Raw genomic sequence first — 72,089 nt, 5'->3', positions numbered from 1 at the left:
ATAGTATCTCACATATTTTTCTCTTGAATTTTTAAAATCTTTTTCTGCAAAAGAGATTCGGGGTGTGGTGCCCATGAAAACACTAGATTACTCATTTATATACATTGTACTTACTGGAAAGACTAAAGATCTGTCAAATGTCAATCTTGTTCACCCTGGAAGAATCCTCGGAGTAATATTATTGTTAGCTTTTCTGTTCCTCATTTTTCCTATGAACTGTTTTTGCATACTTGCAAAGGAATAATCTCTGCTCTTGGTTATTCACCAGTAATCTTATTTAGAATTTGACTTTCTCACTTTCTTTATCTTTATAAATAAAACTTTTTAGGTGGTGTTTCATGCACATCAGAACTTCAAAGAGCATTACCTATATTACAGAAAGTCTATGGTGACAGCATGCGAAAAGTATTGCATGTAGGGCCTGACGCTTGTTCAGTGGTGTCTACACTGTTAAAAGAGGAGGGTACTGAAGCATGGGGTGTTGAACCCTACGAGTTAGATGAAACTGATGAAACTTGCAAGAGTCTTGTTTACAAGGGAATAGTGCGAGTAGCTGATATCAAGTTTCCTCTTCCCTATCGTTCAAACTCATTCTCTCTTGTCATAGTGTCGGATGCAGTGGATTACTTGTCTCCAAAATATCTCAACAAGACTTCCAGAATTGGCGAGGGTGGCAGCTGATGGTTTGATTGTTTTATCTGGTAAATTCAAGAACAGTCTTGGCTTCTTCCACACCCCCCCCCCCCCCCTTAAATAGTTCAGCTAATATAAAATTCACATATAAACTCTGAGTGGGTCATTTAAATGTGAGGTAGGGTAAGCTTCATGTTTTTTTGTTGTTAGAGGACATTTATTTTCGAGTGATATTTAAGCGTAAGATAGCTATTTTACATTTTGCTAAAATAACTTTCGAAATTTGGCTGCCCAGTAAGTCACTGATCTTTGCTTTGTAGCTAAATTTCTAAAGATGGTATGTTTATTTATTTGTTTAAAATTGGAAAACATAGATCATCTTTATTAAGATAGAGCTGTCCGTCTTATTGCATATGCGCCGTGTAAACCAAATTCCTACAATTGTTTTTGTGCTATAGATTTTTATGTTGAGTTTGCAAATAGTGTATATCTTTTGTATATTTGGCTATTGAATGTAGTTATTTTTAGCTGACCAGCCAAATGTGTAACTTACTGTTAAAAAAATCAAAGCATTCAACCCATTTTAATTTGGTGGAGGGGGGTGGGAGTGAGAGAAGGGTTTGATCGATACTTTTTATCTTTTTTTTATCCATTTTGCCAGTACTAACAGGTCTAGTAATTTGTGCCAATCTCTTCTGGCAATGCTGGTGAAAACCCATTGTTCGTGGATTCAGTAAAATAAAGATTGATGCACATAATTCCATTATACGTAAGCTTTGGCTTTTGATCACCTATACTTCTGATCTATTAGGAAAAAGAAGCAGCACAGAGAATAAGGTGCTCCCCTTGCTTGTTTGCTATTTGATTCTTCCTAGTCACTTATTGCATAATTTGGGTCATCTGTTTAAAGGTGTTCTCTGTTTTGGAAGATTGAAACTTGCTTATCTTCTCTGTTTAGGACAAATTGCGAAGTTCGTCCTGGTGGATTGGATTTTTTGCTCAATCCAGCTTAGAAGAGAATGAAGTTGCAATCAAGAAGTTTGAGCAAGTGGCAAGCAAGAGGTTTTATCAGCCAGCTTGCCAAATTTTCCACCTCAAACCACTCCATTGAGAAATCCTTAGTTGTTCCAAACAGATATAAAAGCGTCTGCAGCTGTGTTAAATTATCGTTTGCCAATTGCCACGACAATCCGGCGTTCCAATTGTGAAGTATCAACCTGAATCAAAAAAGAGTTGTGTAATGTCAACCTGGATGGTTGAATTAACAATTTTGTTGGAGGAATTTGGTTCTGTAAGATGGTCTCCAGAATATAATATATGCATCCCACAATAGGAGCTTTCAATCAATTAGTATTGCTTGTGGTTGCAGCACACAACTTTTTTTTTGTCTTACAATTGATGGTTGAGTATTGTGTAAACACGAAACACAGTAATTTATTATTCATTTATTTACTTTTGGGAAAAAGGACAAATATACCCCCGAATTATCAAAAATGGTATACAAATACCCTTCGTTATACTATTGAGACACTAGAACCCCTGCCGTCCAAAAAGTGGAACATTTATACCCTTCACTCTGTTAGGGTTTTGCCTTGATTTTCTTACCATAATTTAAGATTTATTTTTCCTTAAAGAAAAACCAAAACATTACCGTAAATGTTTTTACTTTTTCCTGAAAGGAAAATATAATATACTTTCATATTTGGTTTATTCTCTCCTTTTAGGACTCCTTTTCTAGTAGGAAAGGTTTTAGGACTCTATAAATATAAGTTTGTTTCTTCTAACACAATAACAAGAGAATCCACAATGTAGTCGTTTAAGACTTTTGTTTATGGGGAGATTTATTCTCTCTAAAGTTTCAATGTTTTTCTTTATATTAATTTTGATATAATAATATTTTGATTTTTAGTATAAGTTTTTGTTATCTGATTTATCAACTATATGATTTGTAAATTGTAAGCTTACTCATGACGTCATTATCACCCCTTCATAACCCAACACACTCTAATGGAAGGACACGTGTCGTCATCCTATGCATCTACCCTTATTATTCGCCATATTTTAAACCCACAAAAAAAATCCACCCGAATTAAAAAAAAAACCCACCCAAATAGTAGAGCAAAATTAAAGTGATATTTGGGTCCAAATTTCACATTGTAAAAGCACAGCCACTGAGCCACCACTGTGACCGCCACCACGACGGCCATAGTCATCGTCATCCTCATTAGAATCATCGCAGCTTCCATACACATCATCAAAGTTCTTCGATTTCCGATAACAACTGTGCAAGTATGGGATGCGTGGTCCATCGGAGCTGAAAGTGATGAGCGTATGAGGTGAGAATGTTGTGTGAAGTTTTCTGGAAAGATGAGTATTGTTGGGCCGGTGCACCAGAAAACTATTCCATAAGAATAGTCGTTATGTGTTGGCGGTACGTTTGTTACACTCATTGGGCGAGTGAGATTTTTTTCGGACATATTTAGATAAAATCATCTTCATCGGCAGCGGCAGCGGCGGGGCGGAGGAGATGGCGGTGAATGAGATTTTTGAGTGAAGTTTTATTGATTAAGCTTTGAAGCCTAGATAGAACAACCATGGTTGCTAAAATTGTTTAGCTCTCTTAAACCTTAGCTTCTCCCCATCCTCTAATTCGTCCTCAACTTCTTGCTCAATCACGTCATCTTCTTCTTCTCCACTCAAATCCGAGGTTCTATCCCACTCCATCACGAGATTCGCCCCTGTATATCTTCTTCTCCTTCACCCATCTTCATGTTTGAACTTGAATTCAAAATCAAATGCTTACCCTTCCTTTCACAACCAATTTTGGGTTGATTGTGTTTTTAGGTTTTTTTTGAGGAAATAAAATGAGTAGTCGGCAAAATTGCGTGAGATTTTTGAAGAATAAATAAGAGGATCAAGGCGTGTATTTTGGTTGGTTTGAGTATATTATTAGGTGTTAGTAATGGGTGGGTTAGGGATTATTTGGGTGGATCTTTTTAATTCGGGTCGTGGGTTTAGAATTTAGTGAATAATAAGGGTAGATGCATAGGATGACAACACGTGTCCTTCCGTTAGAGTGAAGGGCATAAATATTCACGAAGAATATTTGTATACCATTTTTTATAGTTCGAGGGTATATTTGTCCTTTTTCCCTTTATTTTTTCCCACAGAAGTAGATCTTTGTTTATCCAAACATTGTCAAATACATCCATGAAAGCAGATGTGAAATAGTTAGGTTAAGCAAGTGACCTTCCAAAAATCGTCTAAAGTTGGAGAAGACCATAGAAACTTAGAAAATAACAACCATCAGGGTGGTTGGTCTAGCAGAAATAAAGGAAATGTCTTACAAGAGAAACCATGAAAAGGAAACAGAAAGCAAAAAACAGCAGGTCTTGGCAAACAGGCCAAGAAACTGGAAATAGAACAAAATGAACCCCATTTTAAAATTGATTTCCATTTTAGCCCACACTAAGTCATTTGTAAAATTTACTTTAAGTTGAATTTAAGTTTAAATTGCATCATCTTTGTTTAGCATTATCTACTGGAACAAGTCCCTCATCAGGTTCATAATCTGCATCAACTTCTTTGGGATTGCTGGATTCGTGAAGTGGATATTCTTTAGCAGGCTCACTATTTAGACCATCTCTCTGAATCTGAAGTAGCTCTTCTATCTCAGAATCTTCTTTGTTTTGCAACTTACTTCTCAATTCGACTCATCAAAAATCACATAACATCTTCAATGCACACATTTTCATACACCAGATAAGCCTCGTTGGAGGAAGAATATCCCACAAGTACTCTTTCATCATTATTGGGATCAAACTTCCCAATATCATCCTTTTGGTCACAGAACATGTAGTATTCACCACTTCAGCCCGAAAGTTCTTTGGAAGATTAAAATCCTGCTTATTCCGCTTGATGGATGGTCTGATCTACTTCTCTTTAACACAAGCATCACAAACTTTGTCATAAATTTTATTTTGGGCCGACCGTGGACCAGGTCCCTTGACACAAGTTTGTTCAGAGAGAAGAGCTCAACTTTCATGTATCATAGATCAGTATTCTCACCTTGAGTATTAAGGGAAGTGAGAATGTTACAACGAGCAGTGTTTAGATCAGCAGTACATATTCTTGCATCTCTTTTCTGTCAACATCATCATCCGAGAAATTAAGTTGTGACCACCCATTTATTTGATAAGAACTAAACTCAATTTCCTTTATCATAAATCCGTGAAACACTTAATTAGATTGTACTTCAACATATTGACATAGTACACAACTTCAAAAGAGTGTTCCACGGACTTTCAAGTCCTGCCTACACCAAAAACTGTACTATTTCTTGTCATTGCCAAAAGAGACACCTCTACCTTGAAGTGCCTTGAGACAGAGGAAGTTTTTAGTTTTCTCAGTCATGTGCTTTGAGCATCTACTATTCATAAACCAACACTGACTGATGCTACCTCCTCTCACTTGCATAGCAAATCACTTGTTAGTCTTGGGTTCCCAATAAGTAGATAATGGAGTGATAAGAAAATCTTTTGTCTAGTGAGGTAGACTAGTTTTCTTCAACTTAGGACAATAAGCAAGACCATGTCCATTCTTCTGTTTGTTCCTCTGTTTGGAATAGTTTGAAGAACTTCCTTCATATTTTTTTCCAAACAGGACAATCTTTCTTAAGATGTTCATTTCGACCACAATGCACACATAACAAATTATCAACAACAAAAACATTTTTACACAAAGGATTGTATGGGGAATCGATCTTCTCACAACCCAACCCTCTTCTACTTTTGTTACCCTGACTGATTACATTTGTGAGCATTTTAGAGGAAGTGTCCCATTTGAGGGATTTGTTCACTTCCTCTTTCACACGGACGAGGTCCCTCTCCAACAGAAGATTTTTTTTCTAGCCCCAATTCCATCTTCATTTCAGCAATGTGCAACTTATTTTCAAGCTCCAGTTGCAAGCCGTTTTCCTCGTTTTTTCCTTTAGAAACTATAGTAGTCACCATTTTTATCTTTTCCTTCAGTTCTAGATTTTCAGCTTCTAGAACAACCAATTGTTTTTCAATATCGTATATTTGGGTAACTAGAGCAATTTTTTCATCTTGAAATATCTCAAGGCTATTGTTCAAGAGATATTTCTCAATGATTAGCTCACTGATCAAATCAATTAACACAACAACTAGCTTCTTCAATTTTCTAATGGAAAAGCTATTCATATTTTGCTTAAAATTAGATAGGGTTACCTTTTCATCATCATCTTCATCATCTGACTTTGTCATGAAAGCAAACATAGAGTCAAGCATTTCTTCGTCATCTTTTACTCCAAGCATGGAAGCACCATCAGCGTGTTCAGAATCATCTGAGCCACTTGAGGTATTTTTCTAGACAACCAGAGTTTTCTTCATCACACAATCAACAGTTTATGTTCTGCATGACTTGTCATCGACCTGGTCCCTTCTTTTGTTTTTGCCTTTGAGAGTGAGACTGTCCTTTCTTCTATACATCTCATGAACTTGAAGATGTTCAACAACAGTACTTTAGGGTCCCCTGCCTCATAGACAATATCAACTTCATCAGTCTAAGATATGGGAAGAATCTCCAATATTTTAGTGACCTGCTTCCACGCAGTGACAGGTTCTTCTAGGAACATGAGCTCATTTGTAATGATGGAGTACGCATTTCATGAATAGATTCACCTTCTTTCATGGTGAAGTTGTCAAACTGAGTAGTGAAGAGATCTAACTTAGATTTTTTTATTTGTTCAGTACCTTCGTACACTATTCTCAAACGATTCCAGATTTCCTTGGCTGATTCACAATATGAAATCAGATCATATTCATATGCTCTGATTCCACACATTAACAACTTCTTAGCTTTGTGATTTTTCTCAACTTTTTATTATCAAAGTCATTATATTGTTGTCAGATTTTGAGAACAACCTTTGTGACATCCCCATCTCTTACTTTTATAGTTGGCACATAGGGACCCTCACAAGTAGCGTCCCACAACTCACAATCCTCAAATATTATATAGTCAAACATACACGTTTTCCACCACCTATAGTACTGACCATCAAACAGAGGTTACTTCGTTGGAGACCGGCCTTCTTTCAAGTTTAGTGAAGCCGCCATTCTTTGCAGGAATCTCTCTCTTGGTGTAAACCAGATAGAGAGCCCAAGCTCTGATACCAATTATTGGAATGTATGCGTGTAACACCCCGAAAATTTTTTGAGCTAAAAGTTGAACCATCCTTCGTATGAGTAAGTTTTTACCAATGAATTTAATTTTTTCTTAAGTGTTAAGGTCACTAGATGTAGCACCTTGAGTTCCAAAAAAAAAGAACTAAAGAGAAATCATTCAAGTCATTCCTAAGTTCTTTTAAGTTTTGGGTCAACTTCAAATGACCATAACTTTCAGTACAGGATGAGTTAGGAGACCCATAAGATATAAAATGAAACATCTTTGAGTCCTATTTCCAAAGCCACTGAGTTTGCTAATTTTCAAGCTCGTATGAGGGAGATATGCCTTTTTGAAGTCAGGATGTCCATTTAAGAAAAGTTACCCGAATATAGGAGGGGTATTTTAGTCTTTTCCTTACCCCACTTATTCTAAACGAAAATTTCACCCAATTAAGGGTCAAAACTGATTAGAATCAGTTTCATTCATCCCCAAAAGCGTTTAGGGTTTTAGAGAGAAGATTCAAGAGGAGAAAAAGTTTAAAGTTTCAAGTGTTCGTTCAAGAAATTCAAGATTTCGCCAAGAACCTAGTTCTTTGAGGTATGTAAGCTTCCATAGTGTTGGGTTCGTTCACTCACACGTCAATCATGAGTTTCTTTTGCGAACTTATCCATAAATATTGAGCAATTTAATTTCTTGATGAGTTCTTGATAAGTGTTCTTGAAGTTTCCTTATCGATTAAGTTTTGATGTAAGATTCTACTTGGGTCAACTTCAAACGACCATATATCTTAGAATATAAAGAGTTATGTGGGTCATAACCTATCAAATTAAAGGTATTTGAATCTACTTTCCAACGCCATAAATTTCGCGTCAATCCAATTTTTGAGTAAAAGGTTATGACTATTTTAGTAACCTGATATAGTGATGTTACGAATTAGCCGACAGGAAAACATTAAAAAGGGTCATTTTTGTACCTCCGAGAAAACCCTAAACAAATTTCTTGACTAATAAAATTCTCAAAACAATAAGATTTTTATATTTTAATCCATTATTCTCTTCTCTCTCAAATCCTAGGGCAAAACCCTAAGAAAAAATCAAAGTAGATGACTCCATTCAAGATTCTTTCAATCCTTTTTCAAGATTCTTCTTCAAGGTAAGTTTTTCTCCAAGAATTCCATTCTTTCAACTCAAATTCCTCCATACAATTATGAGTTACTAATGAAAATCATAATTCTTGGCCATAGAGATTTCAAGAAAGTAATTCAAGAATCTCTAGGAAGGTTTTCTTGATTGTTCTCCTTCAAACTAGGATTTCAAGGCTTCTAATCAAGTTCTTCTTTAAGATTATTCAAGATTTCTCAAGAACCTTGTTCTTCGGGTATGTAAGTCTATCATAGTGTTGGACTAGTTCGTCCTCACGCACTACATCTTCTTTCAAATCAGTAAAAGAAAAATCTAGGATTCTACCCCTAGATTTGAGTATTTTTGAGATAAGTTCATTTGAGTTCTTGAGTTCATGGTTCTTTTAAAAATTCTATTCCTAATTATTGAGTTTCTATATTTTTATTGAGATCCTTGAGTTGATTTGTTCATGTCTATAATTCAGCATGAAACCTATTTTGAGTTATAAATCTTGGGAAGTTTTCAAAGCCAACACTTGAGTTTTAAACTAAGCTTTGAGGAAGTAAGTATGAGAATGAGAAGAGTCGTATACATGAGTTCCATATTGTTATTTAGACTCTTGAGTCAAGTCGTTCATGCCCATAAATTCTGCATGAACTCCATCAATTGAGTATCTTTGAGAGGAGTAGTATCTTCAAGTTCTAAGTCTTGAGTATTGAGTTCCTAATCATTTTGGGATTATGTTCCTAATCATGGGGCTACTACATGTTACCCATGAAGGTCCTTGCGTTGAGTAGTTCATGCCCATAATTTCGCATGAACTCTCTGAGTTGAGCATTCTTGAGATGAGTAGTATCATTGACTCCTTGAGTTCCAAGTATTGAGTTCTATGCATGGTTATTAAAAACCTTGAATTGAGTCGTTCACGTCCATAATTCGGCATGAACCTATTTTAAGAAGTCTTTTTTTACAAATTGTTTTAAAACTTGTTTTAAAGACTTGAGCACTGAGTTTAGGAAGAGTAGAGCTGAGTTCATTTTCTTTAAAATGATAAATGGGAACTAAGTATTCCCAAGAGTAAATGATTTTACATTTAAGATGAGAGGAAATTGAGATTTCCAAAAGAGTTTTGAGCAGTTTGAGTACCATCTCTTTTAAAAGAAATATTTTGAGTAATAATCTCAAACCACAAAAAGAGTTATGTTTTTAAACATATGAACTGAGTATATTTTTGGGAGTAGTATTGAGCACAGATCTGGAGACGAGTTCAGATAACTCAAGTCTCCATAAACCATGAGCCAACGTGGGTAGAAAGGGTCATATTTTTTAGATGATTCCTTAATGCTTTTTAGCATAGACTAGTATCCACTTAGTTGAGACGTTCTATACCTCAGCAAAGTATAGGACAGTTCTGGCAACGTGGGCGAGACATTGTATCATCACATAGCTTATAGTGATGGTTATCGGTTAGAAAAACTTCCACAGAGTTATATTGTATTTTTATATATACAAACTAAGTTATTATTGTATTCTTCAATACATTGAGTTGATATCTGCTGTTTTAAAAGCTTTCCATATATATTGCATCTTTTACTGTTGCGTTATCCTTGAGCATCATAAGTTGAGTATCTTATTCGTGAGTTGATTTGAATTGAGTGAGTTGAGAAGAGGTAAGTATGTTTCTTTTTTAGCAAGTTCAAGCCTATGTTTATTCTTTAGAATACCCTTTACATGCTCATACATTCTACGTACTGAGCCATTTGTCCTGCATCGTTTCATGATGCAGATACAGGTATTCAGGATCATCAACAGGCGTTTCGTTGAGGTCATGTGATATTCCAGTCAGCTTTGGTGAGCCTTTTTATATTCTGGAGGACTTCACCTTTATCTTATAGTTAGTAGTTTTGAGATGTTGTGGGTCTTGTCCTAATATACTTCTGTAGTAGTAGAAACTTCATAGATAGACAATAGAGTTTAAGAATTATGTTCGTTTATTTTGTTAAATTTTTTTAAGACTTGAGTTGCCTATTTGGGCTAGTTGAATATTCTACATTTGAGTTAAAGCTTTGTATCTAAATTCTATGAATTTTTATCCAGTTTTAAGCTTTTGTATGCTTGAGTTAGTCTTCCATTTGTAGTCAGCCAGGATGAGGGTTCGCTTGGGGATCAATAATGGTTTTCAAGGGCCGGCCATGTCCAGGGTGTAGGCTCGGGTCGTGACAATGCGTCCACTATACGTCAACGACTAGGTCTCTTGACTCAGCAAGAACAGTAACTGAAATAAATGTGGAAAATAAATAGCTCAAGAAAATCACGCACAAGGATTTTACGTGGAAATCCCCTTGCTCAAGGGTGGTGAAAACCACAACCTATACTCACAGGATTTCAACCCAAACTCCATTTCACTCAAAAAGGAGCAACGATTCAGATTACAACACTTGTAACCTAGGAATTTAACTCTAAATCCCTTCCCCTTCTAAGCAACAAATCTGCTGCCCACTGAATCAACTAACTCTAATTGACTCAGACTTCTTTTCAAACTAAGCAACAACTATGTTGCCCACTGAATCAACTAACTATAATTGACTCAAACTTCTTTGCAAACTAAGCAACAACTCTGTTGCCCACAGAATCAACTAACTCTAATTGACTTAGAATTCTTTTCAAACTAAGCAACAACTCTGCTGCCCACTGAATCAACTAACTCTAATTGACTCAGACTTCTTTTCAAACTAAGCAACAACTTTGTTGTCCACTAAACCAACTAACTCTAGTTGACTTAGACTTAATCCACTAGCCATAGCTAACTTTAGCAATGACTCAAGATTGATTCTGAAAGAAGACACTGATCTAATTCCCTTATAACTCAGGAATAAATCTATAATTATAAGCACTGAAATATAAACCATAAGACAACTAAAGACACTAACAGCTCTATCAGGTCCATGTTGTTCTTGAGGAAAATACTTCTGGAAAGGATGTTTTTGCTGTGTTCTTGAACTTTTCAGGAATGCAAAAATTGAGGTTGTGTCTATTGATAAGAACCTTATATATGATAGACACAACCTTAAAAGCCATGCTATTGGCCAACGACGCTGCCACGCTATACGAAAGACGCGCACCTTGTCCTGCAGACCTACAGGTGACAGAGGTTGCAGTGTACTTTTTCCAGTTGTACCTTTCTCACATAGGAACACCATCCTCATATAGGATCAGGTCCCGTATCACATCCCATGGCTTGTCAAATAATCAAAACTACATGTTAACATTTTTAATCTCTCTTTGATGGTGACAAACTTCTCTTCTCTTTCTCACTTCTTCCCCTTGTCATCCACATCAGGTACCTATCCCCAGTGAACTGTCAAAATCTATCATATGCATACCAAATTTTAGGAGTAGATTTACAATCTAAGCACATAAGACACAAAGCTCAATATCCAACAAATACTCTTTAGCACTCCATCAGGTCCTTTGTTGAGTATGAGCAGTGTTCTTTCTTGAAGATGGCTTTTTCTTTGTAAGCTTGTGAATTTTCATAAATTCAAATCTTTGTTTGCGTCTTGTGAGAAGAGACTATACCAAATGAACACAAGCCTCTTGGGACTACATCATTGGTTGAGAGCCTGCTATTCTAAAAAGTTGTGCACCAACCATGTCAGATGTGATAACTTTTAGACATGTGTCTCTTGACTTTTCCATGCATGAAGTCTTTCCGGGACCAGGTCACTTGCAGTGCGTTCTTTGTGAATTCATGAAAAGACTAGCTATCTCTCTCTCTCTTTGAATGAATAATGTTATTTGTTTATTGTTGTATAAATCAATCACCAAGAAGAGTTTTGACAACTGAAACAAACAACCTCATCCGTCCTTCCTATTGGTGAAGTACACTCACTTTTCACCAACCAACCTGACAAGATAGCTTTACATTTGTACACCATTTTTAATCTAGACAGAAGTACTTTGCCAAGGACCGGGTCCTTGTATTTGTGAGGATCATCAAAACACCTAGAATATAACAGATTGCTTCTTTTAGATGAGGTTCATGTAGTTCCTACACATATGTTTAGGAAAGTTATCAACATCACAAAATCTCACTGTAAACTTGGACTTAATGCAACATTGGTTAGGGAAGACAAAAGGATTACTGATTTGAATTTCCCTATCGGTCCTAAGTTGTACGAGGCTAATTGGTTTGATTTAGCCAAAGGAGGATTTATTTTTAATGTGCAGTGTGCTGAGGTCTGGTGTCCCATGACTAAGGAGTTTTTTGCAGAGTACTTGAAACAGGAAAATCAAAGGAAGAGACAGGCGTTGTACGCAATGAATACTAATAAATTCAGGGCTTATGAGTTTCTCATCAGGTTCCACGAGCAGCAGCGTGATGACAAGATAATCGTATTTTCTGATAACTTGTTTGCATTGATAGAGTATGCAATGAAGATTTGGAAGCCTATGATCTATGGTTGTACCAGCCACATCAAGAGGATGAAAATTCTCAAGGCATTTAGAACTAATCCTAAAGTGAACACCATTTTTCTTTCAAAAGTGGGTGATAACTCCATAGACATCGCTGAGGCAAATATGATCATTCAAATTTCATCCCATGCTGGTTCAAGGCGCCAAGAAGCACAATGACTAGGCCGTATACTAAGGGTAAAAGGGGCATGTCCTCAACGGGGAAGTGAAGTTAGTTATTTTTGTAGTATTTTGAGTAAATTAATAAATTTGTAATAAGTGCAATTTACCTTTGAAGGAAAAAAATTAATTATGTGATCATATTTTTCTCAACAACATCACGTACATAAATAGTTTATGTAGTATGCAACAAAACTATAAAATTGTGTTGGATATTTAAATTTTGAAATCGTTCTTCAATTATTGTGATGAATTAGATTATATATATTTATTATTATAGAGAATGGAATTCGATGACAAATTAGGAAGTTCATTTCAATGATTTTCACCAAACAAAACTAAATTTTATATGTATTTTCTGGTTAAATGGTAAGTTAATAATTTTTATTCATCTAAAGTAACACGCTTCTCAAGATCATTAGGTTGTAGATATTTGATAATGTTATAACCCTTTGCAAAAGTAATATAAATATTGTTTATTTCTAATAAATTATTTACAAAAATGATAAAAATGAAAAAAAAATAATACACATCACATATAGTAAAAGGCTAATATCAATTAAACGATGCAGGATTAGATGAAAACAATTGATGAATAATCAAGTACAACGGTCTAAGTTTTAAATTAAACAATTTAAATTCTGTAATTCTATTAAATCCACATATTAACTGTAAATTTGACCCGAATAGCACGACAAAAGCGCTATATGTTACTTCATCGATTTTTTATCACCGTCCAAATTAGACAACAGATTAGTAGTAACTGAATCTGGCAAGAATCCAGAGAACTCATCTAGCAAATCTGGACGGTCATTGAGAAGTACGGCAACCTACAAATATAAGAAAATAGTAGTAACGAACAAGAGCATAAAGATCGTCTATAATATCTATGTACTCAAATTATAAAAAAAATGGTCACCTCATGGTACACCTCTTTGACATCATTGCGCTCCTTCCTACACTTGTTCATAATATCTAGGAAGGATTTGTACTCATGGTTGTTTACTAAATGTTTCTGCAATAAGGTATAAGTCAATAAGGTATTACTAAAGTGTTTTGAACAAGAAAAAGGAAGACTTTAATTAGTAAAATCATGATGTAATAGAAATGTAACCTTTATTTTGTTCACAAAGTTGAATACTTGTTCAAAGTGAATTGATTTCTTCAAAGGAGGCTTGACTTCATCGTTAAGGATTATATCATAGCCACAAAGCAAGAGTGGATTTAATACAAGGAGTAAACTAGCTAATGGATTGGGAGTAACTGAATCTTTCAAGAATTCAGTGAACTCATCTAGCAAATCAGGATGATCATTGAAAAGTACCGCAATCTACACATATAGTAAAATAGTAAGAAACAAGAACATAAAGATTGTCTATGATATCTATGTATCCAAATTTTTTTTAAATTGTCACCTCATGATACACTTCGTTGATGTCCTTGCTCTCTTTCTTATACATCATCATAATATCTACGAATAATTTGTACTCGTGGTCATTTCCGAAATATTTCTGCAAGAAATTACAAGTCAGTAAATTAGGACTAAAGTTTTTAAACAAGAACAAGTCCTACTTTTATGAGTAAAATCATAAGATAACAAAAATGTAACCTTTATAATTTCCACTAAATTGCATTCTTCTTCATAGTTAGTTGTTTTCTTCGAAGAAGCCTTGTCTTCATCATTGAGAATTATTTTATAGTCATTGGGCACGAAAGCATTAAATCCAAGGAGCAAACTAGGATGCCCTTTAAACAATTCTCTCACTCTTTCTATGACACCAACAGGATCAATTCTGTGAGGAATATTTAAAGAAATAGTCCCATTATAAATCACCAAATTAGAATATATTTTAATAAAGATCATGACAATAGGTAAAATTTTGTTGAAAACCTTCGAGCCTTTAAGTCTTTCATAACATCAAGGAACATGTCATACTTTTCTACTTGGTCTACAAATGTGCCCTTAATCTCCCTCACATAAGACAACGCTGCACCTGGATCTATGCTGCTGTCATACCTAATTCATCCATGGGATAGAAAAAATAAATGCATCAGAACCATAGCCATAAGTAGCCAGTGAAATATATTGCGGCAAAATCAATGATGTGGTCTAACATTAGGTAAAGTGAGTGAAAATGTAAAAGATTATAGCTCAAATTCTAGTAAAGACTAGTAATATATCTTCACACCTAACTAAATCTTGAAAGATAAAGTAACTACATATGTAGTGTTTGGACATAGAAAATGAAATATTTTAGACACACACAAACATGGAAGGCTTAACATTAATTTTGTCATTAGATTTTATGTAGACACTCGATATACCATCTGTCCCAACTGATCATTGAAACACTTGCTCATATGTTCTGATTTTTTTAAAAAAAATTGTGCATTCTCAAACATTGCTAGCTACATAAGTTAACTACGTTAAAAAAAAATTATCTCATTTAATTATACACATCGATACCTATTGGAACATGCTTGAGGTTTTAAGTCTTACTAAGGTCAATATGTATAATTAATGGAGGTGACATATTTTAAGAGTTTAACGAATCTATATTATTGATACTTGTAAACAACGCAAAATGTTTCTAAAATTCAAACTCAACGTGTCTAATAAAAAACATTTTATCATGTGTTCAATATAATTTGAACACATTATAATTCGAGTATCTAAATAAAATTTTATTTAAGGGGGCTATTAATGTATTAGGTCAACTTGTAATGTTCTTCAACACAAGTAGTAGATAAGTTACATTCTCAACTTTAATCCAACGCTTAATTTTGGCAAAAACAAATTGGGGATAGTCATGTATATAAAAATTACCACAGACATAGAATAAAATTAATTGAATACATGAACTTACGATTCTCCATGAGAAGAACAAATTGGCCGCTTAAATGGTGGTGTATCAATTACATCGGATCTCAATCGCTTCATGCTTCAAAAATAGAACAAAACAACATCAATTTTTACTATAAAAAACTGAAAATTGAAGAAAAAAAAGGAGAAGACAATTTTCATTCTATAAAAGAGCTTACCTTTTGAGGCTCTCTAGAAAAAGAAAAATCAAAAGTCCAAGAAGATCTATCAACAAAAAAAAAGAGAGTTAAATCGATGGGTTAGATCTAGAAAAAAAATATTATTTTAATTCATTTCTCGCTACCTTTTCCTCTCCTTTCTTCTCTTTCCCTCCCTATAACACACACTTAACTTTGAGAAACAAAGAGGTGAGAGGCAATTAAATGAATTGAGGAAAAAAACTTATTGATGTATATCTTATTTAATGCAACTTAGTATTCATTAAATATTTAATTCCAATGCAACTTAGTGACAGTTGTGCACAAAAGGTTTAATTTTGAATGGGCTGAAAATTAGTGACATGTGTGCACATATTGAAGTTCATGAATGAGCCCAAACTTTTTTATGCCCCAATTTCATTTATCAAACAATTCCCCAAATTGAATGTAAATTAGGGAACTAAGTTCATTACAAACAAGTAAGTTTTTCATCTTAAAACCATATTAATTTGACCAAAAATATTAGTAAAAAATCACCACCTATACTATGATTGATTATTTTTTTTCATATCTAAAAGATATTTTATTTTATTTTACATAAATTTCCAAACTTGAAATAAACTGGAGTCATGCTAACTAGATACTAACATAACCTTGAATATTTTGAATTTTAAAATTATACGTATCAATTTACTTGCTAAAAAATTAGACTATTTGAGATCATACTATATCATTCTAGGTTACATTTGACTTCAATTATAATATTTACTAATATTTCAAAAAAGAACAATTGACTTTTTGGTTAAGTTATAAATTTGTTGTCGTTGTAATCCATCTCAAAATGAAAAATAAATCGTGGTCAAATCCCTTTTCACCAATATACATATTGGTATAAGATTATTTAATTTGCTATAGAATAATAAAATTGATGAACGTTTAATTTCAAGTTATGATCCTCATCGTAAACTTGTTACAACCAAGTAAATACTTTCATCTTTGAAACTAATTTACTTCTAAGATATTAGATAATAATGGTAAAGTTTTTTCATCGACAATTGATTGTGATTTTATAGTATATTTAGAAAATCCTTTTAATTTATTTGCAAACTTAGATGTTATGAAGTTATATAAATAAGATAATAAGACAATCTTAGATATTTGAATTTCTAAGTTACACTACTCAATATATAGAGTTATTTACATTTCGACCCCTAACAGGTGCATCCTTTTGGGATTTGTATCTAATACTATTACTTTTAATAATTTACGCCCAAACTTCTTTATTTTCTTGAAAGTAAAAAAAACTTGCAATATCCATGGCTTGTGGGCCTATTTGAGAGGATTCAGGTTTACATGACCTCGATGGGAGCACTCCTGAGGGACTTTCCCATGCCTCCAAGATAGCCTCCCACTTCCAGTGTTGTTGCTTGTACATAGGCCCTTTAGGGAGCCTTTGAGTCCCTTGCATTGGCCTACATAAAGCTCTTAGCTAGTTTGGATGTTGAGAAGAAAAAAAAGGCGTTTCTGTGAAAAATTGCTAGTAAGAATACTAATGGGGATGAAATCCTTTCGGAGAACCTTGTCGTTGTGTTTGAGATCTCCAAAGGAGACTATGAGAGATGTTTAGGATTTCTCATTCTTGAGCAGAGAAAGAAATGAGATTCCAGCGGGTTAGGTGGTAGCTAGTATCTCTCCCTCCCCTCCTTGTCCCCTATTTCTCCTCCCTTTTAGCTTTTGATATAGGGTGGTGGTTGTTTGCCCGCATAGGCCTTGTATAAATAATTATATTTCTGCATTTTCATGACTCAAAGTATAGCTTAGGAATAACATGACGTGTAGAACCCCGAAAGGGCCTACACATGCCACTTAGCATGTATCATACAAGTTAATAGAAATAAAGAGAGTTCAAAAGAGTATTTTTATATCATAAAAGAGTTTGACAAAGTGGAAGTCTAACAAAGTCTCAACAATTCATCTTATACATCAAAAGAAGTGGTTGTGACATAACCCATACACCACAAACAATGTCTAAAAACTGAAATAAATAAAACTATAGAAGTGTCTCAGTCCACGGAACATGAGGACTCACCAATCTTCAAATGCTAAGAGAGAGATCAACTAGCCACAAGTATGCGAGGTAGGAGCGCCAGACCCTACATTAGTGAAACAATGTAGACACAAGTATGAATTAGTACATGGAATGTACTAAGTATGATAGCAATGCATAAATGATATAAAATCATGCTAAAAGGACTTTACATGACATTAAACGCAACACCCCAGAAAAGTTTTGAGCTAAGACTCGAACCATCCTTCATTATGAGTAGGATATTACCGAGGAATTTAAATTTTCTTAAGTGTTAAGGTCACTAGATATAGCACCTTGACTTCCAAAAAGAATTAAATTGAATTTGTTCTTCTAAGATTTGAGTCAACTTCAAATGACCATAATTCTCAGTACATGATGATTTAGGTGTTCTATAGATGGAAAATCAAAGGTATTTAAATTATCTTTCCAACGCTATCAAGTTTGCTAAATTTTGACATCGGATGAGTGAGATATGCCCTTTTGAAGTCAACTATCCATTTAAGGAAAGTTGCCCAAAAATAGTGAGGGGTATTTTGGTCTTTTTCTTATCCAATCAGATTTAATTCATTTTTAGTAAGGTTTTGAAGGGTCTAATCCTATTAGGTTCAATTTTATAATCCTAATATACACCTAGGGTTTTATTTGAGAGTTAAAGAAGAGAAAAGAGGAAAGGATCAAGGCATTCATCGAGGTTCTTGAGTTTTGTTGCGGATTTTTGTCATCGGTTTGATCCCTAATGTCACGCCCCGAGCCTACACCCTGGACGTGGCTGACACTTGAGAACCATTATTGGCCCCAAGTGAACCCTTGGTCTGGCTTACTTACTCAGCGGAAGACTTAACTTAACACAGATACATCTATGAAATAAACTGGAATGTTATAAAGGAAACATTCAACTGGCCATTAAGGCAAACTTAAATCTCAACATAAGATAATGACAATGAAAAGACTAAAGAACTAGCATTTGACTGTCTATGAAGCCTCTAAAACAACTGAGATGAATGTTGGGACAAACCCCACGACATCCTAATGAACTAACAAAGTAACTGAAAGCAATAAAAGAAGTCCTCCGAAATGCAAGGAGGCTCACCAACTAACTCTGGAGTGCTCACTGGATCAACGATGCGCTGGATGTCGATCCTAGTTACCTGTGTCTGCATCATAATAAGATGCAGGCCAACTGGCATCAGTACATTGAATGTACAAGTATGCGAGTTGGAATGCTAAACTCCACATAGGCTTGAAAGGAATCTGAAGAACTTACCTGGCTCAACTCAACTCAGCATAACTGAACTCATTTCAATATAAAGCAGTTTAAAACAAGTGCAATATAAAGAAAAGTTGTTTAAAGCATGATGTCAACTCTGTGTGTATGCAAATATACAGTAAAACTCTGAAATGTATGTAAAAATACAATAAACTGTGTATATAAGAATACAATTACTTCTGTGGGAGTTTCTCCAACCGAAAACTATCACGTAAGAGCTATTGTGATGATACAACATTTTGCCTCACGCTGCCAGGGCCGTCCTATACCTTGCCGGGGGTGTAGAACATGAACTACTAAGTGGATCCACTAGTCTATGCTAAAAATCACTAAAGGAATCATCTAAAAAGTATGACCATTTTCTACCAATGGTGGCTACATGGTTTATGGGGGCTGTGAGTTGTATGAACTCTCCCCCATATTGGTGCTCAATACTACTCCCAAAAAACTTAGCTCAAAGGCTAACTTGGAAATCAAATTTTCCTCTTTTTCTTAATTTAGAAAGCGATTACGCTTTTCCGAAAACTAGCCCGAAGGCTCTTTGGAAATCAAGGTTTCCTTTCTTGTTTAAATGTAAAAACATTTTAAACCCTTTGGGAATACATAGTCCCCATATACTTTTGAAGAAATGAACTTCAAACTTTACTCTTTAATCTTTACTCAACTTGAACTTTAATTCTTAAAACAAAGTTCAAACAATTGGAAAAGACTTTTGGAAAACTCTAAAAGAACTTCTCTTGACTTGACTCTTACTTCTCTTGATTTTGATTTTAACTTTCCTTGAATTGAATTATGGATTCAAGGTTTATGATCTCATGTTTATGGATGATTTCATGATGTTTAGATGTACCTTAGAGTATTAGAATCAACTAGAAAACATAGGTACATTGCTAAGGAACAAGTACTAAAAGGTGGGGAACGAATGGGGAGAACTGGCGTCCCTGGCGCTCTGAGAAGCGCGGGGCGCCAGCCCTCAAACTTCAGAGAACATGTTGGGGTGTGCTGGCACGTCTCCCCAATGGGTAAACTTCAGAGACCCTTTTGGGGCGTGCTGGCTGGCGCGACGCCCCCACCCCCTTCCCCTGGTGTTTGACGACTTTTCTTGCTCGTTTTTCATCTCTAAACCCTCTAAACTTCAATGGTTCTTTCCCCAAACACTTAAAATCATCTATACCCTCAATATATGATATATTCAAATAGAAATTACACCCGAAAACACGAATCAAATCGCAAGAACCATCAACAACACAACCTATAAGAAATTCAAACGAAACCTCAACAATATTCATAAAGAACTCAATTTCTAAACTTTCAAAGACTTTAATTCGCTAAATTGAATAATGGTTGGCGCGTGGGTGAACTAACCCAATGCTATGTGATCTCACATACCTTGTAGGGATCACCCCCGATGAAATCCACAAGCTAACCTCGACGAGATCGACGAATCTTGAACGTTCTTCTCCTTTCTCCTTTTTTCTCCTCTTCTCCAAGCCCTAGCGTAAAATTCACTTTTCTAAACTGACTAAAATCTGACTTTACCCCAATTAAACTCCTAAAAATGAATTAGAATAATTAGGTAAGGAAAAGACTAAATTACCCTTCCAAAATCCGGATTGGACTTTCCTTATTCCAACAGCCCAACTTCCAAAGAGCATAACTCATTCATACGAACTCGGAATCGCGCAAACTCAGCAGCGTTGGAAATATCATTCCAATAGATTTCCTAACATATTTGTAAGTACCTCTAACTCATCCCGAGAAAGAAGTTATGGCCGTTTGAAGTTGGCCAAAACTCACTTTTCCTAACTTAACAAAATTTCCAGATTTTTCATTCTTTCCAAAAATGACTATTTCCAATTATAAGCTTCTTCCTAGTTATTTCAAATTGCGAGATGTTACACCTAAGAGGTATGTAAGTTTCCATAGTTTTGGGTTTGTTCACCCACACGCTAAACATGATTTTCATATTTGAATTCGTCCATAAAGATTGAAAGATTTAAGTTCTTGTTAAGTGTTTTTGAAGTTCATTATAAATCTTGTTTTGTTGGGGTTTTGATGATTTCTTGAGATGAAATTTAGTGATTTGAGTATATTAGAGTGTAATTATGTTAAGTAATCGAATCCAAGTGATTTGGGAAGAAACCGTTCGAATCTAGGCGAAATAGGGTGAGAAAACGAGCAAAGAAAGTCATCGGCATTTTCTGGGTTGGGGCCTGACTCCCCACGCCAGCCAGTGCGCCCCAACCACACCTCTGTAGGTAGAGGGCTGGGACCCCATGCCACTCAGTGCGCCAGAGTCGCCTGCCCCACCCGTTCTCCGTCATTTTCGTTCGTCTGAGTTCTTTCGAAGGGTACCTTTATTCTCCTTCGATACTAAACAATCTAAGCTATTTCTAAACACCTAGAAATCATTCATAACTTTGAATTCATAATTCATAATTCAAATTCAAGGTAGAGTAAGAGTTAAGTCTTGAGAGTTTATTCGAACATTTCGAGAAAGTCCATTTGAGTCTTTTTGAGGAGTCTTCTACAATTTCTAATAACTTGTTTCAAGACTCAAGAAAGTGAGTATAAGAGTGAGGATAATGTATTCATGAGTCTACATTATCATCAAGATATCCTTCATATTATGAACTATAACTCTTGAATTCATAATTCACATTCAAGAGAGAGCTAAAAGTAGAGTTCAAGAAAGTCCCTGAGTTCAATTGTGAATCCTTTGAGATCAACTATCGATTTGAACTAAGTTTTGAGGAAGTAAGTATGAGAATGAGAAGAGTTGTTTATACAAGTTCCATGTCATTATGTAGACCCTTGAGTCGATTCGTTCATGCCCATAAATTTCGCATGAACTCCATAAGTTGAGTATCTTTGAGATCAGTAGTACCTTCAAGTTCTAAGTCTTGAGTTTCTAACCTATTTGAGATTATATTCGTAATCATGGGACTATTGCATGTTACCCATGAAGTCCTTGAGCTAAGTAGTTCATACCCATAACTCTACATGAACCCTATAAGTCGAGTAGTCTTGAGATGAGAAGTATGTTTGAGTCCTTGAGTTAAGTAGTTCATGCTCATAATTCCGCATGAACCCTCTGAGTTGAGCATTCTTGAAACTATTAGTATAATTGAAGTTCTTGATTTCCAAGTATTCAATTTTATCTATGGTTAATGAAAACCTTGAATTGAGTTGTTCACATCCATAATTCGGCATGAACCCTATTTTAGAAGTCTTTTACGGATACTTTAAACTTGTTTTAAGACTTGAGTTTTGAGTTGAGTAAAGAGTAACGAATGAAGTTTATTTTCTTCAAAAGAGTGTATGGGAACTATGTATTCCCAAAGAGTAAATGTTTTCATATTTAAGCAAGAGAGGAAACTCTGATTTCCAAAAGAGCCTTTGAGCTAGTTTTACATTAAAGAGTAAATGCTTTCACATTTAAGCAAGAGAGGAAACACTGATTTGTAAGAGAGCCTTTGTGCTAGTTTTGAGTAATTATCTCAAACCACATAAAGAGTTATGTTTTTAAACATATGGGCTAGTTATATTTTGGGAGTAGTATTGAGCACCGATATGGAGGAGAGTTCAGACAACTCACAACCCCCATAAACCATGTAGCCAACCTGGGTAGAAAGGGTCATACTTTTTAGATAATTCCTTAGTGTTTTTTAGCATAGACTAGTGGATCCACTTAGTAGTTAGGTTCTATACCCCCGATAAGGTATGGGATGACCCTGGCAGCATGAGGCAAAAGTTGTATCATCACATAGCTCATAAGTGATGGTTGTCAGTTAGAAAAACTCCCACGGAGATATTTTGTATTCTTATATACACAGAGTTTATTTTGTATCCTTGCATACAAACTGAGTATATTTTATTCTAAAATACATTAAGTTGATTTCTACTGTTTAAAAGTTTTCCATATATTGCATCTCTTATTGTTGCTTTATATTGAGTTGAGTATCCAGAGTTGAGAATCCAGAGTTTGAGTACCCAGAGTCGAGTGTCTCATTATTGAGTTGAATCTTATTTCACTGAGTTGAATATTCTATTATTGAGTTGAGTCTTATTTCACTGAGTTGAATATCCTATTATTGAGTTGAGCCTTATTTCACTGAATTGAATATCTTATAATTGAGTTGAGCCTTATTTCACTGAGTTGAATATCTTATAATTGAGTTGAGCCTTATTTCACTAAGTTGAGCCTTATTTTCTCTGAGTTGAGTTGAACTATGTTTCTTTGAGTTGGGTTGAGTTGAGTTGAGTGAGTTGAGAAGAGGTAAGTATGTTTCTTTTCCACCATGTCAAGCTAATGTTTATGCTTTAGAATTCCCCTTACATACTCGTACATTCCATGAGCCATTTGTCCTGCATCGTTTCATGATACAGATACAGGTATTCAGGGTCATCAACAGGAGATTCGTTGATACCACATGGAGTTCAAGTTAGCTATGGTGAGCCTCCTTGCTTCCGGAGGATTTCATTTACTTTTCAGTTTTGTCAGGATGTCGTGGGTCTTGTCCAGACTTCCACCTTGGTCATTTAGAGGCTTCATAGACAGACAGTAGAGTTTGAAAAGTATGTTTCATTTATCTTATTAAATTTTTTAAAAGACTTGAGTTGCCTGTTGTTGGCTAGTTGTATATTCTATTTATATTCATAGTAAATCATTGAGTTAAAGCTTTGTAATTGAGTTTTATGAATTTTTATTCATTTTTTAAGCTTCGCATGCTTGAGTTAGTCTTCCACTTGTAGTCAGCCAGGATGAGGGTTCGCTTGGGGACTAGCAATGGTTCTCGAGTGTCGGCCACATCCAGGGTGTAGGCTCGGTCGTGACATTTAATGACCAAGCTAGAGCATAAGATAAAAGGTTATAAAACACAAGTCATACTCATGGTCAATGAAAGCTCAACATATTTTAAACTCTTTGTGTGATACTTAAAAAGTAAACTAGTTCATTATTTTGGGATGTTTGCCATTAACCGACATGGACTATGTGAGGTACACATGCAATTCGGTGTCTATTTCACACCTAAAAGAGATATCCTACTTACCAATGTAAGTACCATAAACTTCTAACTTACGTTGATTCACTAGCTAAGACATCCTACGGGGGCACATAGTTAAGGACAAGGAGATTTCTACTAGAGATCCGACCTTTAATAACGGGAAAGCCTCTATCTCAATATCCTCAAGGGGCTAAGTAAAATCCCACAGAATAGTGATTAGTCCTATTCATTTCATCATCTATGAAAGACACAAATAAGTTATCAATCCAAGCTAAAGTCATTTAGAATAGATCTTTAAATCTTGATTTATCTTAGGTGAGAAAACCTTTCAACTTTAACATGTTACTAATGGCCAAGAATGATTCGGCAAGGCAGTGCATGACTAGGAAAGCAGTTGAATAGGAACAGATAAATTCGAGTAGAAAGAAAAGACAATAATTGAATAATAAAATTATATACATAAGCTGGATATTACACTGACTATATTGGTATTGAGTGTAATTGTGTGTATAAAATTAAACATGAACTTGAGTTAACCTCTTTAAGAAGATGAGGGATCGTATAAGTAACTAATGAAGTAGTGAAAGAAGTTTGGGGTATTGTGAGTAATAGTACTCTTATATAAGTAGTGAATTCCTTTCACATGTGATTGGATTCCTATGTGAGGCTTGTAAAACCTTAAAGGTAAGCTCTTAATGTTCACAAGTCGCACAACTATTTGTCGTATGAATTGTGTGTTTAGTTAAAGTTGTGTTGGCTTGGGTATTGTCCACCATGTGCGAGTGGAAGATGTAAGTTTTTTGGGTCGTGGTTCGCCCATGTGGACCGACCCGGTTCGATTGGACCCGACTCAACCCAATATTGTTTTCTGAAAGAAAAGATAAACTACAATTTTTTTTCTAAAAAGGGAACAATAACAAAGTAAATGCTCCAACATAAATAAACTCTCTTTTTAGATGGTATTATCTAACGCTTCTCTCGGAGTAAGAAAGTAAGAAGAAAAAGTGAACAGAGAAAATAAGACTGAAAAACAAGGAAAACTTTCTTTCTTCAGAAGAAAATCAACAAACAAAATTGACATTTAATTTATGAAACATAACATTTGTTTCCTAGTGATTTGAAGAGTGATTGTGGAGCAATTCGTTTTGGTAGCAAAATCAAGGATATCCGTTGAAAGTATAAGGTACACAACTCGTCGATTTTGCTCAATATTTCTAACATAGTGGGAGTGTAATTTTAAATCATTTTCATTAGGACAAGATAAATTCAACCATTCTTTTATGTATAAAAATGTCCATATTTTTCATATTACTTTAATTAAAACAATATCATATAAAATTGAGTAAAATAATTACTTACATTAAAATTCATACTACTGTAAGAAAGATATTATTTTAATTAGTGCATTTTTATTTAATTTTTAAAGAAAAAATCAAAAATAATTGGGTCAAATAAAATGAATCCTGATTTAACTCATTTTAAATATATTTTAATTCAATTTAATTCGATCAAGGTAACTTTTGAGCCCATTTGATACCCCTAAAAATTTGGGGAAACTAAGCAAATATCCCATAAAAACAAAATAATTACACATGTATACCCCTTTACATTCATACTCCATTACACTATATACTCCCAACTAATTTTGCTTAACTGATACTAAATAAGTATCATATACTGTATTTGTATCATTAATACTGATAATTTCTCTTAATATATATATATATATATATATATATAGTTGGTATCATAAAGGTATCTTGTTCAGAAATTACTCAATAGTCAATGATACTATACTCTTATATTATCATTGACTAATGAATAATTTCTGAACAAGAAACATTAACGATACCACAAATAACATATACATATATATATATATATATATACACACACACTCTTATAGTATCATTGATTAATGAGTAACTTTTGGACAAGAAACCTTAATGATACTGCCACAAATGCAATATACATATACGCTTATAGTATCATTCATTAATGAGTAATTTCTGAACAAGAAATCTTAATGATACCAATACATTATATATATACTAATTTAGTATCAGTTAAGTATAATTATCAGTCTTAATGATACCAATACAATATATTATACTAATTTAGTATCAGTTAAGCAAAAATTATCAGTCTTAATAAAGGAGGTATGGGTGTAACAGCCCGAAAAGTTTAAGCTAAGGCCCGAACTATTCTTTATTTGCACATAAGGTCTTATCGGGATACTCTTAAATTGCCCATATTTGTAAAGGAAAATTCTTTAGTATAAAAATGATTTTGGATATCAATTAAGGTCACTAGAAACTCCTAGCACAAAGTAGAGTTGAAAGTTTTCTTATCAATTAAGTTTTGATGTAAGATTTTACTTAGGTCAACTTCAAACAACCATATCTCTTAGAATATAAAGAGTTACGTGGTTCATAACCTATCAAATTAAAGCTATTTGAATCCTCATTCCAACGCCACAAATTTCTAGTCAATCCATTTTTGAGTAAAAAGTTATGACCATTTAGTAACTGGTGTAGTGCAGTTCCGTTTTAGCCGCGGGAAAATTCTAAATAAGGTAATTTTCTTTTACTTATACCACTAGGAAAACCTTAAAAACGGATTTCTTAACACTTATAAAGCCCTAAACAATCCTATTTCCATCTTTTAATCCATCATTCTCTTCTCTCTCAAACACTAAGGCAAAACCCTAAGAAAGAATAAAAGTAGAAGACTACATTCAAGATTCTTTCAATCTTTTTCAAGATTCTTTCAACCTTTTTTTAGATTTTTCTTCAAGGTAAGTCCTTTTCCAAGAATTTCATTCTTTCCAGCTCATTCGTCCATACAATTATGAATCACTAATGAAAATTATAATTCTTAGGCATAGAGTTTCAAGAAACTAATTCAAGGATCTCAAGAAAGATTTTCTAAATTGTTTACCTTCAAGTTAGGGTTTCAAGGTTTCTAATCAAGCTCTTCTTCAAGAATCTTCAAGAATCCTGTTCTTCCAGGTATGTAAGGCTATCATAGTGTAGGACTAGTTTGTCCTCACGCCCTACATCTACTTTCAGATCAGTAAAAGAGTAATCTAGGATTTTCCCTAGATTTGAATATTCTTGAGATAAGTTGATTTTGAGTTCTTGAGTTCATATTTCTTTTGAAAATTCTATTCCTAATTATTGAGTTTCTATATTGTTATTGAGATCCTTGAGTTGATTTGTTCATGTTTATATTTCAGCATGAACCCTATTTTGAGTAAATCTTGAGAAGCTTTTTAAAGCCAACACTTGCGTTTTTGAGAAAGTTAAGATGAGTTTTGAAAAGAGTTTCAAAAACATGATTAGTATGACAATAGAGTATGAAATCAATGTTTTTAGATGATTCCTTATTGCTTTTAAAGCATAGCTTAGTGGATACACTTAGTTGAGGTGTTCTATACCCCGGCAAGGTACAGGACAGTTCTAACAATGTGGGTGAGATGTTGTATCATCATGTAAGTAATAGTGATGGTTGTCGGTTAGAGAATCTCCCAATAGAGTTAAAGAGTATTTTTATATATCACTTATTATGTTAAGTTCAGTGATGAGAAAGTATTTTGTAATGGTTTAAATGATTTAACTCTTTTATTTCTTTACATTCAGCTTGAGTACATTGTTATCTATTTCAGTCTTTTCTTTCAGTTATTTGTTATTCAGTTATATTACATACTCGTACATTCAATGTACTGATGTCATTCGACCTGCATCTTTTAATCATGCAGATACAGGTTCTTAGGATCCTCAGCAAGAGTCCGTTGAGATCATTTTGTCTACTTATGAGTGAGACCTCCTTGCTTTCAGAGTACTCCAGTTTTATGAGTTGTTAGTAGTAGTTCTTTGGAGGATTCGTGGGTCTTTTCCCGACACTCATCTTTTTATAGTAAAGGCTTCATAGATAGACAATTTTGGAGAGTTCCAGTTTCAGATGTTTTACTTAAACTTATGTTTCATACTCAGTATATTCAACAAAGTTTTGAGATTCAGTAAACTATTTTTCTTTCAAAATTGATGCTTGTATGCTTGATTTAGTCTTCCGCTTGTAGTCTGCCAGGATGAGGGTTTGATTGGGGACCAACAACGGTTCTCAAGTGCCGGCCACGTCCAGGGTGTAGGCTCGGGTCGTGACAAACTTGATATCAGAGCATAGCATTCAAGTGTCTTAGGGTGTCTATGAAGCTGTGCCTATAGGATCTAGTTTATGGTTGTGAGGGGCCCACTTCTATAAATGAGGGACTATAGACATTTAAGAAAAGTTTTCCTTCTTTCATACTCTAAATCGTGCAATAGAAATATGTCATAATGAGCTTATTCACACTCGTGCATTTCTTATATCCATTCGACTACCCCTCATATTCAAGGGAGTTGGAAAGCTAACCTAGATCCTTATCAATGAGTTAATCTCAGAAAAAGTCTTGAGAAAGTCATGAGACTGTAGAGGGGCTTAAGAGAGGCCCATGAGTGAGCTTACGTATTGAGATTCACAAGAATGCACTCATATTCATATGAATCATGCATTCAAGCTAAAAGTGAGATGTACTCTCTTCTCTAAACCTTGTTCCAATTGAGACCCTTATCAGGAAGTATGTTTTAGAGCTTGTGTAGTATTTCCATCTGAAAAGAGAGAATGAGTACGTGATTATAAGCAGTATTAGAAAAAGTTCCCAAAGATAGAAGAATGCATGCAGAGGTTCAATAATCTAAGAAAGAGAGATAGTGATCAAGCAAATTATGTTGTTGTAGTCATGCACCCAGTAAGTTATTAATGAGGAGTTTTCCCTTATGGGTAGAATAAAAAGTGATTATTTTATGTAGATTTCATGATAGAAGGTAGAGTAAGAGTTACTAGTATGGATGGGTAGAATATACTTTAACCAAAAAGGAGTTTATGATGATGTGTCATTGTGTTGGTAACGACCAAGTGTAGGTGCTAGATAGAAAAGCAGGAGTATTCATGAGGTGCTAGATCTAATCTAGGCTTATGATTTTTTAGGAAGAGTCCATAATATTCAAAGTGTTATAGAACTTATTAGTTAATGATGTATAGTGAATGAGTAAATAGTACTTAAGTTGTGAAGTGGAATGTGGCAGTAATATGTAAGGAAATAGATTAAGAGATAAAAATTGACTACTTTTCATGAGGTTTTAGTGGGAGAGTGTTTCTAAAATTTTATCTAGTAGTTGTAAGTTGGTAAGGTAAGCGAGCAATCATATTGATATCCGGGTTTAGTAATAAATATTAAGCTTGAATTTGAGATGAGAATCGTGGTAAAAAAGAATGGCAACATGAGGGTGATGATGTTAGTTTTGAGATCTGATCTGGTAAACTTGACATAGAGTAGGTAAGAAATTATGGTGTTACCTTTTACAAGTGTGAGTGGTACAAGTATGAAATCCTAAATTTTAGTTAAGGGCAGTGAGGTGTGGCTAAGTCGTGAGAGTAACAAGAAGCAATAAGAGATGTACCGAGAGTGTATGTAATCAGACGAGGTTCCAATCAAGTTAATGATTTTCCATGTGTGCCTAGATAGTATATTTGAGCTGTCAATGTTGAATAGGTTGATGTAAGCATTATTTTTCCCTTAAAGAGTTAGATGAAGCGACCTTATAAGCCAATGAGAAGAGGTTAATAGAAGCATCTTAGAAAGAGGTCCTAGAAGGAGTCTTAGTACCTGCTTATGAAGAGTTATGTAGCCATGAGATAAACCTTTTCGAGTATTAAAAGAAATGTGCGTAGACTAGTTTAGAGATGAGGGAATAGGTCCATTGTTTTCAAGTGTCAATTTTAGACCTAAGGGGGGAGATGATAAGATGAGAAATCAAGTCAAGTGTTGAGGATGAGACAGTGATGTCTTCGGAAAGAGTTTTAGAGATATATTAATTCGGTCATACTCTTACATATTCCTCAAGCAAAGTTATTACAACATCTTGTGGATATTCCTACTATCAGAATTGTGTCTATGACCTATGCTCATACACTTCAAAGAGATTCACATCTATGCTTAGTTTCCAGAATGAGGGGTAAATACTTTAGCCCATTAACCTCGAGCTTAATCCATAAAGTTATGGATATCAGTCTCATGATATAAACCTATTCATGTCTCATAGTATGTTCAGTCTCACAAGTTCATGATTAACTCTCAATGGCTAGCAACATAATGTTATGTCATGCATAATTTATATTAGAATTCTCGAATGAATCATGCTTATGATCTTTCGCCCTAAAGTCCTTTCAGTAATCCTTTTTAGTTTTGGTTGAGATGATGAGAGGATGAGAAGTTCTTAAAAAGTGGGTTAGTAGGAGTCTATGGAGTAGTAAAGGTTCTAAGCTTGAATGTGGTATTGTAAACATGTGGACAATGTTTGATACATTAGGTGTTTTGTGATATGCTCAAGGTTAGCTGAATGTAGCGGTAAGGAGTAGTGTTCTTGGGATGAGATTTCCTATAGAGGTATAAAACCTGAATCTTGTGATTTAGATCAAAATAATCACCCTATGTTTAGTAATTTGTGAGTTTGAGTTAAGCTGGAATATAGTAAGAGTAACTCCTTTCCCTTCCATGCTCAGTTTAACCGTCATTCGAGGACGAATGATCCCAATGGGGAGATATTGTAACACCCTAAAAATTTTAAGCTAAGGCCCGAACTATTCTTTATTTGCACATAAGGTCTTATTAGGTTACTCTATAATTGCTCATATTTGTAAAGTTAAATTCTTTAGTATGGGAATGATTTGGGATATCAATTAAGGTCACTAGAAACTCCTATCACAAAGTAGAGTTGAAAGTTTCTTGATTGATTAAGTTTTGATGTAAGATTCTACTTGATTCAACTTCAAACAACCATATCTCTTAGAATATAAATACTTTTGTGGCCCATAAACTATCAAATTAAAGGTATTTGAATCCTCTTTCCAATGCCACAGATTTCGCGTCAATCCAATTTTTGAGTAAAAAGTTATGATCATTTTAGTAACTAGTGTAGTGCAGTTCCGTTTTAGCTGCGGGAAAATTCTAAATAAGGAGATTTTCTTCTTCTTATACCACTAGAAAAACCTTTAAAAATGGATTTCTTAACTCCTATAAAGCCCTAAACAATCCTATTTCCATCTTTTAATCCATCATTCTCTTCTCTCTCAAACCCTAAGGCAAAACCCTAAGAAAAAATCAAAGTAGACAAGATTCTTTCAATCTTTTTCAAGAGTCTTTCAACCTTTTTCAAGATTCTTCTTCATGGTAAGTCCTTCTCCAAGAATTATATTCTTTCCAACTCAAATTTGTCCACACAATTATGAATCATTAATGAAAATCATAATTCTTGGCCAAAGAGTTTCAAGAAACTAATTCAAGAATCTCAAGAAAGGTTTTCTTGATTGTTTACCTTCAAGTTAGGTTTTCAAGGCTTCTAATCAAGTTCTTCTTCAAGATTCTTCAAGAACCTTGTTCTTCCAAGTATGTAAGGCTATCACAGTGTTGGACAAGTTCGTCCTCACACCCTACATCTACTTTCAGATCAGTAAAAGAGTAATCGAGGATTTTTTTTCCCTAGATTTGAGTATTCTTGAGATAAGTTGATTTTGAGTTCTTGAGTTCATGTTTCTTTTAAAAAATTTATTCCTAATTATTGAGTTTCTATATTGTTATTAAGATCCTTGGGTTGATTTGTTCATGTCTATATTTCAGCATGAACCATATCTTGAGTTATAAATCTTGAGAAGCTTTTTAAAGTCAACACTTGAGTTTTAAACTGAGTTTTTGAGAAAGTTAAGATGAGTTTTGAGAGAGTTTCTAAAACATGATTAGTATGACAATCGAGTATGACATCAATGTTTAAGCAGTATGGTATCTAGTTATGTCATCAATGTTTAAGCAATATGGTATCTATTATGCCATCAATGTTTAAGCAGTATGGTATCTAGATAAACCATCAATATTTATGCAGTATGACTTCCCGAGTCATCAATGATCATATTAAAATATGATTTTGATATGTTTTTGAGAAAGAGTTTTCAAGTATGAATTGAGTAAGAGTATAAGGGGACTATGTATTTCCAGAGGTATCAATTTTTNTAAAATATGATTTTGATATGTTTTTGAGAAAGAGTTTTCAAGTATGAATTGAGTAAGAGTATAAGGGGACTATGTATTTCCAGAGGTATTAATTTTTACATTGATAAAAGAGAAACTGAGATTTCTAAATGAGTTATGAGTTCAAAAGATATTTTAAGAGCAGTTACCTCTTTTAAAAGGGTAGTTTGAGCAATTATCTCAAACCATAGGAGTAGTTATGATTTTAAATATAATGAGCAGGTGTATATATTATTTGGATAAGTATTGAGCATCGATATGAGGACGAGTTCAGACAACTCAAAGTCAACATGGGTAAAGGGTCATACTTTTTGGATGATTCCTTATTGCTTTTTAAACATAGCTTAGTGGATCCACTTAGTTGAGGTGTTCTATACCCCGACAAGGTATAGGATAGTTCTGGCAGCGTGGGTGAGACACTATATCATCATGTAGCTCATAGTGATGGTTATCGGTTAGAGAATCTCCCAATAGAGTTAAAGAGTATTTTCATATATCACTTATTATGTTAAGTTCAGAGATGAGAAAGTATTTTGTAAAGTTTTAAATGATTTAACTCATTTATTTCTTTACATTCAGCTTGAGTACATTGTTATCTATTTCAGTTATTTCTTTCAGTTATTTGTTATTCAGCTATATTACATACTCGTACATTCAAAGTACTGATGTCATTCGACCTGCATCTTTTAATGATGCAGATACGGGTTCTTAGGATCCTCAGCAAGAGTCCGTTGAGATCATTTCGTCTACTTATGAGTGAGACCTTCTTGCTTTCGGAGTACTCCAGTTTTATGAGTTGTTAGTAGTGGTTCTTTTGAGGAGTAGTGGGTCTTTTCCCGACACTCATCTCTGTATAGGAAAGGCTTCATAGATAGACAGTTTTGGAGAGTTTCAGTTTCAGATATTTTACTTAAACTTATGTTTCATACTCAGTATATTCAGCAAAGTTTTGAGATTCAGTAAACTGTTTTTAAACGTTTCTTTAAAAATCATGCTTATGTATGTTTGAGTTAGCTTTCCGCTTGTAGTCAGCCAGGATGAGGGTTCGCTTGGGAATCAACAATGGTTCACGAGTGTCGGCCACGTTCAGGGTGTAGGCTCGGGGTCATGACAATGGGCTGTATTTATTTATGAGATACTGTGTATTTCTTGAATTACTTTGGATTTGGGTATGAACGTGTAATTATTTTGAATTTTATGGCTCATTTATGTAGTTTTTCCAAAAATTGTGATGATCGGGTAGAATTGGGGTGAACTTTTTCCATAATAGGTTCTCAATTTTGCGAAAATTGAATGAAGTGCTTGTATTTAAGAGTGAATAAAACCGAATAAAAAATTAAATCAATTCGTAAATTGATTTAAACCGACAAAAATATCCGACTAATGATTTGACTTGATTTGATAATGAAAAAATCCGATTAAATTAGGTTAGTTTGTTTTCAACTTAAAAAGTCAATATGACATTATATATATATAATTTTTAAAATTTACTTTATATAAATATATTTACTTTGATATAATTTATAAATATTTTTTATATTTCTCGTAGGTTTTATCTCTTAACATACTATTTCATGTTTAAGACTTAGAATTTTGAATGGTCAAATAAAAAGATTATAATCTATGATATTAGTAACACTAATTAAAGCTCAAGTCAAAATCAAATTAATATTAATACTAACAAAAAAATCAATTCAATACTTATAATGACAATATGTTAGGGTTTTGCTCTGATTTTCTTACTATATTTGAATTCTACTTTTTTCTTTGAAGGAATGTCAAAACATTACTATAAATGTTTTTACTTTTCCTGAAAGAAAAATATAGTTTTCTTCTATATTTGGTTATTTTTTTCTTAGGAGAAAAGTTTGGAGATCTATAAATCGAAGATCATTATTCTCATAGCATAACACAATAACATCTACAATGTAGTCGTTTAGAGAGTCTTGTTTATGGGGAGATTTCTATCTACAATTTTAATATTTTTATTTATTTTATAATATGTAGGTCACTTGACAAAACCATATTAATAATATGTTTTTTAGTATGTTTTTATTTGTCGTCTGATTTATCAATCATATGATTTGCAATTATAAGTTTCTGCATGACGCCTTAATTACTTTGGAACCCAACAAGTGGTATCAGAATCAATGGTCCAATGGTCTAGGTTCATCGAGGATGAAGACAGGTTCAACGTGGTTTCAAATCAATTTCCAGCTAATTTGATGATAAAGAAGATTTTTGTCCAACTACATGTGGAGAAGAGATTTAAACCATATTTTCAACATTTATGTTATTGTATCTTTGAAAATAAAAATGAAAAATCTTAAAATCATTTTTTATCCATATATTTTAAACTTTATTTTTAACTATAGCAAGCAGCAGTGATGGAGACCATGTGAAGAATGAAGATTATCATGCATGTGAAGAAGATGAATCAAGTTTTGTCAAGAAAATCCAATCAAAAAGGATGATTTGTTAGGATTTTTCCTTATTTTCTTACCATATTTGAATTCTATTTTTTCCTTGAAGGAAACTCAAAACATTATCATAAATGTTTTTACTTTTTCTAGAAAGAAAAATATAATTCTCTTTCATGTTTGGTTATTTTTTCCTTAGGAGAAAAGTTTGGAGATCTATAAATTGAAGATCTTTATGCTCATAGCATATATAATACAGTAGCATCTACAATGCAATCATTTAGAGAGTCTTGTTTATAGGGAGATTTTCTCTCTACAATTTAAATGTTTTTATTTATTTTATAATACAACAAAGGGTCAAATTCTGCACTATTGGAAATAGTTTAAATATATTCTTTGTTATACTTTAGGACCAAATATACCCCTTTCGTAATACTTTGGGTCCAAATATACCCCTTTGATTATGTGTCACACAAATTCACCCTTAATTTTAACGATAAACACGTGACAAGCGCAAAATCAAATAACGCACCCCGAATTTCAAATACTTAATTCTTTTAGAAACTCATTCTCTCCGCTTTGAATTCTTTTCTTTGCATCTTTTTCTTAAAAGAAGCTAATAATTTGGCATATGCATAAACTGAGATGATTTTTCTTTCTTTCGAATTGAGGTTTTTTTAAAAAAAATATATTGTTTTTTTATCATGCTTAACCTCTTTTAAAAGTGTCAATATTAATGAAAGAAAATACACTACTGAGATATCTTCTAAGAATTTTCAGCATCCAAAAATCGATTACTCCCTATGTTCATTAATTTTCCTGTACTTTTATAATAGTAAGAAGATGTGGGTACAATGATTAATTTTATAGAAATAATTTTGAAGATTTTTAATTTGTGAGGGGAAAATACAGCACAATAATGTTGCGTGATATGCATATTTTATTATTTCTAGTACAAGAATTTTAAAAATAGAATGATGAACGGAAAAAATGAAAAGAAGAGCTCAAAACGGAGGGAATGAGTTGGGATGAGTTATACAAGTGAGCTTCTAAGAAAATTGAGAGTAGATAATTTGATTTTGAGTTTGTCACATGTTTTTTCGTCAAAATTAAGGGCATATTTGCACCAAAGTATAATGAGAGGGTATATTTGGACCCAAAGTATAACATGAAGGTATATATATTTGGACCAAAAGTATCACGAAGGGTATATTTAAACTATTTCCTTTAGTACAGCGGTATATATGACCCTTTGTCGTTTATAATATGTAGGTCACTTGATAAAACCATATTAATAATATGTTTTTATTTGTAGTCTGATTTATCAATCATATGATTTGCAATTATAAGTTTTCACATGATGGCCTAATTAATTTCAAACCCAACACAATAATATTGAATATTTGTTCTTTAATTTTTATTGATTTAGATAATTAAAATACATAACCTAATTTTAGTTTTTCTTCAATGTTTAGTCACATAATTACTACTTAGTAGACTTTTTTTTTCTTTGCATAATTTAATACTTTTAAATTATGATCATTTTTTAATAACTTATTAATTTGCAACATTTGTTTTATGCAATTTTATTATTATTTTATGTTAATTTCTTGTGTCATCGTTCATTTCATATTTTGTGTTATATTCTTGAAAAAAACACCTTAGATAGTTGGTATTTGGTAGGAATAAAGATATATTTAAAGTGCTTGTTAATTGTATGTTTGTATCAATATTTTATGAAAAAAACCTCAAAAAATCCGAAAAACCTGACAAACCACACAAAAATCTGAAGTTGAAGAATTTGAATCTTATTAATTTGATTTGATTTATAAATATGAAATCCAACCATAATAATTTGATTAGATATTTGAAAAACCCAATAATCTACCCCTAGTTGTATTGACTTAAATCAAATTGGCATAATACATATATTGGACCTTAAACTTGGCTTCAAATTTTAACTTTGACCTCCAACTTTCATAGTGCACAAACAAGCACTTTAACTATCCAACCTTTTAATAAATAAACACGCGATTTTTGGAGCCAAGAGTGTGAAATGCAAACGCTGCCACGTGTATTAGTGAGCCACTCAATGGCTGCCAACTAATTAAATACTTTACACGTCCATTTTAGAACTAAAAAAAAAAAAAATTAATTAAGGGTAGAGTTGTCATTTCAGCATTTTTTTTTACTGTTGTAGGCCTCAAAAATTACTCCTACTCGCGCAAAATACGTGCACATCACGCGTTTTGCCAGGTAAGACACGCGTGTTTATTTATTAAAAGGTTGGATAGTTAAAGTGTCTGTTTGTGCACTATGAAAGTTGGAGGTCAAAGTTAAAATTTGAAGTCAAGTTTAAGGTTCAATATATGTATTATCCCAATCAAATTATTCGAGAAGTATTGAGGCGGTTCATCATTTCTTCCCGCTACTTGTACTAACCGCCTAGTTGATACTGGAACAGCACTGATCAGCACATGATATATAAAAGTAAGCGAGGAAATGACAAACGGATAAACTCAAGCCAGAACAGAAATATGGGCGTAGGAGAAAAGGGTCAGCCCCGCAAAAAGATTAAACCTACCATTACTGAAGTTGAAGTTGAAGATAAAGATAGAGATGACGATGACGATGAATTCGGAGGAGAATTAATGAATGATTTTACAAAGTTAGAGCTCAAACCTGATCACGAAAATCGTCTGATTTCTTTATAGCTATTGCTGAACCTGTTTCCCGCCCTAATTCCATTCATGAATACAACCTTACCCCTCACTCTCTTTACGCTGCTGTTTCTGTAGGTCTACAAACTCATACTATCATCTCTGTTCTCAACAAATTATCAAAAACTAACCTTCTCAAAGAGGTCGTTGATTTTATTCAATCTTCCACCTCTAATTATGGTAAAGTAAAACTAGTCCTCAAGAAAAATCGTTACTTCATCGAATCACCGTACCCGTTAGTATTGAAAACGTTGCTCAACGATGATGTAATATCCCGAGCACGAATTGCAAGTACAATTGAAGAAGAGGAGGCTGAATATTCTTTTGAAATTGACCCTGCACAAGTAGAAAGTGTAAAGCAACGTTGCTTACCGAATGCCTTAAATTATCCTATGTTGGAAGAGTACGATTTCAGGAACGATACTGTAAATCCTGATTTGGATATAGAGTTGAAAACTAACGCTCAGCCACGGCCTTATCAAGTGAAGAGTCTTAGTAAGATGTTTGGGAATGGGAGAGCTAGGTCTGGTATTATCGTGCTTCCATGTGGTGCAGGCAAATCGTTGGTTGGTGTTTCAGCAGCTACTAGAATTAATAAGAGCTGTCTTTGTTTAGCTACAAATGCAGTATCTGTTGATCAGTGGGCTTACCAATTCCGTCTTTGGTCTACCATTCGAGATGATCAAATATGTCGTTTCACTACTGACAGTAAGGAGCAATTTGGCGGGGATGCTGGAGTTGTGGTGACGACTTATAACATGGTTGCTTTTGGAGGGAAACGTTCTCGAGAATCTGAGAAGCTTATTGAACAAATACAAAACAGAGAATGGGGATTGCTTCTTTTAGATGAGGTTCATGTAGTTCCTGCACATATGTTTAGGAAAGTTATCAGCATCACAAAATCTCACTGCAAACTTGGACTTACTGCAACATTGGTTAGGGAAGACGAAAGGATTACCGATTTGAATTTCCTTATCGGTCCTAAGTTATATGAGGCAAATTGGTCTGATTCAGCCAAAGGAGGATTTATTGCAAATGTGCAGTGTGCTGAGGTCTGGTGTCCCATGACTAAGGAGTTTTTTGCTGAGTATTTGAAACAGGAAAATCATAGGAAGAGGAAGGCGTTGTACGTAATGAATCCTAATAAATTCAGGGCTTGTGAGTTTCTCATCAGGTTCCACGAGCAGCAGCGTGATGACAAGATCATAGTGTTTTCTGATAACTTGTTTGCATTGACAGAGTATGCAATGAGGCTTCGGAAGCCTATGATCTATGGTTGTACCAGCCACGCTGAGAGAATGAAAATTCTCGAGGCATTTAGAACTAATCCTGAAGTGAACACCATTTTTCTTTCAAAAGTGGGTGATAACTCTATAGACATCCCTGAGGCAAATGTGATCATTCAAATTTCGTCCCATGCTGGTTCAAGGCGCCAAGAGGCACAACGACTAGGCCGTATACTCAGGGCAAAGGGGGCACGCCCTCAAGGGGGATCATCAGGGATAGAAGAATATGATGCCTTCTTTTACTCACTTGTATCCACTGATACACAAGAAATGTACTACTCAACAAAGAGACAGCAATTCCTGATTGATCAAGGTTACAGCTTTAAGGTGATCACAAACTTGCCTCCACCAGACTCAGGGCCCGAGTTGAGTTATTACCATGTAGACAAACAGCTTGAGCTTCTTGGGAAGGTACTTATTGCTGGCGATGATATAGTTGGTATGGAAGAAATAGAAGAAGAAGAAGACTCCGATGGAAAAGTCGCTAGTAGAGAAAATCGTACAGTGGGATCAATGAGTACTTATTCAGGAGCCAAAGGAATGATCTATATGGAATACAGTGGAGGGCAGAAGAAACCTGGAGCTGGAGGACTTGTCCAGACAAAGAGCAAGCCCAAGGATTTGTCCAAGAGACACGTTTTGTTCAAAAAACGCTACATCTAAATTTGGCAATGTATTGGTAGAAAGGCGTTATGTAAAGTTCGTGTTAGATAGTATAGTAGTACTTAGGTGTGGCATTGAGCTGCTTTTCTAGTGACTTTGTGAATAGTTTTAGTTGAGGTTCATTTAGTAGGAGGGAGAGGTAGCTAGATCTTTTGTGTCATTCTGCCAGTGCTATGGTGAGAGTATGAAAATAAAGTTAAACTATTTGATTTGTGTTGGCTTTTAGCAAGGTGTGAATGGAAAATAAGAATTAATGAAAAATTGGGAAATGTAGGGAACCGATTTGGAGAGAAAATGAAAAGTCATTTCTCTCATATTGGTAGATGAAAGGAAAAGGGCTATCTGATATTAAGGAACACTTTCTTTAGCTCTTAAAGGGTTAAGTAGAAGGTGACCCTTGCGCTACCGTCGTCGCTCGCTCGGCTTTGGCTTTGGCAAATGATTTGATTGATAATGTTTTAGGCAAAATTTATTTGATCAATCTCATTAATTAATGTCCTTTTTCTTAAAAAATAATTTAGAATGCTAATTAATTAATTGACGGAATTATTTGAAAATTCGCGCGTAACGATAAAATCGCTCAGAAGGGACCTGTTCCTTCCGAACAAACACTTCTTTTCTCAAAAGATACAAACGTTCTGGAAAGACATGTCTAAACAGATGCGTTCACACTCTTGTCCAAACAGAAGCAATGATCCTTGTTGTAGTTGGTTATAAATAGAGAGATTTCTCTCATTTTCAAACACTGAAAAATTTATCTCTTCTGCATACATTTTCTTACAAATCAAATTGGCAATCGACTGAGTTTGTGTATGCTCTTGTTGTTGTTCTTTGAGTTCACTGAAATTATTGAAGTTTGAGGTGTCACTACTTCTTTAATAGTTAATGTGTTTTATTTTGGGAGGAATTAATCTACAACCTCGGGTACTTGAGGGGATTAAATTTCTTAAGGATACACAGCAGGTTCTGTGGATTCAAATTATTTATTTTCTGTTTATTCCATCTTTTCTGTTTCTGTTTTACTAACCTGAATATAGGAGATAACAAGCTTAAGAAATTTAATATTTGTTTATGTATTTGAGGTTTCTGGAGATTAAAACCTTTCTGGTTTTCTATTCTTTTTGAATTTTATAATTCATTCGATTAACGATTAGAAGAACATAAAAACTTTATCATTAAATCAAAAACATGTTGTATAAAGATTTATTCTTGACTGTTAGTATTTCATATACTAAATTGTCTGTCATTTGTGACAGAAAAATGACAAATTCAAGTCAAGTAAATGTTGGAACAGTGAGTGCTGCAACAACATCAGTTGCACACAATCCTTCAACTGCTGCCCTTGCACCGGCTAAGAAAACTGCAATTTTTTTTGGAGTCCACTTCAAGAGATGGCAGCAGAAGATGTTCTTCTATCTGACTGTGTTGAGTCTGCAGAGGTTAATTAGTGAGAACATTCCTATTCAATTGGATGAAACTTCGAACGAAGGACTATTCTTGGTAACAAAAGCATTCAGATTTTTTGTGTAAAAACTATATTCTGAGTGACCTGCAAAATGATTTGTACAATGTGTATAGTAGTGTGAAGACCTCAAAAGAACTCTAGGATGCTTTGAAAAAGAAGTACGAAACAAAGGATGCTGGAATTAAAAAGTTCATTGTGGTAAAGTTTTTGGACTATAAGATGATAGACAATAAGACTGTTGTCATCCAAGTTCAAGAGCTGCGGGTCATAATCCATGACCTCCTTGTCGAAGGTATAATTTTACATACTACCTATGTTGAACATATTAAGTTTGTTCTTAATACTCACATAACCTTTAATCTAGGATTGATTGTAAATGATGCTTTTCAAGTGGCGGTCATTATTGAGAAGTTACCTCTGTTGTGGAAGAACTTAAAAAACTACTTGAAACATAAATGCAAGGAGATGGTTGTTGAAGATCTCATGGTAAGACTGAGAATCGAAGAGGATAACAAAGCTGCAGAAAAGAGGTCATGTGGTAATTCAGCAATATCTGAAGTAAATGTTGTTGAAGAAGATCCCACAAAATCAAGGAAAAGAAAGAAAGCATTTGGACCGAAGAACAATCCTCCTAAGAAGAAATTCAATGGAAACTGCTTCAATTGTGGCAAACGTGGTCATAAGGCTACTAAATGTCGGGGTCATAAGAAGGACAGAAGAAGGATCAAGCAAATTCGCCTGAATTCAAAGACGAGATGGACGATCTTTGTGCAATGCTTTCAGAATGTAACTTGGTTGGAAATCTAAGAGAATGGTGGATAGATTATGATGCCTCATGTCATGTGTGTGTGATGAGTCCACAAATTGGACTCATTTAGGGATATATTTTAAAAGAAACTGTGTCCTCAAATGCTTATTTTATCTCAATATCTGATGAAAACACTTAAGTTTCAGGTATTTGAAGTTTGATGGAAAGCATGGACACTACATCGCAAAAAGGAACAAAAAGGTTGAAAAGAAAGAAAAAATAAAGGCCTGAGGATCGCCGAGTCCACTTGGCGAGTCACCGAAGGGTCTTACTTTGCCTTTTGTTCCAGTGTGCTGATGAGCCCTGAAGGAAAGGATCAAGTCGGCGGAAAAAGGGAGCAGTCGGCGCATCACCGAGAAGTTCCGCGAAGTAGTACCATGTCGCCCAATGACCCAGAGCACGACGATGCTAAATGATGGTGCAAAACGGCGATGAACTACACCAAAAGGCGAATCGCTGAGTTGATCAGCAATTTCGACTAACGACGCTGAATGATCCGTTGCAGCACAAATCAGTGAAAACTATAAATACTAGTTAGAGTTGGAGTTTTAAGAGTCGAACAATTATTATAATTTTCATATAGAATAGTACTTTTTGACATTTTTGCTCTAAGTTTGAGAGGGTTTTGGAAACTTAAAGAAGAAGAGGGTTTCATCTCCAAGGATTTGGACTTGGCTCTCTTGGATTCTTCATTCTTGGCCTGTAACAAGACTTAAATCTTCATACCCATTTGAATGTAAGCTCATTTAGGTATAAATTTCTATCTCTTGATGTATGGCTAAAAACCTCAATTCTTGGGGTGTGATTTTGTGAATATGGGTTAGATTGGTTGTTGGGTCTTGCTTGTTGATAGTCTATTCGTAGTTTAAATGTGATTTCGTTTAGTGGTTGTGGATGAACTTAATGAGGTTGTAGTTGCAAATATAGTCTCATATATGTGTTTTCGGCTTGCTCGAGAGAGAGGTCGTAAAACTAAGACCACTAAATTGATGGCCAGTGCGAGTGGGTCAACATGAGGTTCAACTCGAGAGAGTGAACCCTAGTCCCATGTCCACACACTCAGCTCGAAAGAGTGAGTGCGTTAAGGCGGAGGCTATTCTTTATGCGGCAAGTGGGTGTCTGAGAGAAACCCGCTTGAAACGAGGTAAGTTGCTCGAGAGAGAGCTTATCCCCTTTAAAGTCTTGCCTAGTCACAAATACTCAATGAATTTACTATCAAAAGCATGTACCCAATGATTTAGTCTATCCCGTATTCCTATCACATCCCAAGAATCCCCCTCTCATTACTTAGAAATTCTTGTTTATTTTGTTGTTTTTACTTACTTGTGACAAAACCCCCATTGTTAATTAACACTCTTGTGTCCCCCTTTAATTTACAATGTTTTTAATCGTTAATGTCTTTAGCTACGACTAGTTAGAACTAAATTTTATTTTTCTATTAATTCTCAAAATCACTCTCTTGGTAACGATCCTAATCCTTGGTTAGGTTACTAAACTATTGTACGATCGTAGACATTTGCATCGGAAGTTGTGTCTTGATTACGCAAATATCAAAATGGCGCCGCTATCGGGGAGTGGTGTTACTTGAGAATTCTTAGATTAGTAATTTTTATTCTTCTTAGTTGTGGTTTTACTAACTTTATTTTTAGTTTTGTTTTCCTGATTTGTGCTACAAAAGCAAAGGAGGTAAATATATCAACCAACACTTGCGAGCTAATGAAATTTCCTCCATTAGAGCTAATGATAATTCGGGATAGAATCCTAACCTTCAAGCAATTGGAGGGAGAAAGGGTCTATAAGTAATGGGCAAGGTTTAAAGAACTGATCACTCAATGCCTAATTCATGACATTCCCGATATAATCCTCCTTGACTGCTTCTACAGAGGTCTTGGCCCCAGAAACAAGAGGGTGGTCGACTAACTTATTCCAGGTGATATTGCAAAGCAGTCATATGTGATGACAGTCCAACTGCTTGACAACATGACTAAAATGAACCAAGAAGTAGAAAAGGACTTCATGATGACCGCACTGATGACTCAGATGGATGAGTTGGCCAAAAAGATGGTGAAGATCGAGGCTCAGTGCAAGAGGAAAGATAAATATTTCCCTTCTCATGAGCGAAGAAAGCCCAAGGACAATGAAGTTAAACGCATTGAGGGAATGCTATCAACCATTCTCCACAAGGTGACTAAGCAAGATAGAGAGTTGGAAGAATTGAAAGAAGACATTGAAGGGATGAAGCGAATGATTTGGTCTTATTCCAGAGTTGTCCAGCTGCTCAAGAACCTTATGGGTCATGTGTTGCCTCAACTCCATTCGCAGAAAAGCAGGGGGTTGCCTAGTGATGATATGGCTAACCCCAACAATGAAGCTTAAATGGTGACTCGCGTCATGCCACGATGTTACTAAGGTGTTGTTTGGGAGGCAACCCAAATCCATTTACTACTTTCTTTTGCTTTTATAAATAATGGTGTGTTGGTTGTGCAGGTTTAAGTGTGGAAAGTGTTTGGAAAATGCAGATTGGCGATCAAAATGGTCAGTCGGCGGATCGCCGAAGAAGTCGGCGGATCGCCGAAGAAGTCGGCGTACCCGACTTGACCCGTTGTTTGGCTCAACACACGTATAAATCGAAGCCTGTAAAACTCGACGAGCTTGAGAATCAGTTCGGCGTGTCGCCAACCAGGTCAGCGACCACGATTAAGATCGTCACTTGGACCTTTTCATTGACTAAAGGTCCTGTAAAACTCGGCGAGTCAAATGACCATTTAGTGTGTCACCAAATGTATCGACGAGTGTGATTAATATCATCGAGTCGACGCGAACTGGATAGTTTATGAAGGCCATATGTCTTAAGAGTCCAAATTCTTCACTTTCCCTCGCTTTTAAACTTCACAAACTCACACCAAGGTAGTATTTTTCTTATCTTTGCATTTTACTAGTATTTCGGTTAGTTGATTTGAGCTCGGAGTTAGATTTCTTTGCCACTTTGCATTTCAGTCTTACCGTTATCAGCATCAAAGGTTGGCTGCCTGACACTCAAAATTATTTTATAGAATTTGTACTCATTTGCAATATATGTATCTTGTTCTTGTGTGTGCCTGTATTAATCTCTAAATGTGGCTCAATTTGTTTATAAGTATTGAGACCCCGTCTGTTTGTGCTTTTAGCAAAAGTATATTTTGTGGGATTGTTTTGGATGTTATGGATCTGAGTTAAATATCACTAGTGCATGTGCTGATTTTGTTTTTGGGGTTTAAGGGGTTGAATTCGAGAAGGTGGGTTGAGAATAGGCGCGTTAGGCTATTTGGCGAGCTAGGTCTAGCCCGCCGAACTACTCGACGGTTCGCCAAATGCTCTTATCTCACTTTAATTTATTGTGGAATTTGATGTTTAATGTTGTAACTTTCGACGAGAAGTCAGAGGTCGCCAAAAGTACTTGGCGACTCGCCAAAAGTATTTTTTATCACCCTTTTTCTGCCCCCTTTGATTTTGCATGCATTTCAACTTTTGGCTGACTCACCGGACCTTTCGAGCCAATCTCTTTGATTCTTCTTAAGGATTTGCAGATATGGCGAAACCAAAAGATGCTGAGAGAATTGTATTAGCCCAAGAGAAAACTGAAAGGAAGACGATGAATGAGAAGGTCGTTATATCCAAAGGCAAGGCTGCTACACCGCCCACATCTGGTGGGAAGAAAGATAAGGGAAAGGGCAAGGGAGTCAGGGAAGTCTATGCATCTTTTGGTCGGATACCTATTTCAAAAAAAAATAAAAAATCCAAGAAACCATAAAGTACCTTCATATGCCCGGGAGTTCTATGCCGTTGTATATGCCTATTGGGCAAATTTACAAGAGGTCACTCCTAATGGACCTAACAGGGTCAATGCATCAGAAATAGCCCCGGTTCTTGATGCCCAAACCTCAAGCATGGCCCCAAGCATTGATGCCCAGATTCAGAGCACTACATCGGGCACTGATTCCCAGATAGATAGAGCGACTGCTTAGACAGGATCCCTTTTTTACCTCCCTCTTTGTCTTTCTTTAACTGTCATTTTGGATATTGTGTCAATTGCATTTGAGGACAAATTGCTTTTATTTGTGATGGGTGAGGCCCACCTTTGTGTGCCACTCCTGTTCGTGTTTTGTTGATATATTTTGGGTTGTTCTGTTTAAAATTGTGTTTATACTGCATTTTTGTGGATGTTTGAGCTTATGGCTTCCTTTTATTTTAAATTGCAAAATGATTTTGGCCCATTCGAAAATTTTTGCCACCTCTCGTGGGTTGAATATGGTTGTTCTATTGCAAAATTTAAGTCTCGGTTCCAATCAATACTGATGACTTGAATAGTGCTCTCAATCGAACGAACATGAATGTACGACTACGATGAGGCCAAATGAAGTTGCATATACAATATGTGAACTCTTTGCATCTCGTTGTGATTAGCCATTTATCAAATCAATTCTCTTGTGATGACCGTTGCACACTAGCGAAAGTGTGGAGTCTTGTTTGACTTAAGTGTCGATGCGTTGTGTGATAAGCTTACCTGGAACCATGCATGACAACACCTAGAATTTTCCCTATTGGTCCGGTTAACTAAGTAAGACTTTCTCTTGATATGATCTTAGGCAACTTCGAAGAGTGTGAACCAATTTGACATATACCTCTTTTGTGACATACCTTGTGAGCGTGTGATTCCCTCTTGAACACCCTTTGAGTCTTACCCTTCTTTGGAAGAAACTTGATGAAAACTAGACCTTTCTTAATCCATTACCTATAATCCTCTTGAATTGTGGTTAGTTGAATAGAAAAAAAGTCTAAGTTGGGGGTGTGGTGAAAAGATAAGGGTAAGTCAAGAAGTGCAAGGAAAGTCTCCTCTTACCCATGGTTTTAAGAAAAATGGAACCCCTCCATATAAAAAAAAAAGAGAGAAAAAGAAAAAGAATGAAAAAGAAAGTTGTGGAATAAAGTACAAAAGAGATGGGGTTCCTAAACAATTCATGGGAAGCGAATAATAGAATGACATATGATGCACTAATGAAAATGATGAAGGAAAAAGAAAGGAAGTGTTGAGAGCACCACATTTGAGGATAAAAGTCTCTGAGCATAAATGACCATACCTTTAAACTCAACCCCGTTACAAGCCTTGTTAAGACCTTTGTGATCTTGAGAAAGTCGAAACAAATGTTGATTGAAAAATACAGGTAAACCTATACCTAAGAGGGTCAAAGTAAGACATAAGATTGTGGATTGTGTATTCATTAGATATGCCACAAACAGTAAGGCATGTCGATTTTTGGTTCATAAGTCTGAACATTCGGATACTCATGACAATATGGTAATGGAATCAGATAATGCTGAATTCTTTGAACATATCTATCTGTATAAAACTAGACTTGAGTTATCTAATGGAGGGTCTAAACGACCTCGAGAAGAACCAAAAGAGAATGTACCTAATGAAGAGAGTCCAAGGCGCATCAAATGTCAAAGGACAACTACTTCATTCGAATCTGATTTTGTAACATTTCTTCTTGAAAGTGAGCCTCAAACATTCAAGGAAATTATGTTGTCTACAGACTCAACCTTTTGAAAGGAGGTTGTCAATAGTGAGATTGAGTCAATCTTAAGGAATCATACTTGGGAGTTAGTTGATCTTCTTCTAGGAAACAAACTTTTGGGTTCGAAATGAATTTTCAAAAGGAAGATGAAAGATAATGGAACTATTGACAAATACAAAGTAAGACTTATTGTCAAAGGCTTTAGACAGAAAGAAGGTCTTGATTATTTTTACACATACTCGCTAGTGACTAGGATTACATCAATTCGGATGTTAATTTCCCTAGTTGCAGGGCATATATGCTTTAGTTTTTGGACAGCAGGGGCACTGATGTCCCAAAAGTATGACGAAAGGTATCTGCATACCATTTACGATAGTTCGGGGGGTATATTTGTCCTTTTTCCCTTTTTAAATTCTTTTTTAAAACGAAAAAGGGCCAAAAATACCCCTGAACTATAGGAAAAGGTCTAAAAATACCCTTCGTCCATCTTTTGGTCCAAAAATATCCTTATATTCATCCTTTGGTCTAAAAATACCCTTTTATTCACCTTTTTAGTTCACTTATACCCTTGAAACTTACAACCCTCTCTTTATTTTTTTTAAATACTTATTATGTGTCATTTTCTTGTTGGATGAAATAAAATCCACCTCTATTAATTTTCCCCATAATTTATCCAAATTAAAACAATATATCTCTTCAAGACCTCAAAAACATATTTTTTTAAATCTAGTAATTTGAATTTTGTATAGTTTAAAAAAAATAAATTGTTTTAGATAATTTATATAATTAAAAGATTATTAGTAATGCCACAATTATAAGGACATATTATACTATCATAAATCCTAAAATCTATCTTCCTTTTATTTATTTTTTAAAAAAATGATCATTTAATTTTTTTACTAAGACTCTTTGTAACTGTTAATTTCAAAGAGAAAAGAAGAAAAAGAATATAGATGCTCGTAGGCCGTAGCCCGTAAGGAAAATTAAAAATAGGGAAAAAAGAGAAAAAATTATAATGTATTATGGATAAGATAATATTATTATGATCATGATATTATTTATTTGTTTATGCAATATTTATTATTTATATCATGTTTATTATTTTGATTTAATTAATTAAATTTTATCCGTTAATTTTTTCCTTATGCCATGTGCCTTCAATCCAAGTAAGAACTTGGGGAAAATAGAGAAAAAAAGGTGGAGAGGAACCGAATCTAAAAGAAACTAAAAAATAAAAAACTACAACAAATATAAAAAAGACTATTAGATTTATTTATTTTTAAATAAAAATAATTGAGGTCTTAAAAAAATATATTATTTTGGCTTGGATAAATTATGTGAAAAAATCTAGTCAAGATGAGGATTTATTTCACCCAATAAGAGAATGATACATAATAAGTATTTTTTTTAAAAAAAAAAACAAAATAAAGAGAGGGTTGTTTGTTTCAAGAGATAAGTGAGCCAAGAAAGTGAATGAAAGGGTATTTTTAGACCAAAAGATAGATGAATGGTATTTTAAAACCTTTTTCTGTAGTTCAAAGGTATTTTTGACCCTTTTCCATTTTTAAAATAACCTCAAGTTACATATTTTGACGAGGATGTTAAACTCATTTCTATATAATATGGAATTCATGTGACACAACTACTTTGATTTCATTTAGACGTTTGAACTAAATTTTGTTCTAATCAAACATCTCAACTCCTAATAAAGTATTTCAATTAGACACATTCATTTCAAATTTTAATTTTCTTTTTGCATGTTTTCTCATTCATTTATTAGGTAGTTAAATTAACCACATAAAATATGTTATTTCTTTTAATTATATACATTTGTAAGCCATAAAGTCTCATTCACTTTTTAGTTGACACTAATGCAAATGATTAAAGAAATGACATATTTTATATAGTTTACTTAACTATCAAATAGACAAACGAAAACATGTATATTTTTTCTTCTTTAAAATTTAAATTGGAAGTGTTTAATCGTAACACTTTATTAAAATTAAAGTGTTCAATTAAAATAAAACTAAATTTCAGTATCTAAATAAAATATATAGACAAATTTAAGAAGATCATCCCATTAAAAAAAAATCACCCACATTTAGGCTCAAGTTTCTTACTTTTAGTAATATGTAGGTAAATGTACCAAGAGAAGTGGTGTATAAAATATAATATACTCCCAATGCCATATTTTATGTGATAACCTTTATCATTATAGTTTTACTATAATTAAAAATAATTTAATTTTGATTCTTTTTTATTTTTAACAAAATAATTTAAATATCTAAACATTATTTTAGATCACTAAGTTTTAATTATAGTATTATTTTTTTTAAAACAGTATCATGCCAAGTTGAAGGACTAAAATGGGACGGAGTGAGTAATAAATTTATTCCAAAGTCTGACCAAATTGGTTTGTGGTTCCAGTTAAATAGTACTAACAGCTGCTGACATTGCCTTTTGAGTTCTCTACTAAAAGCAACAATGGCGGCTGCAACAGTGAGGGTATCAGCAAACAACACTATAACAGCTTCACTCATATCGAAAAGTCCTCTCCAAAAGCCCAGCATTTTCAACCTTTGCTTCCGTAATGGAGGTGCTGCTGCACAAAGGAGGCGACTTTTCAGTTGCAGTGCTATTTACAATCCCCAGATTCAAATCAAACAACACGGACAGCCTGAAACCTTAGATTATCGTGTATTTTTTGCGGAAGATTCCGGCAAAAAGGTTAATGCCCTACAATTTTTGATTTCTTACTCTATTGCAATGTGGGATTTTTCAGGATAAACATTTTAGTTTACATGATCAATCCAAATGCTCTGCGGAATCTTTGTAGCTTAGTTGATTGGCTGCATGTACTCCCACCTTATTGGTCATGACCTTGTTGGTGAGGGTTCGATTCCCATAATGTAATTTCCTCCCCTTCCCCTTCCCCTAACTCCAATTTTAAAAAAATTAAAAAAATTCCAAATGCTCTATCTTGTTGCAATGGGTGGACTTACATGGTTGTCAATGGTTACTGGTGGGCCCACTATCTTCATAGAGTGTGTGTAAATTCCTAGATTAGTCTATGCTCAACGTCAAGCTTCATATTGTTCGGAACTCCTTGTTCATGTAAAGTGTTGCCCGAGGCATTTGCACCTTGTCTAGTTTTTGAAGATTCCTAGAGAGGATTATTACAAATAAAATCTAATTAAGAAGACAACAAGAACAAAGACTGTGTTTTTGCTACTATATATCTCTTTACATTTTAGTTCATACCTCATTGTCAACATTAGTCATTTTTATTACTAATATTTGTCAAAATAAACATAAATTCCTACAGTCACGTCATATCGGTATAATCTGCAGGTATCTCCTTGGCATGATATACCACTTCATTTAGGTGATGGTGTTTTCAATTTCATTGCTGAAATTCCCAAAGAATCAAGTGCTAAGATGGAAGTTGCTACGGATGAGCAGTACACACCAATTAAACAAGACACAAAGAAGGGGAAACTTAGATACTATCCGTAAGGCTATTCTATGTCACTATTTCCCAACATACTTCTAGTATGATTGTGTCCTGTGGAATTATTTATTTGGCCCACCAGTTGCCTTAAGTGGGAAAAGAAGGTTAAAAGGATGACAAGTTTGTGGCCTACATGAGTTAACTGCTGAAGACCAATAGGTTTTAGTCTGGTGCAGCTTTTAGCTCATATTCTGTTGTGATAGTTGTGTGAAGTTCATGTTATTTGTTGTTTGAATTGATGTATGTCTTGTACCGTTCTCAGATATAATATTCACTGGAACTATGGATTGCTTCCTCAAACCTGGGAAGACCCTTCATTGGCAAATGCTGAAGTTGAGGGGGCATTTGGAGATAATGACCCTGGTATGTTTCCGGTGCTCCTAAATTGTTAAATGAGCTTTGTTCTAATCATCCATCAAAAAGGAAAAAATGAATTTAGAGGTTGGTTAACTTTCTTGATGACTAATTTGTCTGTAGTTGATGTTGTCGAGATTGGGGAAAGCCGTGCTAAAATTGGCCAGGTCTTGAAGGTCAAACCTTTAGCTGCTTTGGCAATGATTGATGAAGGAGAACTTGACTGGAAAATAGTTGCCATATCTCTAGATGATCCCCGAGCTTCACTTGTCAATGATATTGATGATGTGGAGAAGCATTTCCCGGTATATTTTAGTGCAATAAGTCCCTTATGTTTTTCACTCTCCTTTACCCTCACATGTTGATGATTTGATAACACTATGCATCATCAATTTTTGGCACTCCCTTTGGTGTTGTTATATATGCCCTGTTAAAGATATTTCTCTCTAAAGATGTTCGACTTTATATGGCTATGCCAAGATGTGTCATGGATGTTCTATGGTTTGGTTAATTTATCAGTAATTTAGTTCTTCAATAGGCTCCATTGACTGGACGATCTTAGACGTTCACCAGTGTTCATTGCCTAGGAACAGCAATAGATATAACAGAGAGAATTTAACTTTTATGAATAACAAGAGTGAAGTTGCATTTTTCAGAAGTAGCTGCTTACACTATTGAAGTGAGAGTTTAGCCAAGTACAATATGGTCAAAGTTATTTAGGCAAAACTTCTCTTATAACTACTGGTATACTAATCCTCCCAGCAAATCTTTAATCCTTGGTTGCAAATTTCAACCATACAGCTTCTGCTCTCAACTTAATCTTTGCTGGAAGGTGGATTGGTTTGTCTAAATTACAATCACCAATCCCTTATGTGAAGTTGCATCATTTGAACTTGTACAAACAAGATGGACTAGAACTTTTGCTCTGAATTATTTCTTGGCTGTTATACGCTATAGCCAGTGGCATAGCTACACTATACTCAGGGTGTCCAAGCGAACACCCTTCGTCGGTAAGTTATACTATATATACAAGTAGAATGATATGCTAAATGGTTAAATAACATATTTTGGACACCCTTCAAACAATGAAGTGTTGTAGCCTAGTGGTTTCTAGCACGCCTTAAAAGTTCAGGCTTAAGGTGGTTGCGAGTTCGAATCTATTTTGTTGCAGCGTTTAAGCTTTTTGGACACCCTTCGTGAAATTTCTGGCTCCGCCACTGGCTATAGCCTCCTTAATCCTTATTACTAGTACAATGAATAAGAGAAAAATACAAGCATGTCAAGTAACCATTCCATATATCTACACGGAAAAGGTAAGATATTTGGTTCATGAACCTACTCCACAAGAAGATCCTGAAGGGTTGCTGTTAGTTCCCCAATTCTGTAGCAAACCTGCAAGCATGGAAACACTTCCCCAGTGCTTTTGATGGTCCATTCACATTGCATGTATAGAAAGCCTAGCTATATATCAGTCTATCCTAGTTCTATATCTGTACCAGATCCCGAATCTCTCTGATATTGTTTCACAACCGTTTTGATGACCTTTACTGGAATGCATTCCTTCCGGTGTCTAGTACATCTATATCTGCAACTGTTAAATTCTTACTGGCAAATCAGTTAATGTGGTACGAATCATTGGAGGTTCTCTACTAACATTCGATGCTGAATAGATAGTTATGCAGATTGGACAGTAACTGTATTTGAGCCACACTCATGTATTGTACATCTGTTGTACTCCATTTTAGTCTGGTAACAGTGAAATACTTCTGATTTATCAAAAGAGGTACTAAAAGGTTGCAATGGATCTTAACGACACTAGTACTGAGAGGAATCCCACTTTAGCTACTGAGTGAGGTTCCATGATTCTTTTTGTTTTACTCTCTCAATGGAGTGAGTAAATTCTCTTGAATGTTGACTGTAATTAGAGGCAAAACTTGTTCAATACTGTGTTCAAGTGCCGTGTTTCAAAATGGTTATGTCAAGTCATGACTGAGATAGATAGTACCGAGCTACTTTGTTACTGAGTATATATATAGCACACCTAGATTATTTCCACGGGGTACTTGCTACCTCCACCAACATAAGTACTAACAAATTTCCTAATGTTTTTGTGTCCGCTGGGATTTGAACCTAAGACCTAATGGTTAGCCACATTCTTGGGTGCTTTTCTTACTCTGATTATATATTATGTGAGTTCTTCACTAAATGTTCCTAATTTGTCAATATTCGTCAAACTAATTCTGTTAATATTTCAGGGCACTCTGACAGCTATCAGGAACTGGTTTAGAGACTATAAGATTCCTGATGGGAAGCCTGCAAATAAGTTTGGACTTGGGAACAAGCCAGCTAACAAGGTATCTTGCAGGATGTTATTATGTTGATTACTTCTTACCAAGAAATTATTGGACATATTTGCTTAAGTATTTGTTGAAGATGCTCGTTTCTGTTCATCTATTACTCCATCCGTCCCATTTTAATTGTTGCTTCAACTCTTTTCACGCCCATTAAGGAAAAAAAATACAAGATATAGTTTGCTAAGTTACCCCTATTTTATACTCCCTCTGTCCAAAATTAACAGTCATTTAGCTCAAAAAGATTATCCCAAAATTATTATCACTTTAGGAATTCAAGATTAAAGTTGACAATTGTTCTCAACTATATCTTTAATAATAAAGAAGTACTCCCTCCTTCCCAAATTGACGATCACTTTTCTCCCGAAATAATTGTCACTTTAGGTTTTCAAGACTAAAGTGACAGTTGTTTTCAATTATGCCTTAATATAAAGAGGAGTTCTTTGTAATGTTGTTCAATTTTCAAAATGATTTGAATGGTGACAACCATTGGAGAGCTAACACCATTCATGTTATATGTAATGGTCATTTCTGTAATATTCAACTTCTTATCTCATATAGTCTCTTCTAGTAAGATCTTCAACAAAGTATACTCAAGTTTTTAAGATGATTTTTTTTTTTTTTTTTTTTTTTTTTATGACAAGGGAAACCCGCAGCCGCTACCCTTTGGGTGCGCACAGGGCAAAACCCCCGCTCCTATGCAATAGCTCGCAAACCATATAGGAGAGGTAACCCGCACTAGGCAAGCCTGGTGCGACAAGCTCAACCTAGAAGGCAAACCCCTTGCTTTCGCTGGCAAGGGGTTTCGAACTTGAGACCTCCAACATGGAAGTCCCAAGCTCAAACCACTGGGCCACCCCGAAGGAAGTTTTTAAGATGAAAAATCAATCTACATTTACTCCCCCGTCCCATTTTAACTGTTGATGTAACTTTTTTCACGCCCATTAAATAAACAATAAATAAAAGGCATAATTTATTAAGTTACCCCTATATAATGAAAGTAAATTAATATTTCGTCTTAAAAAGTTGAGTATATTTTGTTGAAGATATTTACTGAAGAAGTCTCCTTATATGTGATAAAAAGTTGAATATTGAAGAAATAATAATTTGGATATATGGTGTGAATGGTGTTGACTTTCCAATAGCCTGTTAACATTCCAATATTTGACTATTAAATGATTTTTGAGAATCGGGTAGTATAAAATAAACCTTTTCTTCAATAGTAAGGGTATGTTTGGAAATAATTGTCAATTTTAGTCTTGAATTCCTAATTTGAGATAAATCTTTTGAGCTAAATGACTGTTAATTTGGGACGAAGAGAGAATTAAATAGGGGTACCTTAATAAACTATACTTTGTATTTATTGTTTTCTTAATGAGCGTGAAAGAGCTATACGGCCGTTAAAATAGGGATGGAGGGAATAATTCTTTTTAATACTGCTCAATTCTTAAAAAACATCTAATAGACTGTTAGTCACACATTTAAATGATGACAATCATTAGATAGTTAATATCGTTCGCACTATATGTAGTCATATTTTCTTTAATATTCAATTCCTTAATTATATCATATAAATAGTTCTTCTAGTAAAGATCTTTAACAAAATATATTCAAGTATGTAAGAGGAAAAAATCAAACTATTTTCATTAAATATGGGTAACTTAATAAATTATACCTTTTATTTATTGATAGGCGTGAAAAAAGCTAAATCAACTATTAAAATGGGATGAGGGAATAAAAGTAGATGTATTTTTTCCTCATTAATATGAGTATATTTTGTTCAAGTTGTGTACTAGAAGAGACTTTATATGAGATAAAGGGTTACATATTGAAGAAATAATGATGACATATAATGTGAACGGTGTAGCTTTTCAATGGTTGTCACCATTTCAATATTTGACTACTAATTGTTTTTTGAGAATTGAGCAACATTAAAAAGAACTACTTCTTTAATATTAAGGGTATAGTTGGAAACAACTGTCAACTTTAGTCTTGAATTCCTAAAGTGACAAATATTTTGAGCTAAAGTGACTGTTAATTTTGATAGAGAGAGTAATATCTTGAGACTTTATGCATTGGAAGAGACCAATCATAAATTTTCAATTGTTATGCCTATTGGTGCTTAGCGACATTTTGCCATCCACATCTAGGGTCGTCTTTGAGTTAGCGACATTTTGCCATCCACATCTGGGGTCGTCTTTGAGTTATTACATATGAAGATAAATTCTATCTGTGGCTGTCTGTAGTTATTTGTTATGTAACTATAATAGCTTGAATGCGTTTTTATGTTACAACAACATACCCAGTGTAATTTCACAAGTGGGGGTCTGAGAAGGGTGGCGTCTACGCAGACTTTACCCTACCTTTTGTGAAGGTAGAGAGGTTGTTTCGGATAAAACAAGATTGACTAGGAAATACAGTAGTGAAGAAGCCATTTTGAATAATAATGAAGAAAAGAATGGTAACAACAACAACTAATACAATAATTGAAGCAAAGGAAACAACATGTGATAGTACAATCGAAGAATAAGATAGGAGAGCAATAATAATAATGACATGAATGTGTCAAGAATACTCTGAGTAATATTTAGCAGATAATGACATGAATGTGTCAAGATGTTGATTTAATTATTTAGCACATAATGACATGAATGTGTCAAGAATACTAATATTTAGTATTTAGCAACTGATGAGAAGAAAAAAAGAACAATGGTAGTACTTTTGTAGACACTTCTTGCAACCCCTCTTCCCAGGCCCCACAAAGAAGAATGAAAAGGATGGGATGTTAGAAATATTTCTCCAGCTAGACAAGCTATGCTGCTTGGCTTTGCATGACCCTGCTAATTATCTAATTCATCTGCTATTACAGGATTATGCACTTAAGGTTATTATGGAAACCAACGAGTCTTGGGCAAAGCTTGTCAAGAGATCCATTCCTGCTGGTGATCTTTCACTTATATAGCTGCCAATTGACAAAGCTTGAACAGCTAGTTTTGTTGCTTGTTAACTGAACTGGTAGCAATTCTTTCTCCGTCCTCATGTCTGATGTGTAAATGAGTTCACATTCTTTAAGTTTATTCAGCACAAGAAGATGCTACTTTTTCATCCGTATTTTCTGCATGGAAATGACTTTTAAAGCTATGTAAGCGGAAAAATGATTTAAATATATCTGAATTGATCTTTGTTCTTCAATTGCATTAACTAAGTATGAATGCATCTTAGTTACAAAGTTAACAGAGTATCTTCAAGCTTCCAAGATCTTGCATGAGATTCATCCACCATGATCTGTGGCTTTATCTTTTCTGAAGCTGGAAGATGCATTTGTTACTTGAAACTCGCTAATGATGAGTTGGAAGATGGTGATGATGAGCTATTTATTAAGAAAGTGGTCTGCTTTTTTGGCCAAATCTTAGCAGTTCTGCTGCTGGTGCCGTGAAAGTCAGGTAAGTATGACTGAGATTTTTTATATGATGAGATGAGTAATCGGGGAAACTAAACCATAGGCACTCTGTGTTCTAAACACCTGAGCCCTGTTGTTGAGCAGCTATTATGTCTAGCAGGTAAATGTAGGCATTTAAGTTTTCATCACTTATTGAATAGTTGTTCTTATGAATAATAGCTGGTTCATCTTTTATTTGCTAAAAACTTATTTTTCTGTTTATATTCTTTGGGGAATGTAATAGGCTGTGTTTTTTTTTTCAAGTTAACTTGGGAAGTCTAGGTGAAAAATGTGCAATTTATAAGCGATCAAGATGATTATACATTTAGGCTACTGAGGTGAGTGATCTTACAGTTGACATTACAGAAAAAGAGACTAAAATAGAGTTTGGGTTTTGGAGAAGTATATATACTCTTAAGGACATAGTGCTCACAACATTTCTAGATTGTACATGGACAAGTACCAAAGGAAGGTCTGAGTTGGTTTTAGCAATTCGATCTAAGTCTTCTTGTGTGGTACTTTATAGTAAGGTTAATAGTTAATTGAGAACATTACAGGGGATGACGACAAGGTCTTCTACATGAAAACCTCAAAACAGCTACTCGTTTTAGGGATGACAATTGGGGTAGAGCATGGCAAAGGCTAAACCAGGCAGAGCAGAGTGATAAAATAGGGCAAAGTGGAACGGGTCAAAGCTTTTATGTAACTTTTCTTGGAGTTCCAATTGCTAACATAGCTAAAAATTACAGTACAATCTTTGCAGGAAAATGGTCATCTAATTAACCATTTGTTATACTTTTGTGCTTTATTTCTTTAGTTTGGTAGAATTAATTTGACTTAACTCTGAATTAAAATGATAAGCAAAACGGCTAATTGTTTTCCTCCTCTAACACACTAATGATACATATTTGGTCTGTTAATAAAATTATAAAGGAACACTAAACAGCTTATTAAACACAATATTAGGAGTATTTCAGCTTTGAACCGGGTGAATGTATATAATTATTCCTGTCTATCTAAATTTTCTTTAAGCTATTTCAGATTTTATGATTTGTTTGTTTGATCTTTCCATAATTAAGTGTAAGACTTTAATTAGTTGAAAAAATTGATCTACTTGATTTTTTTAAATGAGACGATTGAGTAACTATAATTTCTTTATCACACTTTAAATTTGTGGTAAAATTAAAGTAAAAAGCGTTTAATAAAATAATCCATGTGAGTAGTTTATTTTTTATTTTAATAAAGACCCATGTGAGAATTGTTACAAATCAAAATGTATTATCGTCATAAAAGTACCATTACTAAATAATCAACAACTAATAAATTAGAAAATTACTAAAACAAAAGCAATTGAAGTTCATATTAAAATGATTAAATTGAAAGAACGGTGGCTGATTGTTTCTAGCTTTGGAGATCTTTTCTAAATGGTGGTGAGATCTTGTTTCCAGACCACCATTAGTTCCATCTCATATTTTCAGTCTTTATTTCTTATCAGAGACTTGTGATGTGTTTCATACTCTAAAGTTACATTAGATGCTCTTTATACTTATGTCACCCGGTTTTTGAGATATTCTTTATTGTTCTTTTCTATCGTTTGTGGCATGACTTCCCTTTGGGACTCTCATATGTGTGTTATTTTCAGCTTACACACCTTGGGGGTTTTCGGGGTGTATGCCATCATGACCTCGACTTTTGGGTCATGACAAATTAGTAAGAAAAGACATTGGACTTAAGATATGAACAGCATTCCGTGCATCAGCAGTTATATCAAAGTTGAAAAATATTTATATTGAATTCGTCTAGATTTTCCTATATATTGAAGCTAAATTACAAGAGGTTAAGAATCATTTCCAAGAAAGCACAAGACTAAAAGTAACTTTTATTTCCAAAACACAACACTGCCATCAGTAGTTAACATATCATCATATAAACTATGCATGAAAGAGATAAAGCTGTGATAACCATCACATCCCAAATGCGATGGATTAAGAATTTGCTGGTGTAAACTTGAGGGAAACACTATTGACACAATGGCGCTCATCCGTTGGGGTAGGGAATCCCTCACCCTTGAAAACATGACCAAGATGGCCGCCACAAGCTGCACAAGTAATCTCGACCCTCCTGCCATCAGGGTCAGGCTGAAAAGCACAATTGTATCACACATCAGACACTTGCACAATGTCAAATCTAGAAAAACTACTAAGGAGGACCCAGGCAAAAAATGGAAATGTTGTAGAAGCAATCTCATTACCAACACATTCGAGAAACCTTACCTACAAGTGAGGTCTGGGGAGGATACAGTTTACACAAACCTTACCTACCTTAAGAGAGGTTGTTCCGATAGACCAGCATACGTCCATAAACTCTTCAATGTAGAGGGGACAGGAATATTGTGTTGGGTGATTCAGAAAACTCTGAGAGCCGTCAAGATTTTAGGTATTGTAGGCATATAAAGTTTGAGGAGGTCAAAGGTGCAATCCGTAAGATGATAGGGGGAAGAACGATCAGACCAAATGGGATTCATGTGAATTTTTGGAAAAGAGCAGGTAAAGTAGGTAGTGATGTCATTTTTAGGACGAGTTAAAATGCTCGAAGAATGGAGGTGGAGTACAATGATCCCATTATACTAATATTCAAAATTACAACAACTATAGGAGTATTAAACTACTAAGCCACACTAGGGAGAGGGTGGTAGAGATGAATATAATGAAGGATGTGTCTATTTTTGAGAACCAATTTGAATTCATGTTGGGGCGATCAACTCTAGAAGTCATTTATCTTCTAAGGAGATTGTTGGAGTAGTCGAGGAATAGGAAAAGAAACTTACAGATGGTGTTCATTGACTTAGAAAAAGAAGCATTTGATAAAGTCCCAAGGAGGTTTTGTGGAGATGCTTGAAGTCTAGAGGTTTGTTACTGGTATACAGTAGAGCGATTAAGGACATGTGCAACTACCAGTACGATGGAGTGAAAGCCCGAGTGAGAATAATGGAAAGAGACTGCGAACACTTCCCAGTTAAGATGGCGTTGCACTAGGGATAAGCTCTTAGCCCTTTTTTATTTGTCGTAATGATGGATGAATTGATATATACTCAAAGGTGGTATCATGGTGTATGTTATTTACAGATGACATATAGTATTGATTGACGAGACATGCGTCGAAATTAACGATAGACTAGAGATGGACCATAGAGTCTAAAGGTTTCAGGCAGACGGAACTAAGAGAGTACATGAAGTGCAGTTCAATGACGCATCACAATAGGCGGATGTGGAAGTGGGGATTGATACATATGTTATCCCCAAGAAGGAAGCTTCAAGTATTTCAAGGAGATGGGGAAATCAGATGTCACACATTGTATTTGAACAAGGTGGATAAAATAGAGGCTCACATCATGTGAAAAGCACATATCAGCGAGACTTAAAAGGAAAGTCCAATAGGGTGGTTATTAGACACACTATGTTGTGTGAGGCAGAGTGTTGAGCAATCAATAATTCACACATTCAGAAGATGACAGTAGCAGAGATGAGGATGCTTAGATGGATGTGTGGGCATAGTAGGAAAGATTAAATTAGGAATAAAATTATATGAAGCAAAGTGGGAGTGGCCTCAGTGGTGGACAAGATGTGGGAAGCGAGGCTGAGATAGTTCGTACATGTAAAGAATAGGCGTAAAGATGCCCTAGTGAGGAGGTGCGAGAGATTGGCAGTTGTAGGTCTAAGGAGAGGTAGAGGTAGATCGATGAAGAATTGAGAAAAGGTGATTAGACATGATATGACGCATCTTCAACTCACCAAGGATATGATCCTAGATAGAGAAGGACGGAGGTCAAGAATTAGGGTGGAGGTTTAGAAGATAGTCAAGTGATTTCTCTCTTTCTCATGCGAGAGCATGATTCTATCACAGAACACTTGTTTGCTCCCTCTTTTACTCATTAGTATTACTCTATTATTATTTTATTCTTCAATTGTATTATTACTACGGAAAAGGCTCAAAAATACCCCTGAACTATCGGAAATAGCTCACATTTACCCTTAAACTATATTCTGGCTCAAAAATACCCTTCCGTTAAAGTATTGGGTCACAAATACCCTTACTATTAACAGAGGTGTGTTAAGTGCCATGTGGACGCCACGTGAATGCCACATGGACGCCACGTCGATGCCACATAAGCACCAAACAACTCTCACCTCCACATAGACCCATACATCCTAAGTATTAATTTTGCCCTCATCTTTTAGGACATACAATTTGACCCACTCTCATTTCTAAATATTGTTAATGCACATTTATTTGTATATCTCATTGCACACAGAAATCTGAGTCCACACACAAAAAATGATGATAGATACTTCCGCTAAGATCTTCGTCGCCGGCCACCGTGGACTTGTCGGATCCGCCGTGGTTCGGAAACTTCACCAATTAGGCTGCACAAATCTCATCCTCCGTACACATTCCGATCTCGATCTCACTAACCAATCCGCCATCAAATCCTTCTGCGCCGACGAGAAACCTCAATACGTCATCCTCGCCGCCGCGAAAGTCGGCGGCATACACGCAAACAATACTTACCCAGCTGATTTCATCACTATAAATCTCCAAACCCATATATCCTAAGTATTAATTTGCCCTCATCGTATACGATTAATGGATTGGATATGAGTAGGTTGTAAATGTGTCGAATAAAAAAAAAGTTGAAAAACTAAGACTTAACGTAGTTAGTTTCCTCAATTTATTAGAATATTGTATTTAGATATTTAAATTAATTTATGTTCAATTATACATCTTAATTTCTAATAAAGATTGATGCGGATTCTTATTTGTCAATTATATAGTTAAATTAATCACGTAAAGTTTATTTTTCTTTTAATTATATAGATTAGCTTTAATAAAAATGTGTGAAAATTTACATCTTCTTGAGGCAAATGGTATAATGAGAGTAAATGATATATATTTTATATAGTTAATTTATCTATTTAATAGACAAATAAAAATATAGTCCTAACATAAAAAAATGTACAAAATTTGACTTGAAAAAAGGTTTTCTAAAATTTAATTTGAAAGTATCTAACTAAAATAGTTTATTAGTAATTGAGATATATTTAATTGAAATAAGTTTTAATTCAATTGTCTAAATAAAATATCATGATAAGTTTAAGAAATTTTAGTTATATACAAGGGAAAAAGTTACCACTCATATTTAAAGGGAACGCGTGGGACATAAAGGTCCCTAATATGACAGGTGCATAAATGGGCTATTTGCTAAACAACTAGTTTTAGAGAAATGAGAGTGGGTCAAATTGTATGTCCCAAAAGAAATGAGGGCAAAATTAATACTTAGGATGTATGGGTCTATGTGGAGGTGAGAGTTGTTTGGTGCTTATGTGGCATCGACGTGGCGTCCATGTGGCGTTCACGTGGCGTCCACATGGCACTTAATACACCTCTGTTAATAGTAAGGGTATTTGTGACCCAATACTTTAATGGAAGGGTATTTTTGAGCCAGAATATAGTTTAAGGGTATATGTGAGCTATTTCCGATAGTTCAGGGGTATTTTTGAGCCTTTTCCGTTATTACTATTGTTTCTTATACTTGAGTTATCTCAACTATTCTTGTTGTCAGTATTCTTATCTACAGTATTTTCACCATAGTTTTTCTCTTATATTTGTCAAATCTGTTTTTGATAACACTTACCTTGAGACGAGGGTTTATCGGAAACAACCTCTTTACCTCACACAAAGTAGGGGTGAGGTCTGCATGCACCTCCTCCTCCCTAGAGCCCATTGTGGGATAACACTAGGCAATATTGTTGTTGTAGGAATGAAAAATAGTTTATCTTCACTTTTTACTCCAGCATCATTTGGAAATTGCAGGAAGAGAGAGAAGTAATTGAAGGTAGCAAATGGAAGTTAAAAGAAGGTGCTAATACAAGGAGGCAGACCTCCCAAAATCTAAGGCTAGACTCTACTTTTGGTCTCAATGGCGGGAAGGGCATTCCTATTATTGTAGCCTCATATACGAACTCTATATTCTATCCCAGAAGTTGAGAGGGAGTGATGACCCCACATAAAAACAATGGCTCTCCTGGATAATGAGTACTTTTATCACAAGATTTTAAAAATGAAAAAACTGTAATGATCTGGCGAGGAGCAAGAGAACGAAGCTCACAGTGCGATTAATTGCTCCAGGAAGACCCTCAAAGAAAGCTGGCCAACCACAGCCTGAGTTGAATTTTGTTGTGGACTTGTAGAGGGGAGTGCCACATCCTGCACATTGGTAGACTCCTTCACCAGAAAACTTGTCATACTCTCCGGTACCTGGATACCTGTGAAGTAATCCTTTATGGTAAATTATTCATCTATTAATTAATTAATAAGCATCATGGTCATTCCACTATGTTAGCTTCCCTTGTTGAAAATTTGAGTCTCCAAAGTAGAAGAAAATAAAATTATATTGAATCACAAGATTGGTGTTGAACTTTTATAAACAAACATGTTGAGCCTACACGAGGAGAACAAGTTCAAGCAACTCTGCTTGAAGAAGCTCTTATCTTGCATCATATCCAACCAGAAAGATGAGATTCTGAAAATTAGTATATAACAAGGCACACTTAAATGTGATAAACTTAGCTAACCAGCCTTCTACAACTAGGAGCTATGTCCTTGTGGATATGTAACAGTGTTTACTTCAAAGGTAACATAGCAATGAGTTAAATGTTAAGCATCACAGAATTGTGTTTATCCTCACACCAAAGCGGTGAACAAATTCTCCACAATGCTTGTTTAGAGGACTCCCCCGCACCCCCCATCCCCACGACACACACATCTTATGGAAAAAGATAGGAACAGAAAAAATGTCCAGGGAAAGCAAACATTGCGTTTAAGAACCCTGAAATTGATTACATGACCCCTATTTAACCCAAGATCCATCTAGTGCTCTTCAAATAAAAATGATTCTCATGACGAGTGCTCTTCAAACATCTGACATTCTCAAGATTTCTCGTCATTTAAACAGGATATTGGGTGAATTCAGAAAGAACTCCACAAACTTGCATCCTACCCTTCATTAAACTTGGCACTTTCTCCCCGACTTTACACAAATATTAGAACCGAGTTTCAAATTATTCATGAGAATTTATAGAAAATACCGAGTAGAGTCACGAAACTGCAGAAGCTCATTAAGGCCTCTTGCAATTTAAAACATTACAAAAAATTCTTGAAGTTATAAAAGCCTGAACCGGTCACTGACATCAGTTTACAAGCTAAAAGCGTAAACTTGAAATAACAAGCATTTCTTATAATAAGTAAACTCGAGAGGAAAAACAAAAATCCAGCATGAATTTAGTAAACGAACATCTAAAATGATCATCCATAATCCTCCAGATTGAGTTGTAGATCTAAAAAATATTAACAACTACTTGTATATTTCTAGCTAAAATTAGTAAAAACCGGAGCGATTAAAGAAGAAGAACATACTCAGTGCCTTTCTGTCTTAGAATACGGAACTGCTCAGGAGATAGAATTGCACGCCAGTCTTCCTCTGACTTGTGAACGGAGCCTGGTGCAGCCATAGCAACAACCCCACCTCTGAACCCTCTATTACTTGAAAGAACAAATCCAGATGATGATGATGAAAACCTGAATTGGGTCTTGGGATGGCCACAAATTCTAACAACCCTTTTGGCTTGGAATCTCAAGAATGGGGTGGCGTTGAAAATCAGAGGGGTTGAAGAAGCAAAAGGTGAGATTTTGAGAATATGAGAACCCATCGAGATAAGATACTCCTATTATAGTGTACTTTGTTTATTATTATTGGTCACGCAAAGACCAATTCTAAGTATTTGTCTAGTGAATCCATATACTTTCTCTAACTACCACCCCTTTGAAAGTTTTTTTTTCTTTTGGGCTTTTATTAAATCAATTAAAATTTGGGAAAAGAATTCAAATATGCCACAGAACTTTGAGAAAAAATGTATTTATGACATGCGAAAAATTTGGTTTATTAATGTCATTTTTGTTTGAAAAAAGGCTTATTTATATGTCATTATGGGTTAACTAAAAACTTATCTGATTTTAGTAAAATTAGAGGGTGGTTTTTTATATACTCTTGTCACTACTTCTTCGTTGTCAGTCTATGAGACATACTGAGTATATGTGGTTTCGTATTCATATTACACTTGTTACACTCCTTTGTGGTGCATATTTGATTCCAAATATGAGCACATCTTGTGGAGCTTTCTGAGTTGTTCCACTGCCCACACCTCCATCTATCTCTTTATTTATGTTGTTATTTTAGTATTCAGACAAAATATTTCTTACGTCTAGACTTGTCATTTTAATTTCAGACTTGCATCGTATTTAGAAGTTCTTGTACTTATTATACCAAATCTTTGGTGGTATTTTAGCTTTTCCGCATTTTATATTTGTGAAAGATTTAGAACCTGTTTGGAAAGTCATCTTGGTAATTGGATATGGTGTAATTGGTATAATTACTATAATGTCTCATTTCTTTGAATTTACTTTTAATTGTGAAATGACTATTTTTCCCTTCCTCTTACCTTTTGCATTCTTAGTTTGGGTTGCAGAAATGGTTGGTGCGGTCCATCATCTGATCGGGTGTGTGTTTTTTGGTGATTTTGCCCCTTTTGAGTTGAGAATTTTTTATATGGATGACTTTGGTTAACATTATCAGTTTCGCACGTCGTATGAGAATTCCGTCAGTTTTATTGAGTCCAAAACGTCGAGTTTGGTCTAGTAAGGTGATCAATTAGAGTCCCGAGACCTTAGGTTGTGATTTGGATATTTAGGTAAAGAGTTGAATTTTTTGCCTAAATGGGTTCCGAGGTATTCCGGTAATAACCATATTTTTATTGAAATCTAACGATCCCATTGGTTCCAAAACATATTTTCTGATGAATTTGCACTATTGGTTCGTGTTTATAGGATTCCAAAATGAGTTTCGAGGGTAAAAAATTGTTTTCAAGGTTGTTGGTGCACACTTTTAGTGGCGAAAATAGACTTTTAACAACGAAATAATGGGTATTAGTGACGAAATTGCTGAGTTAAATATTTATTCGAACTCATTTCGTATTTTTGACATTTTGGGAGATAGAAGTCGGCTTGAGGTGATTTTTTATGCATTTTTCTTCCATAATCATTGGGTACGTATTTCTAACTCTATTTTACTCTTTTCCCAAGAATATACCTTTCATATTTCATGATTTTTATCCATTAAGTTGAGATTTTAAACCACAAAGTAGAGATATCGAAAATTATTAATTTGAAGGTCGATTTAGAATGGGTTTTTATTGATTTTAAGGTCCTTGTATTGTGGGTAAACTAATCTTGACAAAAAATTTACAAAATTTCTCATTTTTGACCGCATTTCAAATGTGGATTTCGGAATTTTTCTCCTAAAGTTGGAAAAGTAGTAAATTTTTTATTTAGAGCTCGATTCTTGCTTTTTAGTGGGTTTTTCAACCACGAACTCCGGCTTGTAAAACTTAATTTTCAACTAAAAATTTGATTTTTCCCTTTTAATTTCCAAAGTGATTTTTGCAATATTTTACCCCCGATTTCAAATCCTATCAATATGGGTATCATTGGACTACGTTTGATAAACTCTTTCTATTCTTGATAATTGAGGATCGTTTTTGTTAGCGTGTGGTTGAGGATTTACTCCGATAGAGTTTTCGGGTGAAGTTTCGACCTTGAGGTAGGTTTGGCTTATCCTTCTCCTAGACTGGGATTGGGTAATTGATCATTTTTATGTCTTAGGCTATGGGATGGGACCGTAGCATGTGATTTTTGGTTGTGAGTTTTATTGTGTTCCCCGTGTGGGGGCTTTATTAAATTGTGTTGCCCGTGTGGGGGCTTGTATGTGTTGTTTAGCCTGAGTTGAGGCCTTAATTGTTGTTCTATTTGCTTTGAGAGCATATGATTCATGAGTTGCCTATGACAGAGGCTTGTAATGTTATTTGACTTGTAATGCCCGAGTGAGGGGCTGAGTTGGAAACTTTATAATGCTTTGAGTAAAAATATGCTTTCTACATAGAATTTATTTATTTCAAATGAGGATGCATATCATGCTTTCCCACTATTTTTCATATGTATCATGATTCGTTTAAGTTTTGAGAAATTTAGACGGTTGATACATGTTGAGTTGACTATTGCCTCCATGTTAAATATGTGTTGTGATGCATTCATCCTCATTCATCATATCATGTTCTTGGGAAATTGAGAAAAAAAATGTGGAGATTCCTTTTGAGAAAGAAAATAAGACATATTTTTATATTCTTGAGCATGTTGAGGTGGCAAGTTGATGAGATATTGAGATTGTGATTTGGTATATGGACTATGAGTTCCCCATGAGTCCTTGTCTAGGAGCCTTAGCTCGACTTGTGCGACAACCTTGATTCCATTGTTCCACCACATCATTGTATTATCTCACTGCATTGTATTAACCATTTGAATTGCTTGACTTGCTCGTTATATGGAAAATGTTGTGACCTTATGAGTTTACTTTACTCGCGCCGTTCATTATAAATTGGCAGCAGCGATGCCGGAATGGGACTTCTCTATATGCAGGTGGAAGTGTTCCTTAGTATTTCACAAGTTGATTAATTTCTTTTGCTCAATCAGCCAAACCTACTGAGTACTTATGGATTGTACTCACCCCCTACTTCAGCATAATTTTTTATGAAGATTCTAGTCAGGGTACTCCCTGCGGTGGCAGATCGTTTCTAGCTTTGGAGATTTTTTCGCTGTGGTGATGAGATCTTGTTCCCGAATCATCATTAGTTCCATCCTTTATTTTCAGTCTTTGTTTCTTTCCGGAGACCTGTGATGTGTTGCATACTCTAAAGTTGTATTAGATGCTCTTTATACTTATGCTACCAGGTTTTGAGATATTCTTTGTTTTACTTTTCTATCGTTGGTGGCATGAATTCCCTTCGGGAGTCTTGTTTGTGTGTTATTTTCGGCTTACACACCATTTTGGGAGTGTTCGAGGTGTGTGCCATCATGACCTCGACTTTTGGGTCGTGACAATTATACTGTCTAACCTATTTGGTTGGCCATGTATTTACTTGGTCACTAGGTAATTTGGTGTAATTGGCAAGATATAATTATACTCTCCGATTCATAGGGAAGGACTGTGAATTACTGGTAACTACATGATGTAATTACAAGTTGATTACTTTTTAGTTTATTCTTTTTATTTCTATTTTTATTTTTTTGTTTTAATTTATTTTTATTTCTTTTATTTTTTTAATTATTCTAAAAGTTTATTTTTTATTATTTATATTTCGTTTCCTTCTCATTTTCAACCTTTACTTCATGTGATTCCATGTAATTTTTGTATTATCTATTTTTTTATGCTATGTTTATTTTTTTTCATTAGCATAATTTTATTTGTATTCTAACTTTTAAATTGAAGTAGAATTCATTGTTGAGTAAGGTTATAGACTTATGTTTTTCTTTTATTTTAAATCATATTTATGTATTTTATTTTGAAATTTGATATAAGAGTATTATGTTAACTTTTTTAAAAAAAATTAGAACTTATGTCATATTTTTCATTTGTTTTAGTAGTATTTACTCGAGACTTCACATTGCAAGTCATTTATTTTTAGTTAGACTTGATAGATTATCTTTTTGTCAAATATTTTAATAATTTATGACATTTTATTTATAATATTAATCTTTTTGTCAAACATATATTTCATGATGTTCATAAAAAATTTATGATTAATTCAATTGAAATATACTAATTTAAAAAAAAAAAAAAATATATATATATATATATATATATCAATTTTTTTTAAATATTCGTTAAGAACATATGTTTATTAATTAATATATTTTCTAAAGACAATACATATCTTAAATATTTAATTCAATATTATTTATAAAGTTTCTTATTTGTCCAAAACAGTTGTGCATCCAAACAGTACATGTGTAATTACAGTGTAACTACACTGTGACAAAAAAACATGTCAGTGTAATTACTAGGTTGTTTAATTACTAGGCTGATAATTACTACCCTAGTAATTACACAAATTCCAATTACCAGGTGGTTTTCCAAACATGCCCTTAGTGTTCACGATATTTGCTTGTCACTTGCCTTTTCACTTTATTTATTAAGTTGAATTGGTAAATTTATTGGGTTGACTTACCTATCGATTGAAGACATTTGACATATGTGCATCATGACTTGTATTTTTGGATCGTGACAATTTGGTTCACTAGGTTCATTGATCGCACGAGTATAAGAGAAGAGTCTAGTAGAGTCTTGTGGATCAATGTGGAGACGTTCGTTACTTATCTTCAAGAGGCCATAGGACTTTGGGAACCTTTCATTCTTTGATTCCTTATCATGTGTACGTGACTCGGTTTAAGGCCAAAACTTCTTTGTTTTATTCTCTCACCAATGATGAGGAAATATTTCTAAATTAGACCCTAGTGGTAGGGGATGACATTATGCGGTATAGTATAGATATTGTGTGGTTAGCAAAATAACTTTATAATGAGCATTTCAATTTTAAAGAATGAAACTAATGCGCTTGGAAATAGTAAAAATGATTTGCTCGAGGTATGATTTAGACAAATGATATTTCAACTTGTTCAAACTTTTTATGAAAATTGTATGGCATGTTTATCAAACGATAAGTCAACAAATCAATAATAAGATGATACAATATGAATGTCTTGATAAAAAGTGTAAGATAGGGAGGATCAATTGATCAGATGAGAGTATAGTGATTATGACAAGGCTGTGAGAAAGGACAAAGACATGAAATGTGATCATTTGTGATGACGTTTGAGATGGTAAGACTTACTATAAGATTCATATAAAGGATTTCCTTTCTATTTATTTTTTGGAGCGGAGGTATACTAAAGATAATTTGAATAGTTCAAGTTGGGTGACATGATAACCACATTGGTATTCATTAACGGGAGTCAAGAGTTGGGATAAATCTAATATATCAAGAGATTATAAAAGGCTAAATTGGATACCAGTCAGTAGGGACATTTAACGTCGCAGGTTAATGAAAGATAGTGATAAATTCATGTAGTGAGGAGCCTTTTAGATTTTGAATTGAGGATCTGTAATATAATTTGAAGCTAAGAGGGAAGAATGATTCTTTAGTTAAAGGATTTTGACAATGATACTTTTGTGTATAAGAACATTCATAGAGATGTATGTATAGTAATTATAAATTGCTCTACAGATCATAGACCAATGGAATGGTGGTTGAGAATACTACATCAATAAATAACTAATTGTATTGGAGTAATCATGGTTGTCCAAGGTATTGTTCAGTATGTTCTCGATCAGCTATAGTTTAATCTCAAATGCAGATCTACTTTATTTTATGTAATTACGTACTTTATTTCAAGTTTGAATATGTTTTTCCTATCTTCTTCTGTCTTTACATATTTCTATACCCGTAGATAATTCTTAGTGGTATATCGATTACATCAATCTTGTGTTGTTGACTTAGTAGTACACGCGTGGACAAACTTAACTATTCTGAATGTGGTAGACGTCAACAACATATTGGATATAGATAGAATTTCTCCTTATCATGTAATTTCATACTATTATGCCAAGACAGTAATCTAGATATGTCAGGTATTCCTAAACTGTAGTGGCAGGACCAGAGGCGTCCTTCATTATCCAAGCCCTCCCCCATAATTTGTTGGGAAATTTGGAAGACGAGATGTGCTAACAAATTTGAGAAAGTTAAACCCTCTCCTTACAGAACTAATGTTAGTATCTTATTCACTCTTTTGCAGATCACGAGGAGGAAGTTTGGAAAAGCAAATATAGGGGAGACATGGCGAAGTCTTTCCAACATTTTTTATGCCAATATTCACCAACATATCAGCAATCCCGTTAAATGGATTAAACCTCCTGCTAGGACTTTTAAACTCAATAGTGATGGTAGCTGCCTTCAAGGTTCTTGCGGAGGAGGAGGACTGATTCGAGATTCTTTTGGTCATACTATCTTTGCCTACTCGATCAATCTAGGTCCTGACACAAGCAACATGACTGAAGCAGCAGCCTTACTATATGGCCTTAAATGGTGTGCGGATAAAGGTCTCACAAATGTTTGGGGGGAAACTGATTCTTTGCTCCTGGTAAATTGCTCCAATAAAGAATGGAGACCCCCCTGGAGAATCAAAGATATGTTCCAAGAAATTATGAAAATAGTTGAAGATCATGGATATCACATAAGTCATTGCTTTAGAGAAGCAAATAAACCTGCCGACAAACTTGCATCTCTTAGCCATGGCGCAGAGGAGATCCATGTCTTCAACTCCTTCTCCTCTCTCCCTAAGCAGGTTAGGGGTCTTATCAACATAGATAGATGAGAGTTCCCATCTTTTCGAATGAAGCCAGTAAAGCCTTCTTATCTGGTCTACGAGCCTCCATAGCTTAAGCACATCATATCAAGTCCAGTTAAACTCCACAATAACTTGGACTTTTTTTGGTGTTACATATTAGTAGAGCTTGTCAATAGTACCTCTACACTTTGATCATGTAAAAGTTTGGGATGCCAAACTCAAAGCTGTAATTTTTGCCATCATCAATGATCAAATTTGAAATTTTCTTTTAAAAAAAGTGAATTACATAATACAAATATATATCTGATTCTAATACCCCCTCAAGTTGGAAGGGAGTACCTCACAGCCAACTAACAACTAAACAATCTAACTCATCCTCACTATGTCTTGTGGATACACGATGCATACGTGACACATATATTTTAGAGGTATCTGTTTGTGTAAAATGCCTGTATTAAATAATACATCTCCTTCTTTTAGATCTTCGACTGACGCCTCTAAAGAGTTACCTAGGTAGATCACAGGAAAAAGATTGTAGATCACTGGGATTTGAACACGTGAAGAAAAAAATGTAGCTTTAAGATTAAACAGATTTATGAATCTCATTTTTACCAAAAATAAAAAAGAAGAAGACAATAGATGCAAGAATCTCAAATAATAGCAGTATACTTAGAAATAAAAATAAAATAAAATCCACCAAAAGTAAGAGTAGAAAGTGGAATCTGAGTAAGTTCTTTTACTATACAAAACATAAAAGTGAACTAGAAATTAAACCAGCTTGGTCCATTTGCTAGCAACAATAAGCAAACAAACAAAAATGAGAATATACAATAGAAGGCCAAACATTGCAACTTTATGTAATATATTTGTTTCTCCTTGAATGTTAGTAAAAGAAGCAAGTTTCTTGAGCAAAAATGTGAATCACAGGCCATAGTCAATGAATTAAATATTCTTTCAAAATAAAAATACATTTCATTGATGATAACGATCTTTACATAGTTAACAACATCAAAGTTAAAAATAAAGATTCAGAATCTAACAACTTTTGAATTAGAAAATTCAAATATTTACCTCTCTTTCAACTT

The 72,089-nt window shown here is 34.5% G+C and overlaps 4 protein-coding genes and 1 pseudogene across 5 annotated transcripts in view; 4 read left to right on the top strand and 1 right to left on the bottom strand.

Annotated features, from left to right (window-relative positions):
* The window catches only part of LOC125865025 (probable pectin methylesterase CGR3), a 4,854-nt pseudogene extending 3,006 nt beyond the window's left edge, over positions 1 to 1,848 (top strand). The window contains exons 5-7 of the transcript XR_007446307.1: positions 329 to 719; positions 905 to 927; positions 1,592 to 1,848. The product of XR_007446307.1 is annotated as a probable pectin methylesterase CGR3 (transcript). The remainder of the gene's footprint in view (positions 1 to 328; positions 720 to 904; positions 928 to 1,591) is intronic.
* Positions 1,849 to 37,195: 35,347 nt separating this feature from the next.
* On the top strand, positions 37,196 to 39,172 carry LOC125863946 (general transcription and DNA repair factor IIH helicase subunit XPB1-like; the record flags this gene model as incomplete). Its single annotated transcript, XM_049543910.1, has 1 exon — positions 37,196 to 39,172. A coding segment is annotated over one exon (1,977 nt), but the record flags the coding sequence as incomplete, so codon positions are not given.
* Positions 39,173 to 40,432: 1,260 nt separating this feature from the next.
* LOC125863945 (uncharacterized) lies at positions 40,433 to 41,444 on the top strand. Its single transcript, XM_049543909.1, has 3 exons — positions 40,433 to 40,672; positions 40,779 to 40,929; positions 41,002 to 41,444. Exons 1-3 carry the CDS (start codon positions 40,433 to 40,435, stop codon positions 41,442 to 41,444), a joined length of 834 nt encoding a protein of 277 aa, XP_049399866.1.
* A 7,968-nt stretch (positions 41,445 to 49,412) lies between these two features.
* On the top strand, positions 49,413 to 56,408 carry LOC125865023 (soluble inorganic pyrophosphatase 6, chloroplastic-like). The gene is made up of 6 exons (XM_049545173.1): positions 49,413 to 49,727; positions 50,352 to 50,512; positions 50,774 to 50,874; positions 50,989 to 51,170; positions 53,121 to 53,219; positions 56,086 to 56,408. Exons 1-6 carry the CDS (start codon positions 49,485 to 49,487, stop codon positions 56,176 to 56,178), a joined length of 879 nt encoding a protein of 292 aa, XP_049401130.1. The 5' UTR covers positions 49,413 to 49,484; the 3' UTR covers positions 56,179 to 56,408.
* Positions 56,409 to 58,502: 2,094 nt separating this feature from the next.
* Positions 58,503 to 64,464, bottom strand: LOC125865907 (peptide methionine sulfoxide reductase B5-like). Its single transcript, XM_049546169.1, has 3 exons — positions 64,129 to 64,464; positions 62,822 to 62,978; positions 58,503 to 58,793 (listed from the first exon to the last, which is right to left on the bottom strand). The coding sequence occupies exons 1-3, from the start codon at positions 64,419 to 64,421 to the stop codon at positions 58,641 to 58,643; spliced, it is 603 nt and encodes a 200-aa protein (XP_049402126.1). The 5' UTR covers positions 64,422 to 64,464; the 3' UTR covers positions 58,503 to 58,640.
* Between the last annotated feature and the right edge of the window lie 7,625 nt (positions 64,465 to 72,089).

Source organism: Solanum stenotomum, chromosome 5 (assembly GCF_019186545.1).
Source record: "Solanum stenotomum isolate F172 chromosome 5, ASM1918654v1, whole genome shotgun sequence".
In the NCBI taxonomy this organism is placed as follows: Eukaryota; Viridiplantae; Streptophyta; class Magnoliopsida; order Solanales; family Solanaceae; genus Solanum; species Solanum stenotomum.
This window is presented reverse-complemented; position numbering and strand designations above follow the sequence as displayed.

Coding starts and splice junctions, on each gene's coding strand:
- LOC125863945 (XM_049543909.1), top strand. CDS start 40,433: ATGACAAATTCAAGTCAAGTAAATGTTGGAACAGTGAGTGCTGCAACA. Junction 40,673..40,778: donor CGAACGAAGGACTATTCTTG/GTAACAAAAGCA, acceptor AAAGAACTCTAG/GATGCTTTGAAAAAGAAGTA. Junction 40,930..41,001: donor CCATGACCTCCTTGTCGAAG/GTATAATTTTAC, acceptor CCTTTAATCTAG/GATTGATTGTAAATGATGCT.
- LOC125865023 (XM_049545173.1), top strand. CDS start 49,485: ATGGCGGCTGCAACAGTGAGGGTATCAGCAAACAACACTATAACAGCT. Junction 49,728..50,351: donor CGGAAGATTCCGGCAAAAAG/GTTAATGCCCTA, acceptor TATAATCTGCAG/GTATCTCCTTGGCATGATAT. Junction 50,875..50,988: donor ATTTGGAGATAATGACCCTG/GTATGTTTCCGG, acceptor ATTTGTCTGTAG/TTGATGTTGTCGAGATTGGG.
- LOC125865907 (XM_049546169.1), bottom strand. CDS start 64,421: ATGGGTTCTCATATTCTCAAAATCTCACCTTTTGCTTCTTCAACCCCT. Junction 62,979..64,128: donor CTAAGACAGAAAGGCACTGA/GTATGTTCTTCT, acceptor ATTACTTCACAG/GTATCCAGGTACCGGAGAGT. Junction 58,794..62,821: donor CTGGAGCAATTAATCGCACT/GTGAGCTTCGTT, acceptor TGTGCTTTTCAG/CCTGACCCTGATGGCAGGAG.